We start from the raw sequence: 71,671 nt of genomic DNA, 5'->3' as shown, positions 1-71,671 counted from the left end.
GAGGAGCTTTTTTTTAAGCTCTTATCTATTTTTCTTGAATTGTGTTCTTTTTTTTAAAATGAAGATTATAAAGATAGAGAAAAATAATTTTCTTGAAACATGTGCTTTTAAGCTAAATTTTTTATGCAACTACCAAGCGAGAACTTAAATTTTTTAAGCTCTTTTTTTTTAGCTTTAGCTTATAAGTAGCTTCTAACTAAAAAATAAGAGGATCTAAACATGCTCTTAGTATTATACCAAGCGAGAACTTAAATTAAAAGAAACAAGCATATAACCCCCAAGGGTAGCTCAGTTGGCAACTGAGCTCTCAAGGGTTTGCTTGAGTCAGGGGTTCAAACCCTGCCTCAAGCAAATTCTTGGAAAATCTTTGGGGGCCAGAGGATGTGCCTCCCTCCTCGATATGGGGATTAGTCTCATCCTTCCTCCGGTAGCGAAGCTCAATATATCCGTTGTTCCAATGAGGGGCTACCCTACTGGGCCGTATCCCAAAGGCAAGGTGACCGGAGGAGGTTGAATGGGGATACCTCCTGGTTATACCCAAAAAAAAAAAAAAAAAAAAACAAGCATATTAAAAATGGCTTTAATTATACCCAAAAAAAAACTTTAATATTTTTATAATAAATATAGATAAATTATCTATATTTACACCCAAATTTTAATTTTTTTTGAGTTAAAAGATTTAAAAAGGTACAATGACCAAGACTATTATTTACAAAAAAAAAAAAGACTATTACAATGTTGGAATAAATTATAATTATAAAACATCTTGATTTTCACCAAAAAAACAATATTTTCAGCTCAATGCAAATAATTTATCTGTATTTATTGTAAAAAAATGAACCCATTAAAAACATCATATACGAACTTCAATAAAAAATGAAAGAGAAATGTTATATTTAAATTTTTTATTTACAATCTACAATATATTTTATTGATAAGAGACTATTGAATGAAGTCTTACCGATGAGACGTAGTGTAATTTGTATAAAAAAAATTGTCAATATAATCATCCTCAAAATAAAATGCAAATATTAAAAGAGTTTAAAGTTTCTAAAATTACTTTAGATAATTTTATCTAAAATATACAAAAAAAAATGTGTGAAGTCCATGCTAAGAAAAAATAGAGAAAAAAATATGAATCTCATATATTTTTATATATATATTATGATAAACATTAAATAAAATTATCTAAAATAATTTTAAAAACTTTAAACCACGAACAAATAATAGAGGCATTGCTTTTGGCCTGTTGTCGTAAGGCACATATAATATAACCCATGCTCTTAATCTATATATAAAAAGGAAACCCATTTGTTGGAAAGTTTTGCCATGTGTCACTCTCTCCTTGCATCTCAGATTTTTGTTCACACCACTACCCCTTAAAAACTTTCCTTCTTTGGCAAATTCAAATTATTAAATATTGTTAAACATTTTAAAATTGTAAATTACGAAACAAATAATAAAATAAAGTTTTATTAAGTTTTGCATTAATTGAGTTATGGTGGCAGACACCTCATTCAATGCTCAACTGTCCCACTCAGCTGTTTCATGTCAGACTTCAATGGTGATAATTTCTAAATTTGAATTAAGAGGCTCTTTTCAAATTTTAAATTCAAACTGATCATGATTGCTACATTGGAATGATCAGCTCTTTTAAAACAAGATATGATTTTGATTTAAAATTTTAAAATATGATTTCATTTTTGAAATTTCATTTTTTAAATATTCCGATTTAATTTTTTAAATTCAAATTGTAAAGGTGGGAAAAAATTTTGAGGTGTTTTAGTGGCAGACAACTCATTTTAATCTCTGACCGCAAGGAACGTGGGAATAGAAATTTTGTATAACTAATTAAAAAATTATACATGTATAACTAATTAAAAAATATACATGTATAACTAATTAATACATGTATTTTTAAAAAAAATATTTAACATAAACATTTTAAATATACATGCATATCCAATTAAAAAAATATATAAAAATCATAAATTAAAATAGAAAAAATTATATAAAAAATATGTATAACTAATATAAAAAAATTTAATTTTTAAATTTATATAAAAAATGACGGCAGTCATTCAATAAAAAAATTATTAAAATTTAAGAACTATAAAAATGAAAATTTCAATTTAGTACATAAGAAAGAAATTTGACATTCATTTTTTTTTTAGCAAGAGTGTAATTAACACAAATACTTGCAAAAAATAATTATTTATATAAAATGCTGACAGTTACAGGTGAAAAACTGTGTTCGGCCATGAGGGCCGGCCCGCCAATATATTTTTATAATTCAATTGGAATTTTATCCTTCTTCTTTTATAATTAAATTACTAGATTTGATTTCAATTTTTGTAAATACAAATTTGTGAAATTCCAAAGACTAACGACACTAATCCTTGCAAAAAAAATTATTTATATAAAATGCTGACAGTTAGAGGTGGAAAACTGGGCTCGGCCCGGAGGGCCGACCCACCAATATATTTTTATAATTCAATTAAAATTCTATCCTTCTTCTTTTATAATTAAATTACTAAATCTGATTTCAATTTTTGTAAATATAAATTTGTGAAATTCCAATGACTAACGACACTAATCCTTGCAAAAAAATAATTATTTATTATTATTTTATAAATCTGATTGTAGTAAATAAAAGTTCATCTTTGAGATAAAATATAAAAACCTAGACGCAATTATTAAAACATTTTTTAGATAAATATAAAAACATTTTACATGCTGATAGTTAGAGGTGGCAAACTGGACTCGGCCCGGAGGGCCGGCCCACCAACATATTTTTATAATTAAATTAAAATTTCATCATTCTTCTTTTATAGATAAAAGCTGATCTTTTAAATCCTTATTTGCTTGGTGTTATTATTACCTTGATTTTGTTGATGAATGTTATAGTTAGCAATGATTTGTATGCATCTTTTTTTTATATCCCTTCCTCATGTTAACATGGTGTATTATAACGTATTATGGTGTAGTTGTATGCAAAATTAATTATTCCTAAGAATAGCAGATTTTGTTTGTGGGTGATATTTGTAAAGTTCTGTGTCAATGCTGTAATTTTTTTCACCTGAAATATAGAACAAAATAGTAACACAATTTTTGGTACGTATAAGATTTGCAGTGCGATTAACCAACCACGGCGGACGACAAAATTTTTTATCTTTCTTCCCCGTGCATCGCACGGGTAATATACTAGTTATGTATAATAATATACACAAAAGGAAAAAAGGTATTGTACTTACATGGCAGTGGCAGAGGCAGCGCCGCACCACCGTAGAGCTGATTTCGTTCACAAATTCAAGCAATGTCAGCTCTGACACAAATCACAAATCACATTCTACCCTGCCCCAAGCACAGGTCAAAAGACATGTTTTCTATTCAACGAATCAGAGACTGCAACGTAGATGACAGTTCTCCCCTGATCAGGGGCGGGCCCAGTAGGGGGGCTAGGGTGGGCCCCCGCCCCCTCTAAAATTTGTGAATTTTTTTTTATAATATATGTAGAAAAATGTGATGATGAAATTATCGTGTTGTACATATTTTTTCCTTCAGTTTTCATGTTTCTGCCCACACTCTTACTCATATTTTTCTTTGAGAACATCATATCATCCTCTCTTTCCTTTCCATGTTCCGTCCATCACCAATCTCCTTCTTCAATTTTTTGATTTTGGCTGTGTAAATTCTAGAGCCAGGGAGAATCAACTTTCATCTTCCTAAGATCATTGCATGTATGTATAGTCATAGATTATCTTTGATTACATACATTGAAAAAGAAATTATTTTAAGTTTTACCACGGATTCAATTATATATGAATTTAATAATATGAAAACACGTAAAACAAGAGTAAGTGAAGTGATATTAATTTGTGTAATAGATTTCTTTTAATTTTTTGTATATTAAGTTTGTATTGTATTTCAAGTATTTTTATTTATGATATAATATTTTTTATTTTCGCCTTCTCTTATTAAAATTTCTGCGTCCGCCACTGTCCCTGATGAGTTGGCACCGATTAGAACGAGATCCTTCCTCATAATCCTTGTTTCTCAACCCGAAGGTTGTCTTTATTACTCATTAGACTCTTCTGTGCTTCAAGGGCCGTTTTAAGGTATGAGTCACTGCCACGTTGGCCTCAGCATTTCAAAAATTTCTTCTATGTTACAGATTTATTGAATTTTTGATATGTCTTTTACTCGTAATATAACACATGTCTTATTTTTTTTATATCAAATTATTCTTTTATTTATATTAAAATAAATTATTTATTAATAATTTGATAAAAATAAAACATTTCTCACATTATAAGTAAAAGATACAGTATTAATAATATTCTCCAACATTTCCTATGAGCTGGTTTATCCATCCACGTCAGATCATGTCAGGACAATTCATGTAAGCTCTTATTTGGGTTCAGCTATCCATGTATGTGTGGAAAACTGAAACAGTTAATTGATTGTGTTTGACACGCGCGTGCGTGAGAAATTCCCAGGGACGTGTAAATGCAAACATAATCAACGAAAAATGTCTTCTATTTTGAGGGCAAAATTATTTTTCGAAAACATTACTAGCAAATTTGGACTTTTTCAAGTGGTATATTTGACTAATGGAAGCAAAATACATTTGTGTAATAGGCAACTACTTCAGTGTTTAACCGCGAATGCTGTAAGAAAACGGATGACTTGATTTCCTAGTGCCCCTGCGTTCCTTACCCCCTCAACAGAAGAGGAAAAACAAAATTTAATTATTAATGGACGATCCTGTAATTTAGTTGGATCTTCTCACGTGAAAAAGTGATCATGTGATCATGTTATTTGATCACAACTATTCATTTAAAAATTATACATTTTTTTTCTCTTATCTCATCATCAATGAGTGATTGTGATCAAATAACATGATCACTTTTTCACATGAGAGGATCTACTCCCGTTCGTTTTAGATATTTACCAAGTTCACGCTCTCATGTCTTCGTTAATATGGATATTTTGTTATTATTTTTCCAAATAAATTGTTTCAATTTATTTAGGTAAAATAAAACGGAGAAAACGACTTGATTGTAACAATTAACATAGTCAGGACTCAGGAGTTCTACAAAAAAAAAAAAGAAAAAAAAGAAATTCAGTAGATTAAACTCGGGGGGAAAAACAACTTAAGAGGACAGAATGAGAAATCAATCATAATAGAAACTAGAGAGACAATAAATAAATTTAAGTTTTTTAAAAATGTCATAATATTAATTTATTAAAATTTAAGAATAAATATCTCGATAGGGATTCACTTAACTTACACACAAAAGGTATTATTAGAATCTTTTTCTAATAGTGTTCCACAGTGATTAGCATTTTTTTTTATGAATAACAGATATTTTTTATGTGAGGTAATCCTATTTAGAGCGGTTTGAAAATAAAAATTTTAAATTCTTCCAAAAAAATAATATTGAAAAAAATTAAATACATATTTTTTTTTTAGAAATTGTTTCAAGAGTATTCCCAAGCTGAAAGTTAAGGACTAATTCCTTTGAAGTGGAGAGATCATGTGATCGTAGATACAGTCTCTTCCAACAAAGTCTTTTCTATACACAGGTTAGGAATCAAACTTTTATTAACATACTTAAAAGACTCAACTATCTATCAACTGTATCAGAATTTATTAATATTATTCTCATTTACTCAATATTAGGATACATTCAAACGATTGCTGGATTTGTTGTATAGGATAATATTAGAATCTTTATAGGATAGGATCAGTTTCTGTTTGTATTTAGTTTGTTCAGTTTCTGTTTTGTATTTGTATTTAGTTTGTTCATATCCCTTGATCGTAGGCTTACTAGCATAACAACTTATTGTAACAGGTCTATTAATTGATCAACATACTAAATGGAATGATAAGCTGCTCATTCATTTGCATATTCCTTTATGGTATCAAGAGCCTGACGATCCGTCAGATTTTTTTTTCAAACCTCACCATGACTTCCACCCCTCTTAAAATCACAGACCCCAAATCTCCATTTTTTCTTCATGCCTCTGATCACCCTGGAGTCATCCTCACTACTGTCTTATTACGTGGCCAATCAAATTACGAAAATTGGTCTAAACTTATGAGTAATGCCTTGAAGGCGAAAAACAAGCTTGGCTTCGTCAATGACAGCATCAAGCAACCTACTGATAAAGATTCTGATGAAGCACATGCATGGTCCTTGTGCAACTCTATGATAAATAGCTGGATCCATAACACCCTAGACCCTCAAATCCAGCCTTTCATTAAATGTTTCGAAACTGCGAAGGGTTTGTGGGATGATCTCAAGGAACATTTTGTTGTAGCAAATGTTCCACGTATTTTTCAACTAAAATCCTCTCTTGCGACCATGAAACAACATGGTACGTCTATTACTGATTATTATACAAAGCTGCGTTCCATATGGGACGAACTCGAGTCTAGTCGCACTTTTAATTCATGTGCCTCTGGTGATACGTGCGCCTACACTCGCTCTGTCAATGCTGAAATTGAAAAAGACAGAGTCTACCAATTCCTTATTGGTCTTGATCATCATGTCTATGGGACTCTGATTACACAGATTCTCAACACCAATCCTCTTCCCACTATCAACCGGGTTTTTGCCATGGTTATTCAAGAAGAATCTCACAAAGCGATGGTGCGTATGACTGATACCCCAACTGATGCTCTTGGGTGTGCCATCACCAATTCCGCCTCTGATTCTACTAAGCCACGCATCACATGCACTCACTGTGGACGGTCTGGTCATGACGTCTCTCGCTGCTACAAACTCCATGGCTACCCTGATCGTGCTGCTAATGGACATGGCTATTCTGATCGAGCTACTACTGGACGAGGACGTGGACGAGGACGAGGACGACCTGTTCATGCGTCTGCCAATGCTGCTCACACTGATGTGTCTTCTAACTCTGGTGGATCGTCCAAACCACTGTCTGTTGATGATCTTACTCCAGAAATGCTTCAAAATTTAATGGCTCTTGTTGTTTCTTCCAAGCCAACAACTGACAAGTTAGCGGGTATGTCTTTTTCCAATACTTCTTGGCTTTTGGATAGCGGGGCCTCACAACATATGACAGGAACTATCTCCTTCCTCACTAATATTCGTAATATTTCTCCTTGCTCCGTGGGATTACCAAATGGCACTCGAACAATGTCAATTCAATGCGGGGACGTGCAACTCACACCTCTATTGCTTCTCACTAATGTTCCTTTTGTGCCTTCACTCACGTGCAACCTAGTCTCTCTATCTCAGTTGCTGCGATGTAACAATTACTTTGCCCTCTTTACTGATTCACATTGTTTTCTACAGGACCAACAGACGAGGAAGACGATTGGCAAGGGTGTTGAGCATGAAGGGGTGTACGTACTGCATCAAATCGCATCTGCAAATAAAGTTCAACATGCTGCTTCGTCTGATCTATGGCATCGACGTTTGGGACATCCATTAAGACATTATTTACGATTGCTTCCTTTCATTTCTAGTTTGAATAAAATGACTCCATGTGATGTCTGTTGTAGGGCGAAACAAACTCGTTCTTCTTTTCCTATTAATAATAAGACGAGTTTGCACCCTTTTGATTTAATCCATTGTGATTTATGGGGTCCCTATCGTACTGTTTCTTCTTGTGGAGCACGATACTTCCTTACAATCGTTGATGACTTTAGCAGATTTGTTTGAGTTCATCTTTTACGTGATAAACATGAGGCATGTTCTGCATTAATTAATTTTATCACTATGGTGCAAACACAATTCACCTTCCCAGTTAAACACATTCAAACAGATAATGGGGCTGAGTTTCTTTCTTCCCAACTTCATGCATTCTTTGTCAACCATGGCATCCATCATCAACTCTCTTGTTCATACACGCAGCAACAAAACGGCAGAGTAGAGCGTCGTCATCGCCACATCCTTAATGTGGCACGCGCTTTACGTTTCGACGGTCACCTTCCTATTTCCTTTTGGGGAGAATGCATTCTCACATCTGTTCATTTAATTAATAGAACCCCCACTACTCTTCTTAAGGGTAAATGTCCTTATGAGGTTCTTTATAATCAACCTCCAACCTAAGATCATATAAAACTCCTTGGTTGTTTATGTTATGCAATGGTGCTGCCCAAACCATTGGACAAGTTTGCTGCACGTTCTAAAAAATGTTTGTTTATAGGATATCCATCTAACAAAAAAGGATGGAAGGTATATGATTTGGAGACTCATGACACGTTTGTTTCTCGTGATGTCCAATTCTTTGAGGATGTTTTTCCACTTGCTTCCGATGCTAAGGAATCTGTTTCAACAACACTACAATCCCAACCGGTGATCATCGATGATTCTCATTTCCTTGAAGCACCTGTCACTGCTGCTGATCTTACACCTGCACCACAATCCACAAGCAGAGGGAGTTCTTCACCACCTTCATCTGAACCTTCACCTCTTCCTATGATACTACCTTCTGAAGATAATCCACGGCCACGCAGAACTCAGCGTCCACCTGCATATCTTCAAGACTACCAATGCAAGCAAGCTACTACACCCCCTTCAATCAACACTCCTTCCAACAGTTCCTCAGGTATGCTTTATCCTATAGAAAACTTTGTCTCTAATCATGTATTTTCCTCGCAGCATAAGCAATTTTTAGCTGCTGTTAGTGCTACCAAGGAACCCAGTTCCTTTAAAGAGGCTGTCAAAGATCCATTATGGCATAAGACTATGCAACTCGAGATCCAAGCACTTGAAGACAATCATACATGGGTGGTAACTTCTCTTCCTTATGGAAAGAAAGCAATTCCTTGCAAATGGGTCTTTCACATCAAATATCATTCAGACGGTTCCATTGAGAGATACAAGGCACGATTAGTAATTGCTGGCAATAATCAAGTTGAAGGTGAAGACTACAACGAAACATTCGCTCCGGTTGCTAAAATGGTTAGTGTTCGTTCCTTTTTATCTGTTGCAGTTACGAAGGGCTGGAATATATATCAGTTAGATGTCCAAAATGCTTTTCTCCATGGTGACCTTGATGAGGACGTATACATGCGGTTCCCTCCTGGTTTCTCTACTGGCTCACCTGGTACAGCTTGCAAATTACAACGATCTCTTTACGGCCTCAAGCAATCACCACGCAATTGGTTTGCAAAACTGAGAACCTCTCTTCTCACTTTCGGTTTTCGTCAATCTTAGGCAGACTACACTTTGTTTACATTCAATAAGGATGATGGATTTGTTGCTGTCCTCATTTACGTTGATGATATTATATTAGCTGGTAACAATACTTCCATTTGTGATCAAGTCAAACAACATCTCCAAAGTTGCTTCAAGATTAAAGATCTTGGCAAACTCAAGTACTTTCTTGGCATTGAATTTGCTCATAGTTCATCAGGATTATTTTTAAGCCAACGAAAATTTGCCTTGGATATTTTGAAAGAATGTGGTTTACTCGGGTGTAAGCCTGCTGCTTTTCCAATGGATCAGAACCATAAATTGGCACTCGCAGAGGGACCTGCATACGAAGATCCTAAACGTTACCGTCGTCTTGTTAGGAGCCTGGTCTATCTCACAATTTCCAGACCTGAACTTTGTTACGCAGTCCACACGCTATCTCAATTTCTTCAACACCCTCTGCAACAACACTACGATGCCGTGCTGCAAGTCTTGCGTTACATCAAATGCAACCCTGGACAAGGGCTTCTTCTTCCCTCTACCAGTGATCTTCTTCTTCGGGCATACTGTGATTCCGACTGGGCAAGTTGTCCGGTTACTCGACGCTCCATCACTGGTTACTTTGTTACCTTGGGCAATTCTCCTATTTCATGGAAATCAAAAAAGCAGCACACTATTTCTCGCTCTTCTGCTGAAGCTGAGTATCGATCAATGGCGGCAGCTACCTCTGAGCTCCTATGGTTGAAGGCTTTACTACACGATATTGGCATTCCTCATCCCAAGCCAATGCAGTTATATTGTGATAGTCAATCCGCAATTCACATTGCTTCCAACCCAATTTTTCATGAGCGAACGAAACACATCGAACTCGATTGCCACTTTGTTCGTGATCATGTCATGGCTAAAACTATCGCAACAAAACACATTTCCACTTCTTCTCAACCAGATGACATCTTCACTAAAGCCCTTGGCAGAAAACAGTTCGACTACTTGTTATCCAAGTTGGGCATCTCCTTCCTCCATGCTCCAACTTGAGGGGGAGTATTAGGATACATTCAAACGATTGCTGGATTTGTTGTATAGGATAAGATTAGAATCTTTATAGGATATGATCAGTTTCTGTTTGTATTTAGTTTGTTCAGTTTCTGTTTTGTATTTGTATTTAGTTTGTTCATATCTCTTGATCGTAGGCTTACTAGCATAACAACTTATTGTAACAGGTCTATTAATAGATCAACATACTAAATAGAATGATAAGCTGCTCATTCATTTGCATCTTCCTTTACTCAACTCGTATATGATAACTGCAATATCATTATTTGATATTTCTTACTAAGTAATGTACCGGTATTTAATTGTTCCAAAGGTTTTTCTTTTGTTTCAGACTTTCAGTCTTCCAGCTAAGTGAGGTAAAGATGTCATTGTCTGACAAAAGGAAAGACAAACGGACAAGGAGAAAATAGAAAAAGAAGAGAAAAGTAAAGAGAAGGTAACTTTTTTGGTCTAATGCAAATATCTCTAATTAATAATAGCGCGTGTGGAAAAAGGACACGCACCCCAAGACCCGCTGATATTTCCGCGTCAGTCCCGAGCCTAACCCCAGAATTGCAACTATATAATATTTAATATTTATTATCGTTTTCCGCCGACCACTAAGTTCCCTACATAAAGCCTGCTTTCATTTCATAATCATCCCCTTCTTACACAAACCATCGTTTCTTCTTCTATCCAACTCTGAAAATTCATCTATCACAATTCAGCTCTTTCCAATCATGCAAATGGCACCCCAAACCATATCCATCGACTTCCACACCACCCGGGTCTTACCCTTACCCGAACCCGATGTCTTTATACACACTTCCGATGGGACACGCATTCCAGCCCACACAAGCATTCTGGTTTGTCTTCAAATTCCACTCCTCGTACGTATTCCCACGATTACACCATGCTCTTGCTGACTTTTTTCTTTTTCTTTTTAATTAAATCATGAAAAGGCTTCAGCGTCTCCGGTTTTGGAGAACAAGATAGATCGACCACGCAAGCATCGGAGCTCCGAAAGAATCATCCAAATCCACGGCGTTCCTTCCGACGCCGTAACCGCCTTCGTCAGCTTCTTGTACTCCTCGAGGTTGGTATATAATAGTATTTAATTAATTATCTTCGACTTCTTCTTCATTAATCACTAGCCGATGTGAAATGACACGAATACCCCTGATGCGATGCAGGTGTGCGGAGGATGAGATGGACAGGTACGGGATGCACCTGCTGGCATTGTCGCACGTGTACATGGTGCCGCAGCTGAAGCAGAGGTGCATCAAGGGTCTGGCACAGCGCTTGACCACGGAGAACGTGGTGGACGTGCTGCAACTGGCGAGGCTCTGCGACGCACCGGATCTCCACCTCCGCTGCATGAAGCTCCTCACCAATCATTTCGTGACTGTGGAGGAAACCGAAGGGTGGAAGTTCCTCATCAAGCATGATCCATGGCTCGAGCTCGACATCCTTCGCTTCATGGACGAAAACGAAACGGTAAAGTTTAATTAAATTAAATGAAATTAAATTAAAATTCATAATATAATAATTTTAATTATTAATTGAAATGATGATTTGATGACAGAGGAAAGAGAAATCGAGGAGGCATAGGGAGGAGCAGGGGCTGTATGCACAGCTGAGCGAAGCAATGGAGTGTTTGGAGCACATATGTACGGAGGGGTGCATCGACGTTGGACCGTACGATGTGGAGGTGAGCGGAGAGAGGAAGCCGTGTAGCAGATTCTCCACGTGTCAAGGTCTTCAGCTCTTGATTCGCCACTTTGCCACGTGCAAGAGGAGGATGAGCGGAGGGTGCTTGCGGTGTAAGCGAATGTGGCAGCTCTTCCGACTCCATTCCTACATTTGTCAACAATCCGATTCCTGCAAGGTTCCTCTTTGCAGGTAAATTACAAATCCACACTCAATGTTCTACATATATCGATCGCATGCTTATTCGTTTATTTGCTTTACCATTGCGTTTTGATGATAAAATTGAAAAAAATTCAATTTGGGATTTTCGTTTTTATTCTACCATGTTTAAAATTAAAGTTGATTAATAATATTATGGTTTATTTGTAAAATAAATAAAAAATATTAAGATTTGGAGTCGAAAATTTAAATTAAATAAAAATTATATTAGAGGATGTCAGCGATGACGATAACTGGAAGATTCTGACAACGAAAATAGTCGAATGGCGGTGTAGCTGGGGCCAGTATCCATGGTACCAGCAGCTATGGTTGTGGAACCATGCCCAAGTTAATTTTTTAGGAGTGGATAAGAGATAAAAGATAAAGTGTTAATTTTAATTTCTGTATTTGATATTTGGAATTGTAATTTTTCAGATTTAAATTAAGAATTAAATAAATTATAAACTAGTGATTTGTTAATTTCATTTTTAATATCACGATTCAGACAGTACTTTCCATATTTCGTTCGGTTTTTAGTATAATAATATAGATTAGTGCTTCATGTTTCCTACTTATATGTAAAAGTGTCTAGTACATTTTATTTTTTTTCATATGGTCTCGTATAGATCCACATACTTTAATACGTGTAGTAGATAAAATTATCTCCTACAACGAGAAATATTAATCCTATAATAATAATATTAGGGTTATGTGTTATATTTATAATTTTTTTATTTATAAATTATATTATGTATTTTGGAGAATATATATTTAAATGTTTGTACTCCCAAAATATAAAATATAGTTTGTAAAAGTATAATCTTGCTAATAATAATATTTGAAAAAGGAAAAATAGCGCTAGGTATCTTTTATTGTAAGATATATTCATTATCACCTTTTTTTTTTTTTTTTATAACATATTCATTATCACTTTAGGTTCTTAGGATCTGTCATAGATATATATTTTATCGTCGGTGACTATATTACAGTGAAAAGTCTTGGCTATGATGCGGCTTTTCTTGTTTTACTTTTTCCTACCCTTTTCCCAGTCTTTGAAGGGACAGAAGTAGTTTCTTGCAAGCAAAAGTAGTTTTGTAGGATTAGTTTCATTTGTTTAATAAATAAGAGATTAGAACCAGAGACTGAGATAAAAATTAAAAAAAGGGGCCAAACAGAGGTTGAGAATTACATTTATTAGTTTTTTTCTGTAATAAATTTATATTCTGAGCTGTGCCCGATTCACAGCAGAAAATCCCACAATTGATTTTGATAAGGAGTTAGTCCATGATATGTTAATAAAAAGCTGGTCGGTTTCGAAGAATTTCATCGATTACACTATAAGACAAATGGTTGTGGTTGGCCAAGGAAAGTGTAATCGTTTTCATTTATTACATTGAAATTAAGTGTCCCGTTACTTCACTATATATTGGATTTGGGGTCCCATCATCATAAATTGCTATGTTCATCGCCAAATTGCTTGTTGCATTCCTTAGCTCGTCCCTGATATTTTTCAGGGATACCAAGTAGTTGGCCAGCCCGCAGCTTTAGGCAGCTGGTCCATCGTAGTTGCTATCATTTATCAGCCTGCTATATTGATAACCACATACTCGTCATGTCCTAGTTACGGCTAATTTTCATCTCACAAACCAATGCACTGACGCAATCCATAGAAGTCCATAGGACCATGGTGTTTATTTATTAGATCTAACTTCAATATTGTGATGGGTCCGCATCATAAGCATGATCAAATAAAATATGTATGGTTGATGCTATACAGCTTCTTTCTTTATTATAGAAAAAGAATAACACACCGAACTAGTGACTTAGTTCGGCCTCTATCTTTGTCAATCACCTGCTTAATTTGGACATTTACAGAGCAATATATACTTACTCTTAAATCAAAACATATCAACATTTATTTAATTTGTCTAATATAACGTTCATTGTCAGCTGGTGGTGCACCTTTAGTCCACGTCTCTGTCCATGTTTTCTTCTAATCTTATGATGATTATCTTTGTCTTTTCTACTTCCTGTCAATGTATTTGTAAATTTCTTAGCGGTGTCAATGTCACTCTCCGTTAACCTTGCTGTTTTGGGGAAATGTGACAGGCAAATTCAATTGAGAATGCAGCAAGGGAAAAGGAAAGATGATGCAAGGTGGAAACTACTAGCGAGGAAGGTGGCCTCAGCCAAAGTCATGTCTTCCTTGTCTCTGCCAAAGAGGAAACGGGATGAGGAAATGAGAGTGACTATAAACAATCCTGGGATAAGAAGTTTTGAATTACAATGAATTTTGTAATAATAATGTATAGGACGATTTATGTCGTGTTGATAGAGCCGTTTCTTTGGAGAGAATAGTCTGTTGTTCTTTGAGGAAGCAGGAGGTTTTCGGATAGTGCGAATTTGTTTTACCTGGCTCTTTACTAGAGGAAATGGTAAATTGAATAATAGCTTGAATTGTAAATTTTGGTTGTTGTAGATATGAGCAAATTAAAATTGCGTTGTCATAAGATTTTGATTTCAATAGTTAATTAGTTTATATTTTGATTTGGATACCAACACTAAGTGATTATTTAGTTTTCTTATGTCATGATATAATGTCTTCCTTGATTGATTTATGTTAAATTGAGAAACTAGAGACGTTAAAGATTTTGACATAATTACGGAGAAGTCTTGTGGGAACATGTTTATAATTTGGGACCTTATCGTGGGGCTTACGGCTGTAACAGAGCATAATAGTGTCTGTTGATTACACTTTAATGGCCTGCAATTTAGTCCCACAGAAGCAGAGTTTGTTCTTGGTCCTATGTAAGAGTGGCTCATTCGTAAATCGAAAGGAAGTCATTGAGTCATTAATCAACACCATGCGTAATGCATGCAACAAGGAATCTTCAGTAGACTTTCGGGAACCCTTTGACCAATACCAGACATCTAGCATCTGAGCAATACATCATTTGCTTTAATTTTTGCCACTTTCAGAGGCTGTTATGCAAGACAGTTTTTTTTTTTTTTTTTTTTTTGAGATATTCCAATCGATTCAAAGCGGGTCCTCGAATTAAGATTTTAAATTTCTATCAAAGATAATACCGAGGAGGTTGAACATATTTTTTCATCTCCACTTGCTCACTTTCATGACGCAATCTGAACTACCATTATTTGAGTTATCCAAGACAAATTTTTAAGTGCATAAATTTGACGCACTGCCAAAATGGCGTTGTAAAATACCGTTGAGTACTTGGAGGTCACTGGTTGTGGTCGGTTCGAAGAAAAAGGAAGCAAAGCATTAACCCAGGGTTCCACTAACCTGAGCCACAGGGAAATATTATTATTTGTTTCACAAAGGATTTGTGAATGCGTAATGATATTTGCATCTTTAAAATTTTATACAACTTTTATACTTTACTTGATTAAAAAAATAAAATAGAAAAAGAATATGTTAAAATATATACGTTAAAAATAAAATATGATATTAAGTCTTTGATGAAACTATGATTATTGTTTGTGAATTGTGGCGGTACTTGCACTGAAATCTTTATTGTTTTAAACTTCGTCTTGGTCGGTAACTCTCTATTATTATGTCTCTATCCAATCTAGCCTCTATTCTGGCAAATCATTTACATTTTTAAATTTGCCCACAGTTTATTACCTTGATCTAAACATAAGGTTTTCTTCTTTTTTAAGTTAGCTCTATTGTCCCACTTGGATGAGTGGGAATTACGTGAGACTTGTAAATACAAAATTTCAATGACCACTTTTGAATTTCCATTAAGTAACCTTGAGTGATAGAAAGTTCTGAACTAATAACTAGGGTTCCTCAATTGAAGATGGCAAGTCACTCCTGGCTTGGTTGTTCTGCAATTGATTCAAAATCATCCAAGGATACATTGAGGCCAAGGCCAAGTGGTGTTTGAGTAAGAATTACTGACACTCTCTGAAGATTAAAAAATCTCATGATCTTATTACAGAAAAAAAATGGACATTTTTGACTATAGCATAAACTCTGAGGTTGGCCTTACTAAGCCGTGATTGGAAATAATTCAAGTTTTGTCAGGAGACTCAACATAATATTTCAATCAAAGTCTTATAACATGTTTGAAAAATATTATGGGATTTTTTTTCCAAAAATTCTCCCAACAATTATTAAAATATTGATTATTTATTCACAATAAACTAATCGTAATTTGCAGTTAATGTATGAGTTATTTGAGTCTTTTGTTTATAAAAATTTCATTTTTTTTTCTATTCTTTTTTTCTTTCTTTTTTTTAAATCGAAACTTTTTCCAGTCACTTACAGTTAGACTTAAAATTTCAATATCTATGTTATCAAAAAAAAAAAAAAAATTCAATATCTTGTTATCAAAAAAAAAAAAAAAAAAATTCAATATCTATTTGGCATACTAATCAATTGGAATTTGTTTTTATAATTATTTTGTTATATATTTTTAATGGTTGAGATCCTCCATAAATTTTTTAACTACAGAAAATCGTGATTCAATTCATTGAATCTATCCTTATAATATGTTCCAGTTATCATGATTCATGAAGTTGATCTTTCTTGCATAATACGGCACCACTAATTGACTTAGCTGTTATTAACAATCTGTTCAACCTTTGTGGAGATAAGCAAGTTAAACGTCACTTTGCATTGGCAAAAAGATTGTGTCCCTTTCAACATATATTTACAGAAGCTACATATGTAACTTTCAATTCGCTATTTGTGTCCCTTTCAAGGCATAGTTACAGAAACTACAAACGTAACATTTCATTAATCCGTGAAAACATGATAATCGTGATTCAATCAGCCTGTTGTTGCGGACTTTACATGATAATTAAAAAATAAAACCGAATGAATGTAGCTCAATAGACAATACAGACAGAGTAGATTAGGAAAAAAAACTCGTGTTGAATTCCTATTAAATACATTTTTGAGAAAGAGTGAAGAATTTTAATTGTTATTAAGTTCCGACTTAAGATTAGTTTTATAAGCCATGAGTTAAAATTTATGAGAATAATGGGACAATTTGCATCAAAAAATAATTAAAGTCCGTTTTTAAAAAAAAAACAGAAGCGAAAAAAATATTTTTGATTTCCTTCACGCGAATTTAAGTTTCACGTGTCCCAAACTCGAAATATATAATGTTAATTTATTTAGTTGAAAATGATATATATATATAGACACTTTTACTTTTTCAAGTTTATTGGCTTCTTGGCGTCCCCGGTCTGCGTTGACTTTTTCATGAATTTTTTTAACTTCATTTTTTTCTCTAAAAAATATAGCATTGAGAAATTTTCTTTTCCTTAATTGTGAAAAAAATAGTTTTAAAATCAATATTACAACAGAATTATTATTAAAATTAAAGTTAAAAAAATATTTTCGTTAAAAAGCCGCCTATATTTTAAAGTTCTCTGACTATCTTATTGTGAGTGACATATTTTCTTGTAGTCTGATGCTTCGTTTTTTTTTTATTTATTTTATTTGAGACGAAGCATTGGTCAGTTTCGTTGGCACTTTAACTTACATCATGGCATGTGTCACTTATGGTTTATTTTAGTCGATATATAATAATGAAATGACAATTCCTCGTGCAAAACGGAAGTGCGGTCCTTACTCACATTCCCATTATGTCTTGAAAAATCAAGTTATGCCGTATGAGTATATTACCTTTGATTTTTCTAATTTGGAATCAAATGCCAAGTTGGAATTCTATTTTGCCATGCTCCAATAGCAAAGCTTCCCATAGTGCGAGTACCACGAGGATATCTTTGACGGTGTTAGTATCCTTGAATGGATCAGTGGTCTTGACCATTTATCGTCATCAATGATGATTAATTTTGCGCTTTATTTAATGGAATGAATATTTTTGTTTGAGAGGTGAAATTAGTATTTCTATATCTTATAGAATTGAATTTGGATATATATTTTTTCCTTATCATGATAAAGATATATAAAAAACAATTATAGCAAGATTTATCATTATTTGCATGATATTAATTAAACTTGCTTTTGTATTTTTCACTCATAACATGTGAGAAGAACATGAGAAAAAGAGCACAAGAAGATATAAATCCGTTTAAACTTATATCCTTATTTTTTTTTATCTTTATTTATTTTATAAAATAACAAATATTATCCTTTTCAATTTAACCTACTTAATTCTTAAAATTTTACCTTCTCCCTAAATTTTTTCATATTGATGTTGATATTTGTTCATATTTCACTTCGACAGATATCAATCCACTTATCTCTTTTCAGGTTCTTTCTAGTTGCTTAATATCCACTTTCTTGTGAAATTTTACAATCCTCTTTATGCATAATTTTGTAGTTATCATACAAAATCCCTCCATATCAGAATATATGAAATATATTATTTAAATATATATATTTTAAATTTCTCACATAAGAATATCAATACATGTTATATGCATGATAAACAGAAATAATATTTATGTTATTGGAATTCTTTTATTCCATTCTTTATTAATTTAATATACCAAATAATTAAATTTGTATGATCCTAGATAGAGATAGCAAAGCGGGCCATTCGCTATGCCTACCAACGAGCCAGCCCGCTTGCCCACCTATTAAGTTTGAAAAAAGTTTGCTTCCTTGCGAAAAAAAGTAGGACAAAAAAAAATTAGAGAAAAGAAGGAGAGGATCCAGTGTAAGCGAGAACAAGATTAATAGCTCCTTCGCCTCTGTAAACCCAGTCAGCTGCGTCTTCTTCCCTTAAAGTCAGCTCCATCTGTTTCAACATAAAATCTTGTTATGCATTTCGTCAAACATTAACAAGACACTCCAAAGAATAAAGGGTACCTTAAAAAAGACCAAAAAATGGAACACAGCTACTACTCCGACTTCGAAAAACAACAACCCATAGGAACAAGATGGTTGGGGATACTTAAAAATTAAAATTAAAAATAGAAGGAGCCACAAGGTTAGCACGTGAACAATTCTATTATATTCTGTTCCAAATATTAAACAGAGAGACAAGGACTAGGAGAATAGTCAACGTGGAGAAAGAAAGAAATTGAATAGAATCATGGAATGGTGTTCCTGTGTAAGTGACTCTGTTATGTTAGGTTAGGTGTATAAATAACAAAACAAAAAACAAAAAAACAGGTTGGCAGGGTGGGCTTGGCGGGTAGGGTTGGCAAAACGGGTCAACCTGACTCGGCCCGTCCCAACCCGCATTCAACTTGAAAAGAATAAGTTAGATTAGAGTTGGTTTGAAAAAAAAAAATGAACCAGAAAATCCAACCCAATCCTACCCGAGTCGGGTTAGGGTTGGCTCGTAGGTTGGCTAAAAAAGATGGCTCGTGGTTTGGCTTGAAAAAAAAACTCGCGAGTTAGCTCGAAAATTGGCTCGCGGGTTAGCTCGTTTTCAGCTTATTTAAATGACCATGTAGTATTAATGCATTCCATCAGCTTAAATAAAGGGTTACAAAATGAGAAATAAAAACAAAATATTTTAATTTTGAATTTTCTTCGTAACAAATTTGCATCAACATCAAGAAACAATCAGAACCACTTGCTACCAAGTGGGAAAGATATTTGAACCAAACAGAGCCAGCACAACCTAACAATATAAAAATGGCAGGATGTGAGAAGATTAGGGACTTAGGTTTAGAGAAGGAAGAAAAATAATGACAGCATATGTGGGTTTTATCCCTTTTTGTATATTATATTTTGTATTTTTTTATAAAAAAAATAAAATAAAAATCTCAACTTGCGAACTAGCTCGTTTGACCCGCGAGTTGGCTCGTTTTTTCACGAGCTGGCTCGGGTCAGGTTGGCAACTCGTTTTTGCCAATCCAACCGGCTCATTTTTGGCGGGTTACAAGCCAACTCGATGGATTGACTCATTTTTGCTAACCTAATTAGCGGGCTGACTAGTTGAAAAACTCAGTACGTTGACCAAGTTTATTTTGAAAAACTCAACATCACCTCAAAATAATGCATGGAACTTGTGGATATACAAAACACTAAGGAGACATTTGGTACGAAAGAAATTTTTGTTTATCGAAAAAAAAAAGATTGATGGGGATTTGGTATGATTTTTTTTTCCCAGATAAATTACAAAAAAGTATTTGATTAGCCAAATTTTTTCCCAAAAAATTGATTTAATTTTAATGAAGTTATGTTTGATTGATTGCAAAATATTAATGGGAATCTGAAGGAAAATTATCAGAATACCCATAGAAGCATAGTGAAAGAATTGAAATTGTGCTTCGATGTTTTGGCTGAGTTAGCCTAGGTTCAAATGTTTTATTTCACTTCTTTCTTTTTTTTATTCTTGAATTTAATTATTTTTTAAAAATTCTCTTACCAATTTTTTTTTTAATTATTATTCACGGAATAAAATCATATATGGGTACTTCCGTGAACCTTAATTTTGGAAATATGACGTCTGTAGCTTCAAGTTGGGTTAATTATATATAAAATTATTGACGGAATAAAATTATATATGGGCTTCAAGTAGGGTTAATTATTTTTGCACAACAACCACTGCAGGCAGTAGCTTCTCTGCAAGCATGAATATCATTAACATGAACATAAGACTGAGGGGTATTTTGATCTCAAAACATTATATTCAGATTCTGAGTGAATGGGAAAAAAAATACCATAGTCTGGGTGGGATTTTTGTTTAGGTGTGCGAAGTTGAAAAGGAGAATGACGGGGAAATAATTTTGTTGGGATTTTATTCACTTTCCTCATATCAAACATGGTAAAAAAAAAATTCTCACCCCACTTTTCCATCATTTCAACTAAAATTTCCATACCAAACAGCCCCTAAGTTGTTCATAAAAATTCATTAATAAACTTTGAGGTATGTATTTCATAAATTGTCTTTTGTCAGCAGACAAAAAATTGTGAAAGTATAGTATTGTTATGTTAATTTAAAATTTTATCTAACTTGATTTCTTATGATGTTTTGTTAATTTATTATTTAATATACTAAATAAAATTAAAAAAATATAATTAGAGGTTTGTTTAAACTAAATTAAACTAATTCATTAGTCATTTAATTTGTCATGAGGGGAGGGTGTAATTTTAAAAATAGAAAGGAGATATGTTTAAATGAAGGAGAGTCTGATGCAACCATACTATTTTAATAGAAATGAATATATGTTACATGAGATTCAGCCTTGAAAGATTTATTTCTACGTGACACAAACCTAACAATCTTGATGGATACTTAGGCATCGAGTACGAGATACAAATATTATTAGCTCTTGTGGTATCAAGGCTCTCATGGGAAGCATTTAAAGCTCGTCTTTAGGAAATGATGATGAATGTTTTGTTAGGTTACTAGAGGACTTTTTGATTGGATAGGAAGCGTCCATTGCTATGCCACATAAACCTTCCTTGTCAGATATACCCCTTTGCATTCTAATGTAACCATGTTCTCCCCAATCGGAGCCCCATGAATTCTTCACTATCCAATATTTGGTTCCATCTTGAGTTGTTCCATAGCCCACAATTGCTACTCCGTGATCAAGGTCAGTGCCACAGTGTCCCGTAAATACTCCCTGAAATTATTTATAAACCAAATTTAAGATACCCAACACACCATTGTGTATAGAAAACTCGTAACCATGTTTGGTGGTGATTATTTTCTGATTTCAAAAACTATAAAAATAATTCTCTTATCAAGAGGTAGATTAGATTTACAAATTCACCTCTGAGTAGAACTGGAAGTCAGATTCCCCTGCATCAATGGATACAGATACAGGTTGGTTTGTAACTGCTTGGAGCAATTTGGCCTCATTGTTGGCTGGAACAGTCTCATAGCCATCAATTGACACTGCTGGCTCATTCTCCTGCAAAAATGAATGGTTTTTATATCTTAAAATTCTTCATCATGACATCATTCAATTAAATTGATTAATGTTAAGCACAATAATACATCAAAGTGCACCTTTGATACATCACACTTTCCATCAGCTGCTTTATAAGGGTAATTACTTTCTGTTGTTATGCCCTTTTGCTTGATGAACTCGAACGCATGTTCCATATACCCACCATTGCATCCTTCATTCACTTTATTGTCACAATCGACAAGTTCTTTCTCAGACAAGGAAACTAGCTTATTCGTCTTGATTTGGTTAATACCTTCAACAGCTACAATAGTTGAAAACGCCCAGCAACTACCTATACGAGACATTAAAAAACAAGAAGACTTTCACTACAACGATCATTAAAAGATAATGACTATTTTGCTATTTTGCTTACCGCATTGGCCTTGATCCTTTACAGGAGTGACGGCGCCTTTCTTCCTCCAATCCACCGAAGGAGGAACGTTGTCAACATTATCATACATGAATGTCTCATTTCCACGTTGTGTGCCTCGAAGATGATTAACTTTTAAGCCAGCATAGATACTCTTGAATTCTGAATTGGTCATGTCAGCGAACTTGTTCAACTTCAGCTTGTAAGGCTTGTCCAGTTTATTGGTATTGTGATTTGTGAACATGCATCACGTTGGCTTTGAACACCTTGAACCGATTGTGCTTCTCGTCTAGGCTTCGAGAAACCGTGTGGTGGCTCCTCCATCTCTCGTACAAATCCCACAAGCCTTCCTCGGATGCCAAATCTTTCTCGTTTATATCAAAGCTATGGGCCACTCCGAGAACAAAAGCAAAGGACAGAGCAACCAATAAGAGCTTCTTTGTTTCCATATTGCTTTATTGGATATCAATTCAATGGAACATGTGGAAAACAGAGAACCTGAGAAAGCTTTATATAGAGAAATGAAAATCAACTAGGGAGAAAGAAAACAATATAAGAAGTTAATTACAAGTTACTTGTGGGCATCAACAATCCATAATATGATGAAGAACATGACAAGGCCGTTGCGGTTGCACTCGAGAATTGTGGAAAAAGAGATGAAAGGATAGAATAAATCTTTGGTGCTACTGTAGCACCAAAGATTCAGTACATCCCATCAATAAAAATATTACATGTCAGAAAAAGTTATTTTTTCTCTGCCAAATTTTTTCTCTATCTTCTGATGTGTAATGCTCCTATTAGTGGAATGCACTGAATCTTGGTGCTACAGTAGCACCAAAGATTTATTCTAAAGGATATGCTGGCTTTGCTCAAATATTGAAGCAAGGACTTCAATAAGTGAGATTCATTTATTTGTATATCTCTAAATATTTCATATAATAGAAGGAAACTTGTCACATATTTTGAAAAAAAAAAAAAAAACAATTGGCAGAGTATGTTCCTAATCTAAAGCTTTATGTCAAACTGCTATTGTGTGCTTGAAGGATTTTTTTTTTTATGGCATGCCAATCACGCTACAACCTTAACGAGAGTAATGGTGGAAGCGATAGTGACGAGAATGGTTACGTCTGGTTTTGAGTCACCATATGAGTTGCAAGTGGAGTGCAACGTTATGATAACTGCTTTTATCCATAGCCAACGTGATCGCTTCTGCAAGAAGTGTTGTACTATGTGGAAATGAAAATGTGCAAAAATGCAGTCAATTCTACTTCTGAACAGTGAGACTCTTTCCCTCTATCTATCGAGTAATCAAAAATCCCAAGACGAAACTTTGTAATTTGTGAAAAAAAATTCGAATGTTTGAGAGAGAAGTAAAATATGCATAAATATGTTACCAAAAAAAAAATATATGCATAAATAATCCTTTTTTCCCCCTCAAATCCATTTTTTTTTGTCATTTTATAGTTATAAAAGATAATTTTATCTCCGTTAATTACGGGACTAACATTTTTTAAACATCACCAACACATTTATCCCATATTAGTTAGGTCGGTGAGGTGAACCCAAATGAAAAGTACGAAAAAATTGAGAAAAAAAGATAAATATATATATATATATATATATATATATATATATATAACATTATTAAATAAATAGCAGAAAATAAACAAGAGAACTAATAAATAAATAAAAAGTGAAAATAAAAATATATAAGAGGACAAAAATAATAAGGAAGTAAAAATAAAAAATAAAAATAAAGAAATAGAATGGGAAAAAAAGGTAAAATAAAGAAAAATAAAAATACATAAATAAATAAATAAGAGAAAAAATATTGAATGGAAAAAAGAAATAAAAGAAAAGGAGTAACACTTTTTCATATTATATAACAATAATTTTTTTTATACCCATTATATAAATCATAAATTTTATTTTTTTGAGTTAGAAAAATATTCAGAGGAGATTATATATATATATATATATATATATATATATATATATATACTTTTTTTATACCCATTATGTAAATCATAAATTTCATTTTTTTGAGTTAGAAAAGGTCAAATGAAACTTAAATGAAAAGATTCAGAGGAGATTTATATAGAGTGAAAGTGAGAATACCCGTAGGCATCATTCGATTGGATGAGATACTTTAACATTACCAAAGGAGTTTGGGGCTGGGACTGAAGCGGCTAAAAATTATGAATGATACTTTCATTTCAAAGTTGGCGTGGCGATTCCATAACGAAGCAGACTCTTTGTAGGTAAGATTCCTGAGAGGAAAATACATGGGCTGCAGGGTTGATGTCTCTACATTCAATAAGAGGGATGGTTGTTCCCGGCTATGGTCAGGTTTAGCTGCTTATGGAAAATAAGGTCACCTGAGAGATTGGAGATGGTACTTTGGTTTCCTTCTGGAGGGATAGGTGAGTGGCGGGACTTTAGCCCTTGATTAACAGACAAATTAATCCAGTCCCAGAAGAAGAAGCCCACAAATGTGTGTATAACTACGTGGATGACAGCGACAATTGGCAAGTTAAGCTTCTGTGAACTTGGCTACCTGAAAATACTATACAGCAAATACGGAGTTGCTTTCCACCTGCTTTGGAGGATGGATCAGATCATCGGGTTGGAAGACATGAAAATATAGCTGGGGTCACGGTAAAAAATTGCTATACATCTCTATTAGGGACTACGGCGGATGATGTTCACCTGCTATGTGCGTTCTGCAGAAAATTGTGGGGCCTGAAAGGTCCTCAGCGCATGAAAATTTTTCAATGGAAGTTAGCCCATAATAGATTACCTACCGAAGCGTGGAGTGCTTATTGGTCCCATGGGGATCCTCGATGTCCCATCTACAATAAATAGGCAAAAACCTTATTGTACGCAGTTTAGGTTTGTCCTAACATCAAAAAGATATGGGCTGCTATTCTACCTCCTTCAGAAAGGAAAATCTTCTTTGGGGTTGATATGCTTGAGTGGCTACAATGGAACTGGAATCATAAGGTGGAAAGTACAGGTACGATCCCATGGGCTGCACTTTTTGTTGTCGGCTGTTGGATGATATGATAGTGGCATAATTCAGTTGCACATAGCCAACTAGCCCCTCGTTTTCTTCACTCGCATCTCCTTGTGATTGATAATGCCCAGCAATTGTGTGATGTGTTTGTAAAGTACACCTCTCTTCTGGTCCATCATATTATTATTTGGCTTCCTCCTCCGAAGAATTTATTAAATTAAATATAGATGGTGCTTCTAGGGCAATCTGGGGGGGTCGTTGTTTGTGGTGGGGAGTTGCAAGATTCTAGTGGAAGCTGGAGATGTGAATTTTCTTACAAATCTCAGAACACCACCGTCGAGTCACTGACCATCTCTCTCTTTTTTTGGCTCAATGTTATTTTGTTTTCAGTGTGAATTTCTTCGTGAGAGATAATGGATTGTTTGTCCAATGATTTAGAGATTAAGTCACATTTACCCACGTACAAAACATTTTTATCTTTATTTTTCAAGCATTTGATTTGATATCTGATTTGGGATTCAGGTGCAGACACCAAAAACTTCTGAGTATGCTTTCTTTAAGAAATTGAAGAAGGATGCAAGCCTGATATTTCATTCATACATCCACCGCAAAAGAATGCTTACCCATCGTTGAAGAACCCTAAATCTAGTTATTATGCCAGAGGTTGTTGAACTTGAAAGTGAAAGAAATTTGTATATTTTGTGAAGGATTCTACCCACGGACTGAAACCTTGGTCTAATTATGTCTTGATCTAATAATAATAAGTCTTCCTTTTCTTTTATACCATTTTTCATTAAGTAAAGGAAACTTGCGACAATGTTAAAAGAAAATCTATATCGTGCTTTTCCGAAACCCAACTCTGTAACTTTTATTTTTTGTTGTCTTTGAAAAGTCAAAAGGTGGGTTGGAGGTTAGTTTTGTAAAATTACCTTACATTTTCAATAATATTTGACAATCAACCAAATATAGAATCAGAAAATTTGAGCTAATATTTTCGGTAATATTTTGGCCTACCTAACATGTTTTTGGTAACATTCTTCGAAAATTAACTTTCCCAACATATTCTTGGAAATAATGATTTTCAAAAATAAAAATAAAAATTCTTCTATACCAAACATCCCCTAAAGAAGTTTTGATCTTTGAAGATTTTAAAGCTTGAAATTCCCTTACCTTCCTTTTCTTTATATCAAATTTGATTTCTCCCCTAACTTTCTGAACCACTCCTCATAATTGCATCAATTATGCAATTTTGCATTACTTTAACGATTTTAAAAAGAGTCCCTGCTTAAAATATAATTTCCATAATTATAGGGGTTAAAATATATTTTCTAATTCCTTTGAGATTAAATTATAAATTATTTCTTATATATATATATATATATATATATATATATATATATATATTCAAGTTTTAATAATATAATAAAATAACCATAAAATTTCTAATAATATTTCCCATGATATGCTTCATCAATTCATTAAGATTTATTTAATAATAAAATTGTGGGTGTTGCATTTCTAGTAAATTTTAAACTCATACAATACATGGTGTTTGATTTGCCAATAAAGCTATAATTATTGGGAGTAAATATATTCTGATGTTAAAAATGGATATTACAATATTTATTCCCACTAGCGAAAATATCACTTAATTATTTCTTCGGTCCAAAATATCATAGATTCATCCAAAATCGTGTTACATGCATAACAGATATAAAAATCCATATATGAGAAATTCGAGAATTACAAGTAGAAACCACAAAAACTCAAATACAACTTGTTTTCCTCCCTTCATATTTTTCACCCAACCAGATTTTTCGATGACTGTATTCATCCTCTCTCAGCTTACTATTTTTTACCACCTCTTATTTATACCAAATAAAAAATCAATACAATATCAATTAATAGTGATATAATCTTGCACCATTAATTTAGAAATTATGTCATATTCATCCAAGTAAAAATTGTAATCTTCTACCATTAAACTAGTAATTATGCATATCAAAATAGTCTGCTAGTAAGTCTTAAATATTCAATCAATAATCGCTTTAGATTGTTCGATCATGAATGAATGGGATAACTATCACATCGGTAGAATTTCCACCCAACCATAAATTTTCTATATCTACGTGGAGAAACGATTTTTCGCCCAAAACATGCGAGATGTGTGTTGCAATGGGGCCACATAAGGTAATTGGTTTTTGGACTACAGAGTCAAGCTAGACCTTGATTAAACCCAAAGAAATTATGTTTTGCGTATAAACGCGGCATTCCGGCTTCAATGTTATCATTGAAGAACCGGGAACGGGGAACCCATAAATCTTGTGGCATCAAAAAACAACCCCATCCCCCAAAAAATGAATTTGACCATTTGCTCTCTCTCTCTCTCTCTCTCTCTCTCTATTTGGGTTACACTGTTATTACGCTATGCCTTTTCTCTTTGGGTCTTAAAAAATTTCTCTGAGTACTTTTATCGAGCATTTGGTTGTGTTGGACTTTGGGAAAGACGGGGGTTATGGTTTTCTGGACAAAGAGGTTTTCGCTTCTGAAGTGGAGTTTGCTAGTTTAATTTGATCCTACGGTTCAGATATGAACAAAATGAAACAAAAAGATTTTTGATAATAAAAGAACTTAAAAGCTCCTGAAAAAAAAAAAGTCCATTTTTTCGATGTAAAAATTCTGTCGAAAATGATTTCTGTTTTTACCTTTTTTTGTTTTCCACATTCTTGTTAGATGGATGAGGTTCTCCCATTTGTATGCCAATTCTCCGAATTCTTTGGATAAATTACACTCTCCTCTCTTATGGGATATTTAAATTATTCTGTTATCCTTCTATTTTGAAAATTTACGCCTCCTTTTTTTTTTTTTTTTTGTAATAACGCCTCCTTTTTCTTTACTATGAGATTAATATGTTTCATTTTAGTTATTTCAACGGTAAATAAGCCTCTTATGGTATATTTTACTCACTTATATTTCTCAGCACCATCAGCGGATGATTTTGAATTTCTACTAACAACTTTGAATTTTAAAAGATGAATTAAAAATTTTGGGTGAAGATCCGTGAATAAAATTTTTATGCATTAGATGTATCCAACTCGGTACATCTTTTTTCCCTAAAAAGAAATTTTTTCAATGTGGTGGAATTTTTTTTTTTCTAAAGTAATGAAACATTTTTCAAATGTGGAAAAAAGATGTACCGAAAGTGTTGTTAAACCCGACCCGAGAATCGATCCGGTTGGGGTACTGGGTCACTGGTCGGACCGATGGGTCACTGATCGGACCTGTTGGCCTGGATATATATAGATATATTAAAAAGTATATAAATATGAACATATAAATTCAATTATATTCTTCATATATAAAATGAATTAAACAAAGTTCACTAAATAAGCTCAAAAACATGAAGCATAAATAAATAAAAATGCACGCTATTACTATGTCAATTTAAATTGCAACTCAGAATCCGCATAAGCATACCTCTTAATGACATTGAACTCATATTTTTTAAATTCAACTACATTAAAATGACATATGTCACATTCTCTTAATTTATTATTCCCCAAATTACTGCAGTATTGAAAACTAAAATTTGAGGTCATTGTAGAAGAATATAATAGCAAATAAAATTACAAAAAGTTTTTAAAATGAGTTCTACAATTTTTTTATAAGATGGAATAGTTTTGATTTTTTGGTTTTTTTTTTAAATACATGACCCGAGTGGGTCACGGGTCACCGATTTTGTCCAGATTTTAAAATCGAGTCGATGCATGACTGGTCCAATGCTTGACCCGAACCGGTCTGATGACTGATTCGCCGGGTTCCGGGTCGACCCGACCGAGTCGGGCCGAGTTTTACAATAGTGGCCAATTGAGTACATGTGATGCACCAAAGATTTGTTCGAAGTTCCATGACCTATTATAAAGGTGTTTGAAATTTCATTTCATTTTCTAAAAAATTTAAATCAACAATAAAATATTTAAAATTAGCTGCTGATAAGAGTGAGAGTAACATAGAGTGAAAAAACGCTTTGATGAGTCTGTTCATAATTATTCACCACTGCTTATATGTTTGTTTGTATTAAAATAAACTAGATCATAACAGATTAATATATGGGGAAAAGGGAGTGTAATAATATAATTTAGAGGAGTAATGCAAGCAATCAAATATTAGAAAGATTTATTTCTGTGACACAAACCTAACAATCTCGATGGATACTTAGGCATCGAGTATGAGATACAAATATTATTAGTTCCTATGGCTACGAGGAAATCCCTTACACACAAGAAAACAAAAACAACCATTTAAAGCTCGTCTTTAGGAAAAGATGATGAACGTGTTGTTGGGTCACTAGAGGACTTTTTGATTGGATAGGAAGCATCCATTGCTATGCCACATAGACCTTCCTTGTCAGATATGCCCCTTTGCATTCTAATGTAACCACGTTCTCCCCAATCTAACCCCCATGAGTTCTTCGCTATCCAATATTTGGTTCTATCTTGAGTTGCTCCATAGCCCACAATTGCTACTCCATGATCCAGGTCAATGCCACAGTGTCCCGTAAATACTCCCTGAAATTATTTATAAACCAAATTTAAGATACCCCACACGCCATTGTGTTTAGAAAACTAGAACCATGTTTAATTAGTTGATCTATCTGTTAACTAATAAAACAATCACACTTATAGTTTTACACCAGTTATACACTTAAACCGAACTACGGTTACACCATGAACTTCCAACTTAACGAACTTCCATTAGTCCCGTGTTTCAGACTTTCAGTGCAGTTCGTCTTTATTTCATTTTCTGGGGTCTCTCATTCATAACATTGTTATTATATTGTGATTTTAAAAGCTATTCAAAACAAAATTTCAAGTGAAGAAGTGGATTGGAATTACAAATTTACCTCTGAGTAGAATTGGAAGTCAAGTCCCCTGGCATTAATGGCTACATATACAGGTTGGTTGGCAACAACATGGAGCAATGCCGTCTCATTATTGGCGGGAACAACCTCATAGCCATCAATTGACACTGCTGGCTCATTCTCCTATAACAACATGAATGGTTTTTTTCATATTAAGAAATTCCTCGTTCAATTAAATTTATCTAATGTTGAGCACAATAATAGATGAGGGTGCACCTTTGATACATCCCACCTTCCATCTTTTGCTTTATAAGGGTAATTACTTTCTGTTGTTATACCCTTTTGCTTGATGAACTCGAACGCATTTTCCATATAACCACCATTGCATCCTTTGTTCACTTTATTGTCACAATCGACAAGTTCTTGCTCAGATAAGGAAACTAGCTTACGTGTCTTGATTTGGTTATTACCTTCAACAGCTGCAACAGTTGAAAACGCCCAGCAATTACCTATACGAGACATTAAAAAAAACAGGAAGACTTTCATTACAACGATCGTTAAAAGATAATTAATGAATTAAGGAGAAAATTATACTTACTATTATTTTAGCCATACTTGATTACCGTTGGATTAATTTAAAATCAACGATAACTAATATTTTTTATTTTTTAACAATTGATTTCAAATTGATCCAATTAAAATGATAATAAGACATGACTTAATTGAAAGTGAGTAGTAATAGTGGCTATTTTGTTTACCGCATGGGCCTTGATCTCCTCCAATCCACCGAAGAGGGAACATTGTCAATGTTCTCATACATGAATGTCATATTTCCACGTGGTGTGCCGCGGAGATGATCAACTTTTAAGCCAGCATAGATACTCTTGAATTCGTGATTAATGGTCATGTCAGCGAACTTGTTCAACTTCAGCTTGTAAGGCTTGTCCAGTTTATTGGTATTGTGGACATGCATCACATTGTCTTTGAACACCTTGAAGCGATTGTGCTTCTCATCTAGGCTTCGAGAAACCGTGTGGTGGCTCCTCCATCTCTCGTACAAATCCCACAAGCCTTCCTCGGATGCCAAATCTTTGTCGTTGAAATCAAAGCTCTGGGCCACTCCGAGAACAAAAGCAAAGGACAAAGCAACCAAGAAGAGCTTCTTAATTTCCATATATGCTTTATTGGATATCAATTCAATTGAAGATGGGGAAAGCAGAGAACCTGGGAATGCTTTATATAGAGAAATAAAAACCAACTAGCTAGGGAGAAATTATGAAAATAAAGGAAGAAGTTACAATTACTTGTGGGCATCAACAATCCATAATGATGAAGAACATGACAAGGCTATTGCACTCGAGAATTGTGGAGAAAGAGATGAAAGGATATGTTGATTTTGCTCAATTATGGAAGCAAGTATTTCATTATCACAATCCACATGTAAACTTGAAAAATGGTTAACTGTGTTATTCAGAGAGAAAATCTGATATATATATTTTTTTTTTTGAATAAACTCAGAGTGTCCTATCCATAGGACGAGACTAGTTCTTTCATAACTTGGAGTGTAACAGTTTTTATTATTGGCTCTAAAGTGTTTCTCGTAGGAATGAACCCTTCACTTTATCTGATACTTACATAAAAGGGAAAATACAATATGTACATGAGGAGGGAAAAATAAAACTACAATAACAGAAAGCTAGCGGCTATGGAACTAAAACAGTTCAACAGTTGGAACGTACATGAATAAAATAATTAACTAACTAAATATAGAGGATGTGGAAATAAATAGCAGTGGTAGGTGACTAGCTATGGCTATGCTGCATGTATCACTGTATCATGCATAATCTCAATGGATTTTTTTAATATAGACCCGATCCACAGTGCTTTGGGTGCATCTTTTCCAAAAAAGGGCAAAAAAATTATATTTAAATTCCTCTCTTTATTTAAATTCTATCTCACTCTTTTTTTTTCTTTTCACTTTTAGTCAAGGACTATGAAGTCCAGGCCCACAATAAATGACCTCCATCTCAACACTAAGGGAGATTCATTTTGTTGTATATCTCTAAAATTACAGATAATAGATGGAAACTTGTGAGAATTTTCTTATTGGGAAAAAAATTGGCAAAATAGGTTCCTAATCTAAAGCTTTGTGTCAAATTGCTATTATGTTCTTGAAAGATTATGTTTCGATTGCATGCGGAACACGCTATTACCTTAACGAGAATGATGGTAGAAGAGAAAGTGGAGTACATGCAACGCTATGATATTGATAACTGCTTTTACCATAGCCACGTGATCGTTTGTGAAAGAAGTGTTGTACTATGCGCAAAGAAAATGTATAAAATAATTTCAAAAAAAAAAATGTATAAAATTGCAGTCAATTCTACTTCTGAATTGTGAGACACTTCCCCTCTAGTTATGTGAAGTATTAATACAAAGTTATAATAAAAAACTGGTCCCCTTTATTTTACATCACCAATACCGTTTTCTTGATAAAGTATTATTAGGATAATTTAATTACAATACATAATCAACTGAAAAGATACTCGTATAAATATGGACTTTAAAAAAAAACTTGAATTATTCCATGAAAAGAGCTTCAAATACATTTTTAAGTTTTTGCTAATGAAATTACAAACTACTGTCTATAACTTATGAAATAAAGGCTAATAGTAACTATTTAAGAGTTGGACAATAGAAAGCTGTGAAAAATCTAGGATATTTATGAAAAAAGTCAGGATAGGAGTGTAAAGTGTTTTTGCAAGGTTATCTAGACTTCTTAATTATAAATTAATATGGTAACCATTTTTTATATTGCTCATTATCTACACTTTATGATGTGCCATATGTACTTTGTAGTTAATAATTTGTTGCTCTACATTGTGCATATTCTATGTTGTCAACTATAATGCACGGACACGGACACACGACACGACACACCGACACGTTAATTCTAAAAAATGTGATATTTCGACACGTTGGGACACGTTTTTATATTTAATACATATAAGAGTCCATAATAAGTCATATAACCAATCAAATATTTAAATTTCAGAACATAAATATAAATATAAATAATTTTTCGTGTCCCCAAATGTTGACTGCGTGTCCCCAAATATTGACCGCGTGTCGGAACGTGTCGGAGAGTTGACCGCGTGTCCCCAAATGTTGACCACGTGTCGGACACGTGTCCGTGCATACGAGGTTGTCAATGCTCATAATGATAATAAGAAGAAGAATAATAACGGCTTCTTCTTCTACTGGTGAGTCTAGGGTTTTAGAGTAATTGGGAGTTTAGAAGAGGAAAGTTCGGGTCACCCGAACCCGTCAAGGAAATGGGCCTAAGCCCAAAAGTGATTTTCTTTTGTTTATTTATATTATCATTAATTAAAAATATATAAATTAAATTGCAATTAGATAATAAAATATATAAAGTTAGAAAGTGTATAGAGATAATTGCAATTAGGTAATAAAATATTTTTATGCAAAATATATTTCTAATGTATAGAATTCCCTTTATACGTTACTATTTACTATGGTTTTTTAGATTAAATTTGAATAAGAAAGCTCCGAACTTCTTTTGATGATTAAGTGGAAAAAAATTAATTTATTGTTTTTTAAATAAAAAAATTACGAATTTATGACAGTTTTGTAAAGTGTATTCCTAAATGACTCGTGACAGACAATAACTTATTAGTGTTGAAAATTTCAAAGGCTTTTGGTTTTTTTCATCGAATATTGCAACGGAATTTTTTCCGTAAAAAATTACAACGGAATTATTTCCGTTGAAAATTGCAACGGAATAATTTTTCGTTGAAAATTCCAGCGAAATTTTGGACTTTTTCCGTCAAAAATTGCACCGAAATAATTTTCCGTTGAAAATTTTAACGGAATTTTGAACCTTTTCCGTCGAAAATTTCAACGGAATTATTTCCGTTTAAAATTGCAACGGAATAATTTTCTGTTGAAAATTCCAACGGAATTTTTGGACTTTTTCCGTCGAAAATTGTAACGGAATAATTTTTCGTGGAAAATTCCAACGGAATTTTGGACTTTTTCCGTCAAAAATTTCAACGGAATTATTTTCCGTTGAAAATTTCAATGGACTTTTTTTTTCATAAAGTAATTTTGACTGAATTTTACTCCTTCATTTTGCTCTTCAAGTAATCACAAGCATTATGAAAAGCCATAAATTTCTTTTGTGCAAGAATGCTATCATTCATAATTGTTTATGGTATTGTGCATACATATTGAAACATTCACATGAGAATGCAAGTAGTCATGACTATCCACAACTACAAGTGTTGAAGTAGTGAGTGAAGTATACAAAAATGATACTAAGATGTACTCAAATGATAATGGATATGAAAATACGTAAATATGTTGCTAACAAATCTCTTTAATCTTTATTGAAATATGCCTTGAAAGAATTAATCGTATAAATGGTACACACGCCATTGCAAGATGAGGGACAAAACCTCCTAAGCGCAGACCTGTTGGAAGCCATCAATAGTAAACTTAAACAATATAAAAAATGCAATCAACGAAAACAAACACAACATGAGTGATATGCAATTATCAACATATATGATATTGATCTGAGTATAATAAAGATTACAGAGATTTGTTAGCAAAATGTTTACGTAGTTTCACATCCTTTATCATGTGAGTACATCCGAGCATCATTTTAGTATATTTATAACTTCACCCACTTCTTCAACACTTCCAGACATGGATAGTCACTACTTGCATTCTCATGTAAATGTTTCAATATATATGCACAACACCATAAACAATTATAAATGACAGCATACTTGCCTAAAAAAAATTTAGGGTTTTTGATAATGGTTGTGATGACTTGAAAATTATCAACGGAAAAAAACTCTGTTGAAATTTTCGACGGAAAAAGACCAAAATTCCGTTGAAAGTTTCAACGGACCAAAATTTCGTTGCAATTGTCAACGGAAAACTATGCCGTTGCAATTTTCAACGAAAAATTTCCGGTGAAATTTTAAACGGAATATTATTCTGTTGTAATTATCAACAGAATTTGTTGTCCGTCGCTATTTTTCGATTAAAAATAATTATGTGATAAAATTTTGACAGAAAATTTCAACGGAATTTAATTTCCGTTAAAAATTTTGACGGAATTTATTTTTCGTTGGAAATTTCCGTCTCAAAATTCAACGGAAATTTTTTCCGTCTCTATTTCCAACGGAATTGAATTTTCGTCAAAAAATCCATTATTATTTTTGACGGAATATTTTTCGTTGATAAATTCCGTCGATAATAGAGTTTTTTTTAGTAGTGTGCATCTATCACGGAATATTATAAATAAATGTCCCGGGTAGAATGCAAACAAAATTTAGTTATTTCCTCTAAAAAGGCATGTACTCGTTTTTATTAGTTACTTAATTTTCTTGAGACCTTGTCTATAATAGTAGCATTCTAGCTATTTAACTTTCATAACATGAGGGAATTTAATGCTTTATTAAAATCCTTCTAAGATAACTTTAGTACTATCTTATTATGGTAATTTTAGTATTATCAAGAATTATCTTATTAGGTTTTATAAGAGTTATGTTGTAGGAAAAGTGATTGTGTAATGTTATAGAGATTTGTTTTGCGTGCCGTAGTTTTTTTTTTTTTTTTCAAAAAGTGTGGGCTCCACAAAATGTTGTGTGTGTAGAAAATTTTGTTGTGTCATGTTAAATGACAAATGCAAACACCTATCTTATTATAATCTTTTTTAGCATGATTCTTGAGCAATTTTCCGTACAAAGTAATCCGTGATTATCAATTATCATTTGACTCCAGTGTGACGCGCTGCTAGTTGCTTGTAGTAAAGAGATACACTAGCGTAATCCGTGGGGCATCACCAAATCACCAATCATTTATTCAATTGAAAAACCATATACTAAATTCCTAATGAAGCATTATATTGTCTTTAGGTCCAATTAAGTAGGACATGTTTACCGATTATGGTCAATTCTGTGATCCTCTATTTTATGAAATGATGAGAGATCGGTCGTGTGCCTTAATTGCCTCCAAAGAGTTCTTTTTTTTTTTTTCCTCCATCTCTATTACAGTAATTGTTCAATAATCCAAAGAAGAATAAAACATTAAAAATGAAATCTAATCCATTTTCGTCTGTTTCTCCATTACATCCAATCATCCCTTCATGAAAAATGAAATAAATCACTTCATGAATTAACCATCCAACTAGATATTTTGGTGAGTACTAGTTTGAGTAGTTTCCATACCCCTTCCCATGTTACAGATAGTGTTCAATATGAAAGTTTAAACCAAAGCACAATATGTAGGTAACGTTACTCATTAGAAATGTGACAACTCATAATAACAGGTTAGAGGACCTGGTAATCTATTAATCATTTAATTGGCTGACATATTTCAATAAAATTTGCCAGATCAACATCACTAACGGAAGAGCTTCATCACAAAGAGTTATTCATTCTTCACTTGAGATATAGAGAGGAAGTAATTCAAATGAAAATCTGTTAAAAATTAATATATACATCTTTCCCTGATTTGAATGGTATACCCTGTATGAACATAAAAATGTTTTAACAAAAAATTCAGCCAGCCATTCTGAAAACTGTACAATTGAGTATTACCACATCCCCTTGCATATAAAAAGCCCATTATGTCCAGATGCAAACAATCCCATTCTTGTCAGCTGAAGCTAGGGGTTTTCCAGTCCCACTCCACCTACAACACAGAACAGAAGAAGTGTGTTCCTTCAATGTACTGACTATATCACCTTTAGATATTGACCAAATATAGATAGATCCATCAGCAGAGCCAGCAGCAACGTGATTGTCGTCTGGACTAATACAGGAGCGACTCCAATTAGAAGCCACTCTGTTTCCTGTGGCTTTTAATGTGCCACAAACTTCCAGAGATCGCACATCAAACAAATTGTGCAAATTGTCCCTTCCACTGGTCAATACAACATTTCCATTTCGAGAAAGGGATACTGATGTGACAGCAAGTGAATGTGCTGCAACCTCGCTAAGTAGCTTCCCAGTCTGAATGTCCCATAACCGAAGATTACCATCAACATGTCCAGAAAATATGGTCTGTCCATCCATGCTGAACGAAAGAGCATTGCAGTTGCTGTGAAAAATTATTGTGTTTGTGCAGTAACCTTTCACCAAGTCCCAAACTTTTATGGTACGATCATAAGCTGCACTGACAACATGACGACTTGAAATCTTGCTGACATCAACAGCACAAACTTTATCTGTGTGGCCAGTAAGGGTATGACGGATCCGGCTTGAGTTGAGATCCCACACATACAAATTGTTTGAGCTGCTTGCAGCAATGACAGATCGATTATCATGGCTGATTGTGAGATCCAATACTGAGCCAAGGCAGCCAGAAAGAGTGGAACTTAAAGATCCTGTATTTGTGTCCCACACTTTAACTGACCGATCCTGTCCCCCAGTAATCAGTTTACTAGAATTGTACTCAAACAACATGGAAGCACAACCACCTTCATGTGCATTTAACCTGTATTTGCATGTGGAAGGGATGTTTGATTCTAAAAAGAATTCAGCACCTTCTTCACTTCTGCGAACTATACCATCCACCTGTTGCCTTGCAAGTTGTTCCAAACCACTAGCCTTTAGCCGTGCAACCATATCCTCATACAGTGCATTTGCCTAAAGTGATGGGAACTAAATTATTAGTAAAATCAGTGGCATAAGGAAGTATTTAGAATTCTAAGCAACCAGAATTAGTAGCATCGCAGTTTTGTAAGTATTCTACATGTAAGAAACTTAAACTACTGATGTAACTATCGCAACGTTCAATTCTGTCATGCAATTTGACATTTAAATATAACATTACTAACCAACAAGGTTCAAATTTTAAAATATCGATAAATAAGTTGAGAAATACATGCAATATTGGTGTAATATTGTTGAGTCAGGTAAATAACATTTACCACAAATCTTGCAAGGCTGCATCAAAAGCAGGTTAGCAGCAGCTGAACTTAGTTCTAATAATACAATTAGCCCAAGAGGCTTATATACTCTTAAGAGTATCCATATTGTTTTGTTGTCCAAAGCCAAATTCATTTTCACAGAGAATGTGTACCTATACTAAATATCTAATTCCAAAAGTTCAAATGGTGAATGAGAAGATAATAGACCTCATTTAGGCGATCAGCATCCTTCATCTTTTCTAACATCCAGCGGTCAATCAACATCTTATTTTCAGCTTCAGCTTTCATGGCTTTAGCAGTCATCTGCTCCAGTTGTGCTTTAATTTCTGAATTCTCACTCACAACCAGTTCTAAAGATTTAATCTTTTGTTCCAAGTCCATCTTTAACTGAGAGCACTCATCCCTGCAACGTTAATTTAAGTTGCAATCATTTGCCACAAACTTTAGAAAACAAAAGTGTTAATGGCTGTTAAGACACAGAAGAAATATTAAGCAACCTCACTTCAGTCAACTCCTTTAGCATATCAGCGATTGCACTTTCCTTCTCTTGAACCAAAGCTTTAGAAGCTCTAGCCTCAGCTACTTCCACAACAAGTTGCTCAGACAATCTAGATTGAGCTTTGTAGCATTGCTGAAGTTCCACTTGCAGATTCTCTGCTTTCTCTTTCCACTCAGAGCCCTTCAAGGACATACATACAATATTTAACTCAATAAAAGCATTCCAATCATTAGACACGGACTATGAACACCCATGTCAAGCAGCATTCACAAATACTGATATTTCTAAATGTTTGTCTGCACCCATTATCAAAAGCCAATAACTTTGCAGAGTTGAAGATTCGTAGAATTGTTCACAAGCACTATTCTATTGGAACCAACGATTGAACAAATTTATAAAATTGTGATAAAATTAGAATAATCCCTAAAAAATTGTTAATGGTATTAACAGAGAAGGGACCTGGGAAGCGATAGGTCTAGAAAGAGCGTCAAAAGCGGGAGCATGAGCAGCTTCTTCGAGCAAATGGCGCTTTCGCAGAGCCTTCAAAGCATGATTGATGGCTTCATTCGCAATTTCTTCTTGCGACTTGGAAGCTTTCGCCATTACTTGGAAAAACAATCCAACCAACAAATTATCAAATCAACTGTTTCTGATCGTTTTCCTGGAAAATAAAAACCAAAAAGAAAATACTATACAACAGAATTTACAATTTAAGATCCGCAAAGATAGAACAAATTATGCAATAGGGTTCTTAATAATAATAATAATTTAAGATGGTGTGTAGAGAGACCTGGGAATATGTTTCATACGCCAGAGACAACCATGAAAATTTTAGGGGTCAGGCCCACAACACTAGCACTATGCCAATGGCTTCAGAAATTTTTCGTTTTACATGTGGGCCTAAGGTCATCAGTTTTACGCAAAGTTTTGAAAATTAATTAACCAATAATTCGATCATTAAAGTAGTTTTTTTTTTTTAAATATAGGTACAGGGGAAATGTTATATTTACAAATTTTTTGTTTATAAATTTTTACAAATTACATTAATGTAATTTGTAAACGGAACATTCCCCTGGACAAAGTTTTAATTATTCAGTAAAAAATTTTTACTTATTTGAAGTTCATGAAAATTAAAATTATTTTTTTATGATCCTATACCATGTCAGCGCAAAGGACTTGAATTCATCAATGTTTGTTAAGTGGTAAAGAGTTTAATTCCTTTCCTCCATGTTAAATACTAAAAAAAAAAAAAAAAAAATAGTTTAATTCCTTTTAAGTAAAATAGGTCTTGAAAGAGTTGGAAGAGTTTTGCTATTTTAGGTGAGTCGATGTCATCCGTCTCGAATTGATCAAGACTTAAAGTGATTTACACATATTTGAGGGTTTCAGATAAAAAAAAAAAAAAAAGGCTCGATTTCAATTTCAAGCTTGCCCTGGCATTTGGTACGCGATATTCTCTAGAATTTTCGAGAAACTAAATTTTTTTAAATTTTTAATTTTCAAATATTATCGTAAACTAAATGTAAAAATCATATTTCTGAAAATTGAGATTCCCGGATAAAAAAATTCTCCTCTACCAAATGTCCCAGATAATGGCAAAACTTAAGGAATTTTGCGTGCACACACAGCAGGCAAAATTTAAGATAACAAAGTACCAAATTTGCTGCATTGGCAAAATTAAACTAAATTGTAACAATGTGGACAAGTTACGAGCAATACCAAGAGAAAATCTAATTTAGAAACTAACGAGATAGAAGAGTTGGGATACAAAAATGGAAGAAAGATTTATGTGAAATTTTACATATCATAATAAATCGCCACCTTTAGGCTATATAGTCACTTGCTTCATTTTCTATCTTAAGACTAAAACAAGGTTAGAGTTATTTCTATTGAAATCCCAACATATCTAAATCTCTACATGAACGACGCAATGAAACTGCGACAGCAACATTAGCATTCTGTGAAAGATAAGTTAAACCCCCCCAATGTAAAGTAACTTTGTATCTTTGTATTCTTCTCCCCTCCCTATACCAAACCCATTGCCAAAGCCAATTTTACAGATGCTTCAAGAGCTTCAAAGTGCTGGAACCTCTATCCAGCCAATCAATGCTCTTCCTTGCCCTCTCAAACTGAACATCAACGCTTATCCGGGAGTTATCATGGTACTCTACGCTTCTTCGAGATCTCTCCATCTGGTCACAAGAGATCCTTGACTTCTCTAGTGTTTGGACATCATTGAATTTGTACCCACGAAATTTCAGTGTTTCTTTCCTATCAGTGCTTTTCCTTGGTTTGTCCCTCAGATCAGTACTCATCCTTGGAGCTTCAAAACAATCAATACTTCCTATGGCTTCTTCAAATCTATCTATGCTTTTCCTAAAACTTAGTCTTTGCGATGGTGGCTTTTCTATTGTTAATATGAATTTTCTGAGATGTTGGACATATTCCGGATAGGTTTCCAGGTTACAGTGGTTGCCTCCTTTGAGCCACAAAGGTTCATATTTCTCTTGACAAAGTTCCCACAGCTGCTTCCCATGAGAGCAATCAACAACCTCATCAGCTGTTCCCTGAAGAGTGAAGAGAGTATTAGGATGATGCTAAATTAGAAAAGCGATGTTTAAGTTCAATAAATAAACACAGGAAAGCGATTCGTGAGAAGTCACAATATTCGCGAGAAAATAATTTAACAAGCTTATATCAGCAACAGAGCTGGTGTCTCTTCAATCTTGATGCTAGTAAAGACTGCTTCAATCAACAAACTCCAACTTCTTTTTTTAAATTAACCAGCTCATGCTATGAAAAGTGGTGTTCTCCATCTATCAGATATTCATATCATGATTTTTATCACAATTGTCAGCAGCGGAAAAAAAGATACTTATTTGAATCAAAAAGAGGGCTAAGTGCTAACTATTACAACAATTGATTGCATAACAGTTACAACTTACAACAACTACAGAAAATATAATAACATCCACATGATAACAGTAGTGAGCGGAAAATCGAATGTAATACATTTGGAGTACTTACATGCATTACTAGCACTGGACACTTCACCAATGGAATTTTATCAATGTTCTGTAAAACAAAAACACAGAACTAAGTTCAGGTACATATACATAATGCTTATATCAAACGACACCAAGCATATAGGACAACGACAAAGTATCTGACCTTGTAAATGTCAAACCAGTATGTCCGTTTCACAGGGTACATGACTCTCAACCCTGATAGTATAGCACTGTGGAGAATAACAGCCCTTAGTCCGGGCAATCGAACAGCAAGATCTAAAGTAGGACCACTTCCAACAGATTGACCATAAAGGATTATGTCTTCCTGCTTAGTACCATAGTTCTCTACAAGATACTTATATGCAGCTTCAATGTCAGCATAAGTATTATTCTCACTTGGCTGTTGAATGATATCCACATAAGTATCCTGCTGTGATCAAAAGAATCAAACAAACCAGAAAGAAGTGTACAGAGTAGTTACCTTACCCGATGACTGCCCATAACCAGAGTAATCATATCTGCATACATTAAACTAAGGTGCTTGAAAACATCATTACAACAAGACTTACAAATGTGTTCTTTAACGAACTTCACAACTTTCATATATGATAAGCAATCATAGAAATGAGCAATATAAAAAATATTCTAATCCTCAAAGTTTAAAATTTCATTTGTACAGAAAAGATTTAATTTGACACTCCACAGATCCGGAGTTAAATCTAATGGTAAGAACATATGGGAGTTTTTGTATGTGTGAACTATTGTGTATATAACATTCCCCTTTTCTAACAAAATTTGTCGAAGAAAAAGGAAACACCCATCCGAGAACAAAAGGAAATATAAAGGCTAAATTGTGTTGCATTTAGTGTTGCAGTGAGGTGGCTGATGTGGCTGCCTAGTTGCTGAGGCAAGGTGGGATGTGTGATTCATCTGCGAAGAGGCCACTTCTTCTTGATGCGGCAAAGCAGCTGCATTATGAAATTTCGGCAAATTGACTCTTACCCTAACTTAAAACACTCAACAGCCAAGGTACCTATACCAAAGGTGTTTTTCAGTCAAATACCGTCACCCAAACCTAATATGACCTAGAATTCCACCCCAGGATAATCAACTGACCTCGGTCACATGCATGAGAGAGTCAAGAGACCAAGATAACTGTCTGCTGACGTATTTTGTCGTGTCTTTCATGACTTGACATGCATTTGGTTGGCTGTGCACTTATTATGTTTCCGGTATTGTCTATTTGGAATACTTTATGTTTTTATTGCATTGTCGTGACTTAATTTCCATTTAAATCGTATCTATGTGATCATTTGTTGTTATATGAATCAATTAACTCTAAATTCAGGGGCTTGATGCCTCAAACAGCTCATCGCTTCACGACAACACTGGTTGCATTGAAACCTATGAGGTAGATGGCCATAACTAACATAACTGCATATCTAACCCACTGATCGCTTCACGACAACACTGGTCGTATTGAAACCCATATCGCTTCACGACAACACTGGTTTCATTGAAACCTATCCAGCAGATAGCCATAACTAAATTAACCGTGTATCCAACCCCTTTTTCGCTTCACCACAACACTAGTTGCGTTGAAACCTATCCAGTAGATGAACATAACAAACTTAACGGAAATCCTCAGAGTTCACTTGTCGGATAACTAAATTCCAACTTTCTTTTCATAAACAAATCGCCATCTTGGTTGAAAATAATCAAATTTAGGTAAAATTTCGAGCATACTAAAAATGATGGAATAGCACAGTCCCACCTTCAAATCACCATCTTCCATTCATGGCAGAACCACAGGAAACACATGGCTCAAACTCACACGCCACACTCAGTATATTAGACAAGCAGATCTACACAGATGAACCAGAAATCATCACTTCTCCCCCACCCGCACGCAGCAGACAAGATTGAACACAATACCTGACCAGCCTCATGGGAGTTTTTACTAATCAAGCCTAATAAGAAGTTAATAAATTCTTTTATGGTACCAACCCTCTCAAAATCAGAACCATCGAAATTCAATCCAAGCCAAACGAGACAATCGAACAGCTTGTGTTGAAGTGAATTGCTAAGATTCAATTTATACTACTGAACTTGTACCCCCAAAGGTGTATTATCGTGTCACCAACCAAATTCAGCAAAAAAAATCTCACTACTTTCCAAATGGGTACCTCTAATTCACTAGAATTCTATCAAACGAAATTCACACGCTCACAGACAAACACATTATACCTCTAACATTGGTTCAGTGAGTAAAGAAATGCATATGCATGTATCATGTTCATAGAGAAAAACCAAAATAAAAAATTTGAAGAAAAGGGGTAAAGGAGGGAACTTGACTTACCCCAAGAGATTAACACGCAAGCGGGTACTCAACTCGATGAAGAGCTCGTGCATCTGACCGATATCAGCGGCATTCCCGTGTGAATAAAGAACGGTGGATTTCGCCATTGGGTGTCGCACATACACGGCCACGATCTCAGCTCCACGCCGACTCGGAAATTTCACAACTTCCACATTCTCACGGCGTGGGAAACGGTCCAACACCAACACCCCTGTGCCTTCCTCCTTCACAACCTTGTACGACGGTGGGTTTGGCGGGAAGAAAGCCAGTTTTGCAGCCATAGAAGAAGTAACACCCCCCATCTCTCTCTCTCTCTCTCTAAGATCTTCTCACACAAACGCACGAAGCAGCTACGTTAAGCTACTTCACTGACATTCCTTCTTCTTCTTCTTCTTCTTCTACTTTGAGATGCATGTAATGTAACTTCTTTCGCTTGAGGACTCTAAAAAAAAGTGTTGAGTATGTAACCGATACTGGGACTTTTATTATTTATTTATCTTGTTGAGAGAAATAATAAATAATTGAATTTTTTTATATTTATTTTTTCTTTCTCTTCCTTATTTACGTTCATTAAAACCTTTTTAAAGGTGCCCCGTTGTCTTTTGCTGACGCTCACGTGTTATACGTTACTGACCTGGACTCTCTCTTTTTTTTTCCCTCCTTCTCAGCTTGTGGTCCTTTTTTTCTTTTCCTCAATTTTCATACTATCCTCTCTACTTCATAATATTCACTTGTTTAGTAACGAGGGATGAGATGAAGTTGTATAATTTCAAATTTTTCCATCAATGCATTAGTTTATTTAAGAGATCTTAAAAAAAAAACAATTATTTCTTTAAGAAAATAATATGTATTGGTCAAACGGTTTCATGCAGTAAATACATGTTTTTATTATTATTATTATTTCACCATGACTTGACTTCCTGATGAAGGAAAAGACCCTTTGGGCAATAGGGGCAGGAATGTCCTCTTCAATGCAATGGGTATCTGCCTATGTCATCTTACTTAACCGTTAATCAAAAGTTCAAGAACTTTTTATTTCCCTAGGGGAAATTTTCAACAGAAGACCTGTTTTTCCGGTAATAAGACAATTAGGTTTTATGGTATTAAAGACAGATCAATGGGCTTCAATTGTCTTTAGCCTCAGAATTCAAACACATAACATAGGGTTTGGACTCTGAGGGGGGACCCATGTGGCAGGAAACAATATCCCATGTGTTCTTCATTCCATGTTTTCGCTGTCGAGAGTGTCAACCCGCGATTCTGCTAGGAACCAATAAGACAGATCAATACAATTTAAAAATCAATTGAAGTTTCCTACCAGCAAAAAATTAAATAAAATCAATTCAAGTTATTGCTTTTACCTACATGTTTTAAACTTTCCGGATGCAGAATTCTGACTTTTCTGCTGTGACTTCGAGAAAGGAAAAGTTTAAACCCTTTCCAAACTATTATTTTTAATGTTTACTGTGATAAAGAATGCATGATTAATGTCGTGTTATGGAGAGGCACTCGATGAACTTAAAACAAAAGTGCTATGGTAGTTGTTATTAATTGTTTGACATAAGATAAATTATAGTGCTACCAGTATTTAAAGTTTTTATTAAATGCTAAAACTAAACACACGTTAAATATGTATTTAGAGAGAGAGAGAGAGAGAGAGAGAGAGAGAGAGAGAGATGAAAGAATAAGAAATGAAAATAAAGTCAAAATGTAAAATAATTCAGCTTAATCTTTCAAGCAATTAAATCCAATGAGGATTTTCTATATATTACATCAAATCAAATTAAGAAGTCTCAGTAATAATGAGGTATGATAAATAAAAATGATTGATTGTGGTAAGTGAATTTTTTTTTTCAAACAATCTTTAACAACTTCTAGAAATTTAATTTGCTTCTTTTTTAGGCCTTTATCTTTTAAACTTTGATAATTAGTCACTTCCATAAATTTAATTAATTGCAATATGATACGTACTAACGTATTATGTCATCGCGTGTGTCTATTTGTAATTCTCTCTTACTATATACATTATCTTTCTTCAGTCTCTCTTCATTTTTCCTATCTTGTTAAGATGAAAATAATATGCTACCTGGTTGGAAGATGATGCCTCTATGGTTCGAAAACCTACGAGAAAAATCAATAATGAGGGGTTTTTTTTTATAAAAAATAAAATAAAAATTGGAGTGTCATTCGTGAACATGCTGTGAAGATCGAAGATATATTTTTAAATTTTTTATAGTGAACTTATTAGCTGAGCACCTTAATAAACCAAGAGTTCAATTTCACCACCGGTCAACTTAAAGTTTAACCAGTGGTGATGTATTACACTAATTTTGTAGCTACACGATTACATCGTCGAAACTCAAATTTTACGAATGTATCAATCATGTTTTTTTGCGTGGGTGAAATCATGTTTTTTTATCATAAATTAAAATGTATTCAAATAATACTATTCAAAAAAAAAATGTATTCAAATAATAGTACAATGACACTTCTAATTTTAATAAATAAAAAAATTAAGAGAGAATAATATATACAAACTCCATTTATGACTAATTTCTCATAAGCAATCTTTGTCTTAATTCAAATACGGTAGATCATTGGCAGTGCACTGTTGCCTCAATGGGCAAGTGCACACAGTAATTTTTTTTTTTTCCTATTAAAAAAGCTGCAGTTGATTTAGTTTAGATTTACTAAATTATTACTTTCTCTTGTCTTAATGATTGGTGTTGCGGTCATTTATCCAAAAGTTACATTTTTTATTATTATATTTAACTTTTTGTAAATATAAGATAAGGCTATCTATCGTATATTCTTTCATGGATCTTATACATGATGAGAGCTTTGGAAAAAAAAAATCGAGAACCGAGCCCCGAACCTTGGTTATTAAGTGTGCAAACATAAATAAAAAAATTTGGTCCCTCGTTGATATACATTATGAAACACTTTTAGTATGAATCGTGATCCATAAATTATTGTACTACGAAGATAGATGTCACGTATCTTATCTTCAATATCTTACTAATATGTCACGCTAAAACATAAGACTAATCTAAGAAAATTAAAGCTACAAATTTAAATTTACTTTAACTACATGAGATTTTTATTATTATTTTGGAAAGTTCTGCACGATAGAATTTTAAAAAACTTGAAATCGAGCTCTTCAAATATATCTTAACTATAATAATTTGATTAATATAGTTTAATATATGGGAAATTCAATTCTTATGTTACTGGAATCGGAAACTATTTTCCTGCTTACCCATGGAGAAACAGGCTAGACTTTTTGTATTTTTTGTTTCTTCAAAAAGCAATGGGTCCCACGGAGAAGTGTGTCTGCAGGAATATGAAAATTTGTCATGCAACATGAGAGACTGAATCCTCTTAATTCTATTTAAGGGCATGTTTGGTATATAGTATAGGATAAGGCCTGATAGTATAAGACCTGATTGTATAAGACCTGATTAAACTTTAATACTATCCTGCGTTTGGTATGGTATTGTATAAGATAATATCTTTCAATATTTTAAAAATTAATATATTAAAAAAATATTTTAATATTTTAATATTGAAATGATATATTAGTTCTTGGAAATTGTACTTTTAAGCAACATTAATACATTAATCCTTTATCAGGCCTAATCCTATCTCCTTAGGCTTGATTAACTTATACATCATTTTGATGTATAAAAGGATCCTGTTGTATAAGCTTATACTATATGATGGTCGCACCAAACAATTGAAAATGTCATAACGTATAGTATAAGCTTATGCTATCAGGCTTTATACGTCACATCAAACAACCCTAAAGAAACTTTTGCAAAAACAAGAAAGAAACATACGGGGTCACTGCTAAAGACGCAGGATAGTACCCAATAGATGGACTAAAACACAATACCACAAAAGGTAATTTGTCAATCATACTTGAAAACATTGCGGTGGCGACTTTTTGTAACATAACGCCAACATATTTTAGGAGTTTATACATTTTACGTAGGGTTTTATAAGAGTTATGTTGTAGGAAAAGCGATTATGTAATGTTATAGAAGTTCGTTTTGCGTGCCGTAGTTTTTTTTTTGTGCTTCAAAAGGTGTGGGTCCCACAAAATGTTGTGTGTGTAGAAAATTTTTCTTGTGTCATGTGAAATGATAAATACAAATCCCTTTTATATATCATAAAAAGAAATTTTTTATAGTATACATATATTCAGATAGGCCCCACTGAAAAAAAATTAAATAAGAAAATTAAAACATTGACACACAAAACCGTATGAGTGTAGCATGAAGAAACTACTCTTCTTCTTATGTTGTATAAGATTATAAGAAGTATAAACCCCTATAATCTATATCTATAATTATTGATGTAGAAAAACTTAACTTCCACATATAAAAGTTCAAACAAAACTTCACACATCAATCAGATCTCTTCCACTATAGCCTTGACCCTCGTAATGAAAGCCTTCCATCGTGTTTTGCTCAATGGGCATAGTTGGGCCTTTCTTCCAGTCAACATATTCCCTTTTCTCAGTTGAACCCGAAGTCTCCCGACCCACCCAAACATTAGTCATTCAATGGACTTAAGTGAACTCACACCCCAGTTCTGAGGGGATGTAGGCCAAATAGCATGATTGGGCCTGGAGGATTTTCAAGGTTCATATCACACGTCATCACCCTCTTTTTTTTTTCATAATTTTATATAAGATATAAGGTGTTTCTCTCATAATTTTTCAGTATTTAATTTCTAAAGTTAATTAAAATATCACCATAATAGGAAAAAATAATCAGAAGCTCCCGGCCCATATAATTTTTCCATGGTCTCACTTACAATTAAAATAAAATTGACCATCTTATCTCTGTTTTTTCTTTTATTTTTCCTTTTTACCCATTACATGTGAGAGCAAACACTTACAAATTCTATGGGTCTGAACCTTGGAAATACTTCTATGCCACTGAATTTATTCTATCAAGTAATAGGATGACAATCTAATTTGTATTCATAGCAAACAGAAGCAAAAATAAATCTATGAAAAATACTAAATGAATTCAGAATGATATGAGACCAACTCTCTTAAACTCTAAATGACCCTACGGACTCAAAAATCAAATAAAAATTTTTCGAAAAATAAAATAAAATACTAAACGAACGAATTCGGCAAAACTAGGGCTTGATTCGTGGGGCATAGCCCCACGACTTTTGTCAGGGATGATCGTCTTCTTCAATTCATCAATTTTCAAATCGATCAAAGTAAGTCAAACAAATTCAGAAATACCCGACACATCCTGAAACGATAAAGAAACACCAAAACGGGTTAGTAAACGACAGAATTTGGCAAAATTAAGGGTCTCCACACACCTTTTAGGGTGTGAGTTATGCTCAGAAGGTCGAATTCCTTTGGGAATAGCACTCTCGGAGCCAATATCTCAAACTGAAGTTTTACCGATTTCCCCAAATTCGCCCAAAATTGCCCAAAACGTAAACCGTAATGCAAAAAATTCAAAAACTGAGAAAAGATGCCTCTCCAGAATCAAATTCCGATGCAGAATCAAAGGTGCAGAAATCGGAATAAGAAACGCAATCGAGTGTAAAACGCAAAAAACAAGACAGGTGCGGAAACAGAAATTTACGGATTTTTTTTTTTTCAAAAACAGAAACGAAAACTAGAGAAGAAGAAGAAGATGATCACGTTCAGAAAACGATTTAGACCGATGCAATTTCCCCGGCAACGGCGCCAAATTTGACACGAGCTGTCGAACTCGCGCAAATTAAAAATTATTTTTTTATTTGGGTTCAGAAAATTTGTAGTAGAGTGGAAACCCTAAGTCGTCTCTCTCAAGGAAATTGCTTGGGTAAAAATCGTTTATCAAAACAGAAATTAAAAGGGGTTTTTTTGAATTTTGGTTGAATAATTTAAAAGGCAGAATATGAAATTGGATTTAAAATTCGTAATTAAAAATAACCAACCTAAGGTTTGGGTTCCATGGATGTCTTTCCTCGGATAAGAAGATATCAGAATCGTGATTGATTTGTCAATCGAATCAGAATCCTTATTTCCAATTGACAACCCTCTCTAAGCGATCGCTTAGCATTTGATCAAATACGGTGCTTCTACTCATACAATCGCAGAGTATCAGCCCGCTTGATTTAAGGTCATAGGGTCAATCAACCTAATCATCAAATCTGATGATTAATCCCTTTCCATAATCGCAATCGCGAACCTTAGATTGAATATCCACGATCGCACGATATCAATCTGAATTGGGAAGGGAAACGAGACTGATTTAAAATAAAGCGCAGACCCTCAAGACCAATCCATGGAATTCGTTACCCTTAGGTTTGTTAAAAGGTTCTTAGCCTCAAATGGCTAAGGTAAACATAAAAAGAAGAGGAAGAAAAAGATGAAGAACAGAATTGAATAAAAACTCAGAGAGAACTTTTCTGTTGTACAAAACTGACTGCTGAAGGGTTTCCTAGAGTCTCCCTTAAATAGCCGTCACGCAGGACGGCTAGGGTTTCACCGCTTCAGCCCAAACATAAAATAAAAGCTGAATAAAACAAAATAAAACAATAAAAACATGTCCTTGGGCCTTAAACACATTGGGTCCTAATGTGAATTACAAGTTCAAAGGTCAAATTAAAATTCCAGCAAAACACGTCATCTTGAGATCAAGTTTCGACCATCTTCCCGTCCGAATTGGGCTTCAGTAGCTGAAATAACGATTGTATCCCTATCTGTTATCTGGAAAAAGCAACAAGAACGGAGTCAATCGGACATCTGTGGAGTGAGATATGGTCAAAATACGGAAGTCGTGTAAATCTGGAAAATTATGACGAAAATAAATTAAACCCAACTAAAATCTAGAATTGTGAATTGACCCAAAAGACCTTTATTTAATTCAAATAAATCATAAAAATACCAACCAAGAGTAATAAATAAGTGTAACAAAATATGAGTTATCAAATTCCCCCACACTTATCTTTTTGCACTCCTGGGTAAAAACAAACTAAAATTGAAAGCAAAGACTAAGATCAACCAATCCTTTCTAACAACTATGAAGCATACAGAAAATATACAAAGATCACAAGTCTTCCACAGGTAAATTAATCAGGACAGAATTTCCCTAATCTCAAATCACAAGACCTGTTAACTTCAACTGCTAACTGCACAAAAATGGTTCCTCACAAGATGCTCTCAATTTTTCTCTCAAGTGTATCAGTTAATTCAGTATATCACTCAAATCAACTCAAGAAAATCATCCTACCATAGGCTTGCTCAAGTTCTACTTCTCCACTGCTCATAACACATGCATGCACAATTTAAGAGGGCTTTATGCAGGGTTGTAATGGGGCTGAGGTAAAGGTATGCATGAATATGGAAGAGAAAGTTAAACACCCCAGAAATTCACACAGAGCAAAAGTTAAGAACTAAACTAAGAACATAAAACAATGATACTGAAAAGATAAACACATTTTTTTTTGTTTTTTTTTTCTATAACACAGAAGAACCACATAGCAGAGAAAAGAATCAGATTGTCACCCCCCACACTTAAACTTTTGCACGCCTCGGGCAAACCCCCACACTTAAACACAACATCACAATGAAACCAATGCTCAGTAAAACTCCAGGGTGTGGAATTAATTGGTTTTTCACTTAGGCTTGTAATGCGGCTTAAGAAATAAAAGATATAAAGGCTCAAAAGGGCTCACCAAGGGATAATAATATAAGGGATGACTATCTGGCTAAAGTGGGTAAAGAAAAGAAAGAATGTCTCAATCATATTCATGCATGCAAGTGAAAAATGCAGTTTCAAAAAGAACAAGAGCAAGTTCTAGAGGACAACAATCAAGAACAGAAACACACAAGAAAGAAAGCATGGCCAGAAGATATGCCATGTATGCGGGCTCAAAACCTCACAAGGGTAAACCAAGTCATGCAATCAACAGCACAAAATCAATCAACAGGTAGTTGTAATCCAAGAATCGAGATCAAAGTCTAACAGATTATGCTATCAAACACTGTGATCTAAGTCTACTTCATGTACCACTCAATAATTACCAGAAAGAAAAGGAAAATCTACCTATGAAAAATCATAAACTAAAAGAAAGAAAGGAAAATAAAAATAAAAATGCAAATAACAGAAAGAAAAGAAAAAGAAGGAAGAGAACTCCCTGAACTCCCTAAAAAGAATAAGCAACATCAAGCAGACTCTCAAACTGTTCTGAGCTCTTGCTGGAACCAGTTCATTTTTCTGATTTGCCACTACAGTCACTCCAGACTTCTTGGGAACCACTTGAAACGGGCTGGCCCACCAGCTATCTGAAATGGGATAAATGATGTCGGCCTGTATCGGCAATGTCATAAGCTTTTCCTCCCGCTCAGGTAGAAGGGTCTTGGCCACTATCACCGGTAACTGTTCATTTTCCTCCAGATATGCATACTTCAAATGGTCAGGTAGATCCTTCACTTCCAACTTAGGTGGCTGCTCAGTGGATGGAAGAAGTCTAGTGGGTGCAGGTTCTGCAGAAAACACATTAACATCTATGCCTGCAATCAAATTCTCAGAAATAGAATCATCAATAATTTCAACAGGTAACTCAGATAATGCAGATTCGCACTCAGAATCAGATTCATCAATAAGTGCATCGTTAAAACCAGAAAGATGTGATGCTATTTCAGCACACACAATGCACTCTTGACTATCACTACAATCACAGAAATCAGAACCATGAATAGATGAAAAATCAGAAAAATCAGCAAGGAATTCAGGAGAAAAATCCTCAACAACTTCATCTATCACATCAATGCAGAAAACAGGATGATCAGATGTATCAGTGCTCTGCTTCTTGGAGCTAGTGTCACTTCCCTTAGATGACTCAGCAGCAGTGTGGTTTGGCTCCTCCATATGCTTGCCAGATCGCAGAGTAATAGCACTCACATTTTCGCTTCCTTTTGGATTTGGAACTGTTTGAGATGAAAGGGAGCTGCCACTTGCTTGTTGATTTTGACTCATTGACTTTGCAAGTTGGTCAATCTGTGTTTGCAGATTCTGGAGGGAAGACTCAGTAATCTGCTGGAACTGCAAATTGTTAGTTGCCATCTGCTTCACTAAATCCTCCAAAGAAGGGCCATTGCTACTAGCTTGCTGCTGCAATGGTGGCTGTTGCATTTGCTGCTGCTGCATTGGCTGTGGAGGTGCAAATTGTTGAAAATTTTGCCTCTGTTGTGAAGGTACAAACTGCTGCCTCTGCTGGAATGGTGCACTTTGCTGATTCTGCTGGAATGGTGCACTTTGCTGATTCTGGCTCCATTTGAGATTGAGATGATTTTTCCAACCAGGATTATATGTATTGGAGAAGGGATTGTTTTGCTGTTGCTGCTGCTGGTACTGTGACTTTCCAAGAAAAACTGCAGAACAGACTGATCAACTTGGAAACCGCTGTCTGGAAAGGAAGGACAAACAACTTTAGGGTGAAAAATTGGATTCATAGCAAACAGAAGCAAAAATAAATCTACGAAAAATACTAAATGAACTCAAAATGATATGAGACCAACTCTCCTAAACTCTAAATGACCCTACGGACTCAAAAATCAAATAAATTTTTTTCGAAAAATAAAATAAAATACTAAACGAACGAATTCAGCAAAACTAGGGCCTGATTCGTGGGGCATATCCCCACGACTTTTGTCAGGGATGATCGTTTTCTTCAGTTCATCAATTTTCAAATCGATCAAAGTAAGTCAAACAAATCCAGAAATACCCGACACGTCCTGAAACGATAAAGAAACACCAAAACGGGTTAGTAAACGACAGAATTTGGCAAAATTAAGGGTCTCCTCACACCCCATAGGGTGTGACTTATGCTCAGAAGGTCGAATTCCTTTGGGAACAGAACTCCCGGAGCCAATATCTCAAACTGAAGTTTTACCGATTTCCCCAAATTCGCCCAAAACTGCCCAAAATGTAAACCGTAATGCAAAAAATTGAAAAACTGAGAAAAAATGCCTCTCCAGAATCAAATTCCGATGCAGAATCAAATGTGCAGAAATCGGAATAAGAAACGCAATCGAGTGCAAAACGCAAAAAACAAGACCGGTGTGCAAACAGAAATTTACGATTTTTTTTTTTTTTCAAAAACAGAAACGAAAACTAGAGACGAAGAAGAAGATGATCACGTTCAGAAAACGATTTAGACCGATGCAATTTCCCCGGCAACGGCGCCAAATTTGACACGAGCTGTCAAACTCGCACAAATTAAAAATTATTTTTTTATTAGGGTTCAGAAAACGATTTAGACCGATGCAATTTCCCCGGCAACGGCGCCAAATTTGACACGAGTTGTCGAACTCGCGCAAATTAAAAATTATTTTTTTATTAGGGTTCAAAAAATTTGTAGTAGAGTGGAAACCCTAAGTCGTCTCTCTCAAGGAAATTGCTTGGGTAAAAATCGTTTATTCAACCAAAATTCAAAAACCCCCATTTTAATTTCTGTTTTGATAAACGATTTTTACCCAAGCAATTTCCTTGAGAGAGACGAATTACGGTTTCCACTCTACTACAAATTTTCTAAACCCTAATAAAAAATAATTTTTAATTTGCGCGAGTTCGACAGCTCGTGTCAGCGCGCGTGAAAGTTACGTCACTCTCTTCACAAAGGCGGCGCGTGGAGGCTTCTCTCCGGCTGTGGCTGGTTGCGTTCTTCTCGTATCACTGCGATGGTTCTAGATCTGGTCTTGTTTTGGTGTTTGGACCTCGTTCTGCGTTGAGGCACAGATCTATCTTCTACCGGTTAGTTGTGTGATATGTCTTTCTGATTTTTTTTCTAATCTTGATTATGGATTCCCCTGTCTCTTCTGTTCTGGGTCTCCGGCTGGCCAAAAGTCGGAGTCTACTATTTTTGCAAATTATATCCTTGCTCCACTGGGTGTGGACAAATTGGATGGGTCCAACTATGATACTTGGTCGTCAGATCTGCGACTTTGGTTGGATGGGCAGGATTATACATCCCATCTCACTACTAAGGCTGAGTCTGTGGCGGCTAATGAGCGCACACGATGGAAGATGATTGATGCTCAGTTCTGTAGTCTCATTAAAGCTACTCTTCATCCGTCAATTAATCAGATTTTTCGACCTGCCAATACCTGTGAAGCTATTTGGAGTCAGGCAAAAGCATTGTACACCAATGATACACAGCGACTCTATGTTGTGTGTCAGAAATTGATGACTACATTTGCTTCTCGGGACTTCAATTGTCCTATGACTGAATATTTATGGAAAGCTCAGAGTTTGCTTCATGATCTTAACGAACTTCTGCCCCTCACTAGTGATGTACTAAGGAACAGGAACATCGTAATACACTTTTTATGTTGTTCATTTTATATGGTTTACCTAACCATTTGTCTGCCAATCGGGATCAAATTTTGGGATCTGCTACAGTTCCTACACTGGATTCTGTGATGTCTACCTTGCTTAGGATTCCACCTAAGCCCTCTACGTCACCAGCACCTTCTATGACGCATATACCTCCAGTGGATACTGTTGACTCCTCTGCTCTTGCTGCTTAAGGTTATGGTCGTGGACGCAAGTTCTCTAAGGGAAAGCTATTATGCACTCATTGTCATCAGACCAATCATACTGTTGACCGTTGTTGGGAGCTTCAAAGAAAGCCACCTCAACCTCCTCGAAATGCTCATGTTGCTCAGGCTTCCTCTAGTATATTCGCTCCAGAGTTACCTTCCGTTGCACAACCTCCAGCTGTTCTTCTTAATGAATTTGTGATTTGGTGGTCTGAGAAGCAAACATCAGGTCTTACTGCATCCATTACTCCCACTGGTAATTCTTTTGCTGGAATCTCTCAGTTACACTCTCTAGGCCCTTGGACTCTTGATTCTGGGGCTTCTGATCACATTTCTGGTAATAAGTCCTTATTCACTTGTCTTTGTACCACTAGTTCTTTTCCCACTATTAGTATGGCCAATGGGTCTCTGGTTCAATCACGTGGGATTGGCACGGTTCTTCTTTTACCTCATTTATCTCTGGATCATGTTCTCTATGTTTCAGATTCTCCTTTTAACTTACTTTCTGTTAGTCGTTTAACAAAATCCATTGATTGTGTTGTTTCTTTTACTAAAACCTCTGTCATCTTTCAAGATCAGAGTTCGGGAAAGGAGATTACCAAAGGATGTGAGTCTCAGGGCCTCTATCAACTATTTCCTTCTTCTTCAGCCTGCTCCACTATGGATTCTCCTCTTACTATACATGCTCGTCTGGGTCATCCTAGTCTTGTAAAGCTTCAGAAGATGGTTCCACATTTATCGTCTCTTTCTATCAGGTACCTCGCTCTATTTTATTTCTCCATCAAGTTTTATATCCTTTAACCCCACATGTGTTTGGTTCTACGTGTTTTGTTCATCATCTTGGTCCAGGTTTGGATAAATTAGCTCCCAAGTCTCATAAATGTGTTTTTCTGGGTTATCCTCGGTCTCAAAAGGGTTACCGTTGCTACTCTCTAACTTTACGTCGATACTTTATCTTGGCAGATGTTTCCTTTTTTTTAATCAGTTCCCTTTTTTGGATTTTCTACTACTCCTATGGACACAGATTTTGTCCAGTCATCTCTCCAGTCGACTCTTTTGAATACCTTCCGCCTTTACCAGTCCATGTTTCTGACTCTCCTTCTATCACTTCTTCTCCTGATGAGATCCAACATAGTTCGTCAGATGTTTCTGTGGGCTCACATTCGACTACATTTCCTCCCTCAGCTTCGGTCCCACCTTTGGATAGCGACCTTCCCATTGCTCTTCGTAAGGGTACTCGTGATACTCACCCTCCAGTCAGGTATACAGTTAATATTAGTTACCATCGTCTTTCTCCATCATATTATGCATGCCTTTCCTCTTTGTCCTCTGTGTCTATTCCTAAGACGACAGGTGACACACTTTCACATTCGGGATGGAGACAAGCTATGATTGATGAAATGAGTGCCCTTCATCATAATAGTACATGGGATCTAGCTCCTCTTCCATCTGGAAAATATGTGGTTGGTTGCAGATGGATTTATGCTGTTAAGGTTGGACCTGATGGTCAAGTGGATCGTCTTAAAGCTCGCTTGGTGGCGAAAGGTTTAACTCAAGTGTTTGGATTTGATTTTGTTGATACTTTTTCTCGTATGACGAAAATGTCTACTATTCTCCTCTTTATTGCCATGGATGCTATTCGCCATTGGCCTCTCTACCAACTTGATATTAAGAATGTTTTTCTTCATGGTGATCTTGAGGAGGAAATTTATATGGAGCAACCTCATGGATTTGTTGCTCAAGGGGAGTCAGGTCTTGTTTGTCGTCTTCGCAAGTCTCTATATGGCCTCAAGCAATCTCCAAGAGCTTGGTTTGGTAAATTTAGTAGTGTTGTTCAACAATTTGGCATGACTCAGAGTGAAGCTGATCATTCTCTCTTTTATCTTCATTCAGCTTCTGGATCTATTTACCTGGTGGTATATGTGGATGATATATTCATCACAAGTAGTGATAGTCATGGGATCACTCAGTTGAAACAACATTTATGTCACCATTTTCAGACTAAGGATCTTGGGAAACTTTGATATTTTTTGGGAATCGAGGTGGCCTAATCTAAAGATGGAGTTGTGATATCTCAGAGGAAATATGCTTTGGATATTCTTGAAGAAACTGCTTTCTTAAATTCTAAGTCTGTTGACACTCCTATGGATCCAAGTATCAAGCTTTTACCAAATCAGGGGGAGCCCTTTTCAGATCCTGAGAAGTATAGAAGATTGGTTGGAAAATTGAACTACTTCACAGTCACTTGACCTGATATTTCATTTGTAGTTAGTGTGGTAAGTCAATTTCTTAATTCTCCATGTCAAGAACATTGGAATGCCGTCATTCATATTCTTAAGTATATCAAGGCATCTCCAGGAAAAGGCCTTGAATATGAAGATAAAGGTCATGATAAAATTATTGGGTACTGTGATGCTGATTGGGCTGGTTGTCCAGCTGATAGGAGATCTACTTCTAGGTATTGTGTCTTTGTTGGCGGGAACTTGATTTCCTGGAAAAGTAAGAAACAAAATGTAGTTGTCAGATCAAGTGCTGGAGCAGAATACCGTTCCATGGCGACTACTACTTGCGAGCTCATCTGACTTAAACAACTTTTCAGAGAGCTTAAGTTTGGAGACACTGGACAGGCAACTCTCATTTGTGATAACCAAGCAGCTCTGCACATTTCATCAAATCCAGTGTTTCATGAAAGAACCAAGCATATAAAAATAGATTGTCACTTTGTTCGAGAAAAGATTCTTGCTGGTGAAATTACAACTAGTTTTGTACCTTCTAATGATCAATTAGCATATATATTTACAAAGTCTTTGAGGAGTCCTCGAATAAAGTTTATATGTTACAAGCTTGGTGCATATGATCTATACGTTCCAGCTTGAAGGAGAGTGTTAGAAAGAATATATCTTTTGTATATCTGTAAATATTTATTTCCTTATTTCATTAGGATTTGTATTAGGTCTGAGCTAAGCTCATTAGTGTGTCTATATATTGTACATCTTGTATCAGTTCAATACACATAATTTTATTTCAATGTTTTTCTCTTCTCTTGTTATTTAACAATAATTTTTTTCTAGCAATATGAGAAAAATGAAATCCAAAAAAATAAAAGATGTATTTGTCAATTTCTAATTGAACGAGTAGCAGCCTGATAACAGGACACGAAAGGCTGCACTTAATAAGTTTTGTCTATACTAGCAAAATTACACAATAAAGTATCAATTACGCGAACGTGTAGCTATTCCTTTAGTATGTGTGTATGTACGCTGTCCCTATAGATGTGGTCAGCACTTAAGTCAGCGCACTGGTATTCCTCAATGGCCTTTTTGTTCACTCAGAAAAAGGTTCGCAGGACGGCAATTAACCCCCTATTGTCCCTCCATTTGAACCAACGGTACATGCTTTTTGCTCTACCACGAATTAAATTCAACCTAAGTGGTGTTCATTTTACATATGCACATAATCATTAAGAAAGCATCCGTTTGATGCCATAATAAAATATGCATAAGCTTGTGCTACATTCCATGAACCCAATAGAATATAACTTTCAGCGCAACTCTATTGGAGTGAAGCTTCGTCCAAGAAAAAGAATAAGGCGACATAGAATGACACGTTTCCATCCTGGGCCACACCTCATGGCAGTGATATGATACTCTTCTGGCACGTAAGCACAAATAATAGGTTTAAAATGGAACCCTATACACATTCATCACCGTTGTTTGATGCTCTTAATGGCATTGCCATTTACGTATTGTTTTATTATATTCAAGGGTCATATAATATATTTTATTACTCTTTGGTGGGATTCTACTATATATTGCATCAAAGTCATGTCTCTTGCGTAGGTATCTTAGCTAATAATGTCTCTCAACAGAAAGGAAAGTTATTGATGGTGTGGTGGTTAATGTAAATATTGCTACTTTATTGAAAACGAACTTGGATAGAAGTAGCACAATAAAAGAGGATTGGGAAGCGAGCAGAAAACGAAATATTTGTATTCATAAGAAAGGGAAAGATTTGGGAATAATAAACAATAAAAAAATATTAAATTAAAGTGAATGATCAATAATAAAGTGACAATATATCAGTGTCGTAAGAGTTTATTCATGAATCCGACCCACCCCGAACAATATTAATCGGGTTTCTGCATTTATGATGAATTGATAGAGAAATTAAAAAAAATAAAATAAAACAGAAATTGAGTTCATAGTTAAGTGCTTTTAATTTGATGTTTTTCATGAGGGAAAGCACTTGTGCGGAATGATATTTTCACTTTTTTTTTTCCGCAGAATTTCTTTTCATTTTATCTTCCTTTGCCTCCATCTCACAAGTTTATAGACCTCACTTTTAAAATAATAATCGTTACTTGTTAAAATATGAATAAAATTTTCCCTGCTATATATTGAATGAAATAATGATGTTACTTATTTTATTTTATTTTTGAGTTACCCAATCCTAATTATTTTTTTGAGATGAGTTGACTATTTTTGGTATTCCCATAAATTTTGGCTCTTTGAACCGACTATGAGACTAATCCAGAGTGTGGAACGGGTCAGAGATAAAAATTTTAAGTCCTTTCCAAAGATGATATGTGAAAATTGAACCGAAACTATTTTTTTCCCACTACTCAGCTTCATTTCTACTAACTGAACTACCAACATTTGATACGCTACTTAATGAAAACAAACTTTCATAAAGAAATAGTAAAATAAAAGAGGTTCTTTTTTTTTTGGTACATATAAAAGAGGTTTTACAAGCAATGAAAAAATAATCATCAGGTGTGACAACTGAGTTATATATTATGTGGATGAAACTTTAATTGTAGTAAAACATTTCAATTTCACAAAAAAAACATTTTGTGAACAAGGCAAATGCCTATTTGTCTGGGCAGAAGTTAATTCCGTACTTAAAGTCTGAAACATCATGCGATATTATAAGCAAAAATCCAGGGAAAAAATGAAGAAAAATATTCATGGAAAAAACGGTAAAGAGTTCAAGTAAAGTGTATGAAAAATAAAGTGACTATGGATTGAGGTTTCTTTGAAGTAAAATAATAAAGAGAACAAATCATTACACTTTAATTAACAAATACAATTTAGCTCATTATTGTTTGCTTTCCATTGCTTGGAATAATGTGATTTCAATGAAAATGAAATTCAATTTAATAAAAGGAAGTATCAGAATAAAACATGCTTCAGAAGAAAGTGAGCAATAATATTCGTAAGAAAGAGAAAGATTTGGAAATAATAAACAATGAAAAAGGTTAAATTAGAGTGGATGAATAATAAAGTCCGGCACATCGATTTTGTTTTTTTAAACATAAAACAGTAAAAAGCGAACAAATCATCGCACTTTAAAAAAGAATAAAAATTAATTACTAAAAAAATAGAAATTAGCTCACCATGATGCATTTGTTCGCTTTTTATATACTGTGAGCCTAAAGAGGAGATGTCACCTCCATTGAAAACCTAAAGCACAATAAGTCAACATTTAATCAAAGGGACTCTTCCACCATGGTTAATCTCTTATTGAATGGTTGTGATCACTACAAGCCCTGCTTCAACCTTGTCCAGAAAATTCAGTCTCTTATTCGTCGACCTTGGACTGTTCGGATCTCTCACACCATAGAGAGGATACCAGGATGTTGGTGATCTGAATTGGATCATTTTTTAAAACAAAAAATATCTGATCCAATTCTTTCAATTTGATCATGTAATCGTCCATTCGATTTGAATTTTTTTTCAAATCCGATTCGATCCAATCTAATTTTTTTCAGTTTGGATTAGATCGGTTTTCGATTTTTTGAAAATCATAAAATTTAATTCATGATTATTGTGCAAATAACTTCTTTTGTATATATTGGCTTTGTAAAAAAATAAAATTGAAATACAAAAGCATCACTAAACGATAATAAAGTTTTTTTTTTTTGGAAATATTTCAATCGATTCATTGTTTCGCAACTAATCCGATTCGGAGCTGGTCCAGGATTAAGGCTTTAAACCCCTCCCAAATGTGGTACTGGGGAGATTTGAATAATAATATAGTATTTTTTGGGCAATGAGATATGAAACTCTACACAGATAAAATTTTGTTGATGAGATGTGACTAGATTTTTTTTTGGGTTTAGTTGGTGAGTTAATGGATCTTGTGTTTAGAAATTTTTAGGCTATGATCGGAGAAAGGTCCAAGTAAGTAGAGAGAAATTAATATATTTGATCGGTTTAGATTGAATCAGTTTTCATCAACCAATCCGAAAATCGATCCAATCCAATTAAAATTTATGGGTTTTTTTGGTTTTCGATTTATTAGGTTATCAATTTTTCGGTTCGATCACCGCATTTTAAATTGATTTGAGTCAGTTGATGAACACCCCTAGATATTATGATGTGAATTGGTTAGCCAACATGTTCCTCTCCAGTATTGGAATACGGTTTTATTTGAGAATCTCCCTTGGGTTGTTGTTCCCTTGTGAAACAGAATTTTATAGGTGTTTCTACTCCCAGACTAGTTAGCTGTTAGTTTATTTTCCCTTATATACAAAATAAATAAATAAATAAATTAATAGTCATAAATATTTAGATTTACCTTGCTATCAAAGTTTAAAGCAAATTAAATGACTTGTGATATATACCTTTTTTGACATGCGTTCAATACATTGAATTGTAGAATTATCTTGAATGAAAAGCACTTTTTTTTGGGGTACATGAATGAAAAGCACTTAATATCAATGAATTATTAACGTTATATGAAAATAATAAACTAAAAGCATATTTTTGTCTACTAAGTCTTTTTAATTATCAAATTTCTATTTAAAATGTTTATGTTCTAAAAATGTCTTTAAAATTTTAAATTAACATAATATTTTTTATTGTGAAAATTATTAATTTAATAACAGTTAATTAATATGGGACAAAATCTAATTAAATGAAAATTTTAAAAATTCAGAAAAATAATAGAGGAAGAAAGTGTGTTTCTTGCCAAAATAATTTTATTTAAAAATTTAAGAAAAAAGTTATAGAAATATAATTAAAGTTTAATAAAAAATTTAATTATAAAAGACAGACTAAAAAGTGTATATAAATATTATTACGAACAAATTAGAAAAAAATTAAGTCTTAGGTTTATTAAAATTTAAATATTATTATTTCTGATATATTTTATAAAATTAAATGTATGCTTATATTAATTTTTTACTTAAATTTTATTTTTTAATATTTTGATTATAATATTTTCTTACAACAAATAATTGAACTGTGTAATAACAATTTATATATTAAATCAAAAAATTAATATTATAAATACTAAATATAAAAATAATTTATTATACTTGAATAATCTAACTCGTTTAATTCATAAAACCAATGATTAGATTACATATTTACAAAACTAATTTAATTAAATTTAAAATTAATAGTTAAGAAATTTACTCTCAAATTACTTTATAATTTCTTACCTACCATATGAATTCTTTGCAAAATTAACAACTCAATAGAAATAAAACTTTCACTTTAGCATGTATAAAAAAAAATGAGGATATTCGTACTACTAGAAAAATTTACTACCAATCCTCTATCTTTATAATTATCATTGGATCAATATTTTCTCTCTCTTCAAATTTTTTTTAACATTTTCTCTCTTTGATCCAATGGTAATTGTAGAAGTAGTAAATTGATAGTAGATATTTTTAATAGTTAGAATATCTTCCCTCTAAAAATATCACTTTAGAATATCTATATACATTCTTTCTTTCTTTCTTTTTGGTACATCATCTACATACATTCTTGATTAAAAATGAAGTGAATATACAACGCCTAATAATTTATGTCTAATAAGACTTTATCATTCAAGTTTTCGGAAATATTTATGGTACTTGTACTATTTACTTAGTGTATTTATCCAATAAAAAATGAGAAATGACTGTCATGCTTGTATGGAAAAGAGAAAAAAACAATTTTTATCCAAATATCATTTATTGAATGACATATGTACCTACTACAGATGTACATAAGATCATCCCAAAGTTTACGCACAAGCAACAAGCTGCCCAATCTGATTCTGTGGGTCCAAGATATCATGGTGGACCCCGCCACTAATTTTAATGCCCCACCAAGTTACTCCTTCAAGCTTTATGCATTTGCCACGTGTTTAACCTTCAAAACATGCCACGTGCCTCTCCAAGAAGAAATCCCAACCACTACTTATGTTCCCGCTTCAGCTACTCCCCTTTGCCTCACTCACTGTCTCTTAACTCTCTTTCACTCTGAACCTTTCACGTTCAAAATGAATGGCTCCACCACGCTCCACCTTCAACACGAAAACCCTAGCTCCCTCAACCTCAATTTTTACTGTGTTACTTCCCTCAAAACCCTAACACCCCATATCACCTGCCTCGCAGTTCACCGAAACCTTCTATACGCTGCATCCCTCAACCTCATCAACGTCTTTGATCTCTCCCATTACACCCAAGTTGACGCATTCAACGAAAACCACGGGTCAGGTTTCGTCAAGTCCATCGCGTTCAGTGGTTCAAGGGTCTTCACCGCTCACCAAGACTGCAAGATTCGTGTGTGGCTGATCACTCCTTCCAAACGACATCGTCTTCTGTCGTCCCTCCCCACCGTGAAGGACAGGTTGCGCCGCTGCATGGTACCCAAAAACTACGTCAGCGTTAGACGCCACCGGAGGAGGCTCTGGATACAACATTGCGACACGGTGTCGGGTTTAGCAGTGAACGAGAAGCTTATGTACTCGGTTTCATGGGACAAAAGTTTTAAGATATGGGACTTGTCGAGTTACCGGTGTTTGGAGTCTACTAAGGCGCATGAAGACGCCATCAACGCCGTCGCCGTCGCCTACGACGGCACCGTTTACACTGCCTCCGCTGATGGTTGCATCAAGGTTTGGAAGAGGGATGATAAGGTGAAACGGCACACGTTGGTGAGCACCACAGGGAAGCAGAAATCAACCGTTAATGCGCTTGCATTGGACGGCGATGGCATGGCGTTATTTTCCGGTGGTAGCGACGGCACAATCTGCAGGTGGGAGAGGAAGTGCAGTGAAAACGACGTCGTGAAGGTGGAAACGTTGCGGGGTCATAGTGGGGCCATACTGTGTTTGATCAACGTGGCTGGTTTGTTGGCAAGTGGGTCTGCAGATTTAACGGTTAGGATTTGGAAACAAGAAAGGAAGAGTAGTGGGTATTGTTGTAGGGCAGTGTTGGAAGGACACGAGAAACCGATCAAGTCATTGGTGGCATTTTCGAGTGTTGAAACTGAAGGTGACTCAAACGGGGTCGTTACGCTCTTCAGTGGAAGCCTTGACGGGGATATTAAGGTGTGGGATGTGTTTGGTTTCGTTTGAATCTGCACTAATTCTGCATACTAAGTGGACCATGAAATTTTAAAATTTTAAATCATGGTCGTCGCTAGCTAGGTTGAAATTGTGACACTAACGTTGTGTGAATTTGCAATATATATATACACAGTCAAATGTAGGCCGTAAGATTTGCATCTGATTTTCATGAGAGCATAAAACCAAGCTTCAAAACAGATTACTACAACCCATTCCATCGTATGATTAAGGTTTTGTAATTTCCCTTCAAAGCCCTTATTCTTTACTGAAATTGTATTAATAAGTAATATCAGAATAAATAATTAATGCCTAAATTATTGTCTAATATTTTCACAAACTACTTGTTGTTTATTTTAAACGAACAAAGCTGGGGGATTGTGTTATTATGTATGGTTCATCTCATTCCAGTTGTAGTTGATCCAATCGATCAAGAATAAGAGAATTAAGAGGTAGTTTAAGCCGGTGAAAGCAAGGCCGAGAAAGAGGAAAGCAATTACCTTCTTTGGGTAAACAAATTCTTTGAACTATTCTTCTGTGAACTGCAATTCTGCTTTTCACTTAATCTACCATCGACTGAGGACTGAGAGGGCATACCCCTTCTCAGCTTCCCTTGTTTTATTTGTCATCCTATTTGACTCTCCATTTGAGTGGAGTGATTTTGTATACATAAAATAGGTACTGCGTGCAAAGCTTATAAAAACTCTTCGACGTAAAATAGTAATATATACAAAATATATATCATCCGTATATTTAGAAATATGCATTTCTTATTAAAAAAATTTCTCTCCCAACCAAGATTTTAATACAGGTGGAAACTTGAACTTGAGAATAATGTTTAAGTTGAAATAATCTCTACCAATTAATTATTCCAAATGCTTTGCGGTAAAATATGCATTTTTTACTAAAATATAATTATGTGTGTATTTGATTGTGTTCTGATTTTTTTATTCTTAAAATTATTTTGTAAAATAGTTAATGAATTGGATGTTTTATATTTTTTTTTTTTAAAAGTTAAAAGTCAAAACATAAAATAAAAATAATTTAGATATGTTCTTTAAATTTGATTCTAGAAAAAAAAAAACAGTTATAATATTTATTTATTTTTTACAAAATAAGACTTATCAAATATTTTTATTTTTATTTTTAAAAAAAAATTAAAAAAAGTATTTTTCGAAACAGATTTCAAAGCCTATTTCGCACGAGTTATGTATACCCATTTGTTAACACATACCGAGTTTTTTTAAAGAAGATCCCCTGTTGGCAATGGTCTAATTATGCATGTTTCTTTATTTTAATCATTCATTTGTCATTTTCAGTTCGTACGGCCTCCTTGATACCCCGCAAATGATTTTCAAAAGAGAAATTCTCTTTAGAAAATATCACCGACTGTGTTAGTGTGCCCTCCACTTGATATAATTAATTAGGAGAAACTAAAAAAAGAAAGAACTCAAATGATACTTTTTGCAATAAATAAAAAAAAAATACTTTAGTTCTGCTGTGGCAATCGTATATTTATGCATCTCTGCAAACTGGTTTTTTGTCATTGAACCTTTTGTAATGAATATTACTGGTTGTGTACCCATGAAATTCATGGGATAAAAAGGATAAAAACAAATATAAATAATAAGCCACGTGCTAATAAACAGAGTTTACCCGGAAATGATTTTGTTATGGCTAAATCGCTAATGGAGACTTTACCATTATTCTTGCTGATCAAAATCACACAGTCAGTATAGTGATTATAATGGAGCCTAGAATAAGTGGGGGAAAAGCTAGTAACACAATTAAGAAGCTTGGATTTTCAAATTCCATAGTTGAAGATGCAATGGGGTTTTCGGGTGGCATTTGGTGCATGTGGAAGAATGATGGTTGTGACTTAATAGAGATTGAAAGAAGTAGCCAGCATATCCATCTCAAGGTTAGTCGGAATGGAATCACTCCTTTCCTGCTCACTCACTGCGATATACGCTAGCCCAATAATATTGATGTTTACGGCAACCTGAAACTAGTCACTCCAAAGTTAAAGGAGTGGAACAAGGCAATCTTTGAAAACACCTTTCACCGTAAAAATGTTCTTCTAAGTAGAATCAATGATATTCAACGGAAACTAGATTGTCAACACAATCCTTCTCTTGAAGGCCTGCATCTCAAACTCACCAAGGAGCTAGATACAGTCCTAGAGCAGGAGGAACAACTCTGGTATCTCAAGTCTAGAGGGCGGTGGATCCGTGATGGTGATCGAAATACTAGGTATTACCATACAAAGACAATATCTCGTCGAAGGAAGAATAAGGTGACAGAGCTAAAAAATGATCAGGGACACTGGATCAGTGACGAGTTTCACCTTCAACAGTTAGCTTGTGAATTCTTCCGAAACCTATTCATGGACGATCAGCCCTTACGAGATTGGCACAATACTAAATCTACTTGGCCAAGTTTAGATGATACATGATAAACTGCAATCTAGCAATGAAAATTTCTAAAGCAGAGGTTGAGCGAGCTTTCTTTGTGATGAGCCTGTAAAACTATTTGTGTCTCATGTGTAATGTGTGTCAATTGGTTTAATTAATAATAAAAGAGGTTTTATGGTAATTGACGTTTCGCATTAATGATAATTGACGTTTTGACGTTTTGCATTATGGTAACGTTTTGCAGAAATAGTAATTGACGTTTCGCATTAATGGGAAGTTACAGGGAGTTATTTGAAACTCCGTAACTGGTGACATGGTTCAGTTATATAAAGAGAAAAATGGTGAGTCTCTGATTATGATTATCTCTCAGAATTCTCTCCTTCATGGTCTGCCCATAAAAGTTGTATCAGATCCCTGTCATAGACGATACAAGGAAAGCAGAGGGTAATGACTCTGAGAAACAATCTTCCATCATCAAAGTTCTTCCGCACTAATGGAGAAAGGTACGCTCTTATGTGAAAATCATGATCTCTAAAGATCATGTATCATGTTCTTGCATGTAGAATATTGAACATGAATTATTGAATTGCTGATGAATAACTTACATGTGGTATCAGAGCATGTGTTTAAGAGTTTGTGATTTTCCATAAACAATTATGTATGATCTCTTAATTCATGAAAAGATGGGGTTTTTCTGAAAATTTTGATCAACATGATTGTTGATTCCTCTGAATCTCATTATTGAAAATTCTTATGGGAAAGAAATGGGAACAAAATCCATGTTGTGTTGTTAAATAATGATCAAATACTACACCTTATGAAAACATGATGATATATTACTGTGTTGCTCTTCCTGATAATGGTGTTTATCCTTTACGGTTTCTGCAAATTTTACGGTTTCTGTACAATTTCATTTTCTGGAATGTGGCGCAAACCCGCGCCAACTCACTAGAAAACGTATGGGAACACTAGCCCAGACCCGCGCCACTTTGCGGGTTGTGAAATTGGACCACCGCGCGGAACCGTGCGGGAATGGCGCTAACCCGCGCCATTTCTCTGGTCTTTGTACTGGGAAAGTGTGTCATTGTCATATGTTTATTCCATTTTATGAATTATTGGGAAAACATGAAAGGACATTAATACATATGAAAGTTGGACAAAGTTTTGAAATTAATTATGATAAAGATTTGTTAGTCACCAAAGTGGCCAAATCTTGAAGAGTGGTTTTAATTTCAAACATTATGAATTCTATTTCAATTACCATGACTGTGATGCTATGAATAGTATGATATAATTTTCTGGTTGTGGTATATTGAGGTTCATTATTATAAAACAGTTGGGGATCAACCCAAAGGTTGATTATTTGTTTTATAAAATGAACATAGATGTTGGTATTGTTGACATATTTCCTCACATTTGGACATCCAAAGATGACAAATAATTATGATAGGGGTATGCATCATTGCCAAATTATGTGAAATTTATATAGCATCATTATAGTTAATGTTGTATGTTAATGGATCCCCAAAGGTGAACATTGATATGCATTGAAGTTAGTATAGTTGAATCTGTGAAGTATGTCAGTATGTGACATGTATGACTCAAAGCATTAATGTTTAAATATTATTCCTTGTAGTACCTGTTGCCACACATTCCATGTTCTTAATTGTTGCAGTTTTTAATGGGCTAAACTTCTTTGAATGGAAAGAGCAAATCAATTTTTACCTTGGGGTAATGGATATGAATTTGGCTCTAAGAGAAGAGGAACCTAGTGCTATTACTCCTGAAAGCACTGAGGATGAAAGAAACCATTTTAAGAACTGGTAAAGATCCAACAGATTAAGTTTGATGTACATGAAAATGAGCATAACAAGCAACATTAAGTCAGCTCTTCCACAAACTGAAAGTGCCATCGAAATGATGAAACTTGTGGAAGAGCGCTCCCAAACCGCTGATAAGTCTCTTGCTGGGACACTTATGAGTACACTGACCACCATGAAGTTTGATGATTCGCGTACTATGCATGAGCATGTTATTGAAATGACAAGCATTGCGGCAAAAATAAAATCATTGGAAATGGCTGTGGATGAGAACTTCCTGGTGCAGTTCGTATTGAACTCATTACCGTCTGAGTATGGTCTTTTCCAAATGAACTATAATACCATGAAAGACAAATGGAATGTGCATGAATTGCACATTATGTTAGTTCAGGAAGAAACCAGAATTAAGAATCAGGGAGCTCATTCTGTCAATTATGTAAAGCATCAAGAAGCTGAAAAGTATAAAGGTAAGAAGCATGAGAAGAAAGGAGGAGGAGGAGGACCCCTTAAAGCGAATGAGGCCTCTTCTTCTAAAATTCACAAGGCCAAATGAAAAGTTTGTCTTTATGGGCAATAGAGTGAAAGTTCCGGTGGAAGCTGTTGGGACGTATCGTTTAATTCTCGACAGTGGATATCATTTGGACTTATGTGAAACTTTGTATGTCCCTAGTATATCTAGGAATTTAGTTTCAATTTCCAAACTTGATGTTGCTGGATACTCTTTTAAATTTGGTAGTGGTAGTTTCAGTTTGTACAAGCACAATCATTTGATTGGTAATGGTACTTTATGTGTCTTGATAATCTTTATGCTGAAACACTTATGACTCTGCATCATATTGTTGGTACTAAACGTACCTTAATTAATGAATGTTTCGCTTACTTGTGGCACAAACATTTGGGACATATTTCCAAAGAAAGGATGCAAAGATTGGTGAAGAATGAAATCCTTCCGGATTTAGATTTTACTGATTTGAATGTTTGTGTGGATTGTATTAAAGAAAAACAAACAAAACACACAAAGAAAGGAGCCACAAGAAGCACTCAGCTTCTTGAAATTATACACACTGATGTATGTGGTCCGTTTGATGTTAATGCATTCAATAAAGAAAAATATTTTATCACTTTCATTGATGATTATTCACGTTATGGTTATGTCTATTTGCTGTATGATAAGTCTCAAGCTGCAAATGCTTTGGAGATTTATATTAATGAAGTTGAAAGGCAATTAGACAGAAAGGTGAAGATTGTCAGGTCTGATAGGGGTGATGAATATTATGGAAGGTATGATGAAAGTGGACAATATCCGGACCCATTTGCTAAATTTCTGGAAAAGCGTGGTATTTGTGCTCAATACACAATGCCCGGTACACCGCAACAGAATAGTGTATCAGAAAGGCGTAATAGAACCTTACTGGATATGGTTAGGAGTATGTTAAGTAATTCTTCTTTACCTGTTTCATTGTGGACTTATGCTCTAAAAACTGTTATTTATTGAATAGGGTTCCTAGTAAGTCAGTTCCAAAGACTCCTTTTGAACTTTGGACTGGAAGGAAACCTAGTATAAGACACCTGCATGTTTGGGGTTGTCAGGCAGAGATTAGATACTACAATTCGCAAGAAAAGAAACTGGATGCAAGGACAACCAGTGGTTATTTCATTGGTTATCCAGAAAAATCGAAAGGGTATGGATTTTACTGTCCTTATCATACTACAAGGATTATTGAATCTGGAAATGCAAGGTTCATTGAGAATTGTGAAGTTAGTGGGAGTGAAACACCACGTAAAGTGGATATTCATGAAGTGAGAGTACAAGTTCCATTACCTTGTAGCTCTAGTAAAGTTATCCTCATGCTATTGAATCAATCAATAATAATGAAGGACGAGTTAATGATCCCACTACTCATGAAAAAATCATTATTGATGAACCGAATGAACCCATAGTAGAAGAACCACAACAAATAGCATTAAGAAGATCTCAAAGAGAAAGGAGACCTGCTATTTCTAATGATTATGTGGTATATCTACAAGAGTCTGATTTTGACATGGGTATTCAGGATGATCCAGTAACGTTTTCACAAGCCATGAATGGAGAAAATAGTGATAAGTGGTTAGATGCTACGAAAGATGAGTTGAAATCTATGGAACAGAACGAGGTTTGGGATCTTGTTGAGTTACCAGAAGGGTGCAAGAGAGTTGGTTGTAAATGGATCTTTAAGACCAAACGAGACTCTCATGGTAACTTAGAACATTACGAGGCCAGACTAGTTGCAAAGGGATTCACTCAGAAAGATGGCATTGACTATAAAGAAACTTTTTCACCAGTTTCAAAGAAGGATTCTTTAAGAACCATTATGGCATTGGTGGCTCATTATGATCTAGAGTTACACCAGATGGATGTGAAAACTGCCTTTCTAAATGAAAATTTAGATGAAGATGTGCACATGGACCAACCAATGGGGTTCAT

General features: G+C 34.5%; 4 protein-coding genes and 2 pseudogenes across 4 annotated transcripts; 2 read left to right on the top strand and 4 right to left on the bottom strand.

Annotated features, from left to right (window-relative positions):
• The first annotated feature begins 10,757 nt into the window (after positions 1 to 10,757).
• Positions 10,758 to 14,448, top strand: LOC133287115 (BTB/POZ and TAZ domain-containing protein 2-like). The gene is made up of 5 exons (XM_061484670.1): positions 10,758 to 11,077; positions 11,174 to 11,307; positions 11,405 to 11,708; positions 11,797 to 12,113; positions 14,229 to 14,448. Exons 1-5 carry the CDS (start codon positions 10,952 to 10,954, stop codon positions 14,407 to 14,409), a joined length of 1,062 nt encoding a protein of 353 aa, XP_061340654.1. The 5' UTR covers positions 10,758 to 10,951; the 3' UTR covers positions 14,410 to 14,448.
• Positions 14,449 to 21,383: 6,935 nt separating this feature from the next.
• On the bottom strand, positions 21,384 to 22,799 carry LOC133287109 (vignain-like; annotated as a pseudogene).
• Positions 22,800 to 29,667: 6,868 nt separating this feature from the next.
• LOC133287111 (vignain-like) lies at positions 29,668 to 31,401 on the bottom strand (annotated as a pseudogene).
• A 5,237-nt stretch (positions 31,402 to 36,638) lies between these two features.
• Positions 36,639 to 39,507, bottom strand: LOC133287112 (autophagy-related protein 16-like). Its single transcript, XM_061484668.1, has 5 exons — positions 39,486 to 39,507; positions 39,155 to 39,300; positions 38,694 to 38,875; positions 38,404 to 38,599; positions 36,639 to 37,912 (listed from the first exon to the last, which is right to left on the bottom strand). Exons 2-5 carry the CDS (start codon positions 39,296 to 39,298, stop codon positions 36,890 to 36,892), a joined length of 1,545 nt encoding a protein of 514 aa, XP_061340652.1. The 5' UTR covers positions 39,299 to 39,300; positions 39,486 to 39,507; the 3' UTR covers positions 36,639 to 36,889.
• A 1,465-nt stretch (positions 39,508 to 40,972) lies between these two features.
• On the bottom strand, positions 40,973 to 44,364 carry LOC133287110 (uncharacterized). The gene is made up of 5 exons (XM_061484667.1): positions 44,063 to 44,364; positions 42,185 to 42,221; positions 41,867 to 42,103; positions 41,723 to 41,770; positions 40,973 to 41,255 (listed from the first exon to the last, which is right to left on the bottom strand). Exons 1-5 carry the CDS (start codon positions 44,362 to 44,364, stop codon positions 41,109 to 41,111), a joined length of 771 nt encoding a protein of 256 aa, XP_061340651.1. The 3' UTR covers positions 40,973 to 41,108.
• A 19,334-nt stretch (positions 44,365 to 63,698) lies between these two features.
• LOC133287113 (protein JINGUBANG-like) lies at positions 63,699 to 64,985 on the top strand. Its single transcript, XM_061484669.1, has one exon. The coding sequence runs from the start codon at positions 63,699 to 63,701 to the stop codon at positions 64,983 to 64,985; it is 1,287 nt and encodes a 428-aa protein (XP_061340653.1).
• The last annotated feature ends 6,686 nt before the right edge of the window (positions 64,986 to 71,671 follow it).

The sequence above is a fragment of the Gastrolobium bilobum genome, unplaced genomic scaffold (genome assembly GCF_033153095.1).
Source record: "Gastrolobium bilobum isolate Gb01-03AN ecotype WA unplaced genomic scaffold, APGP_CSIRO_Gbil_v1 utg16542, whole genome shotgun sequence".
In the NCBI taxonomy this organism is placed as follows: domain Eukaryota; kingdom Viridiplantae; phylum Streptophyta; class Magnoliopsida; order Fabales; family Fabaceae; genus Gastrolobium; species Gastrolobium bilobum.
Note: the sequence above shows the minus strand (reverse complement) of the source record. Positions and strands in the feature narration are given on the sequence as shown.

Bases quoted from the DNA above. Each gene is read 5' to 3' on its own strand.
- LOC133287115 (XM_061484670.1), top strand. From the start codon at position 10,952: ATGCAAATGGCACCCCAAACCATATCCATCGACTTCCACACCACCCGG. The intron at 11,078-11,173 runs GTTTGTCTTCAA...AATCATGAAAAG, and splicing joins CAGCCCACACAAGCATTCTG to GCTTCAGCGTCTCCGGTTTT. The intron at 11,709-11,796 runs GTAAAGTTTAAT...ATTTGATGACAG, and splicing joins TCATGGACGAAAACGAAACG to AGGAAAGAGAAATCGAGGAG.
- LOC133287112 (XM_061484668.1), bottom strand. From the start codon at position 39,298: ATGGCGAAAGCTTCCAAGTCGCAAGAAGAAATTGCGAATGAAGCCATC. The intron at 38,600-38,693 runs GTTGCTTAATAT...TTAACGTTGCAG, and splicing joins AAGGAGTTGACTGAAGTGAG to GGATGAGTGCTCTCAGTTAA. The intron at 37,913-38,403 runs GTCTATTATCTT...CCATCACTTTAG, and splicing joins ATGCTGATCGCCTAAATGAG to GCAAATGCACTGTATGAGGA.
- LOC133287110 (XM_061484667.1), bottom strand. From the start codon at position 44,364: ATGGGGGGTGTTACTTCTTCTATGGCTGCAAAACTGGCTTTCTTCCCG. The intron at 42,222-44,062 runs GTAAGTCAAGTT...TAATGTATGCAG, and splicing joins TTGCGTGTTAATCTCTTGGG to ATATGATTACTCTGGTTATG. The intron at 42,104-42,184 runs GTAACTACTCTG...ATCATTCAACAG, and splicing joins ATGGGCAGTCATCGGGTAAG to CCAAGTGAGAATAATACTTA.
- LOC133287113 (XM_061484669.1), top strand. From the start codon at position 63,699: ATGGTGGACCCCGCCACTAATTTTAATGCCCCACCAAGTTACTCCTTC.